At 29.9% G+C, this 72,089-nt stretch overlaps 5 protein-coding genes across 6 annotated transcripts; 4 read left to right on the top strand and 1 right to left on the bottom strand.

Moving 5' to 3' along the window:
- The first annotated feature begins 4,878 nt into the window (after nucleotides 1–4,878).
- LOC110649234 (uncharacterized) lies at nucleotides 4,879–5,779 on the top strand. Its single transcript, XM_021803717.2, has 2 exons — nucleotides 4,879–5,275; nucleotides 5,420–5,779. The coding sequence occupies exons 1-2, from the start codon at nucleotides 5,086–5,088 to the stop codon at nucleotides 5,539–5,541; spliced, it is 312 nt and encodes a 103-aa protein (XP_021659409.1). The 5' UTR covers nucleotides 4,879–5,085; the 3' UTR covers nucleotides 5,542–5,779.
- Nucleotides 5,780–20,259: 14,480 nt separating this feature from the next.
- On the top strand, nucleotides 20,260–26,309 carry LOC110649235 (uncharacterized). 2 transcript variants are annotated; one of them, XM_021803721.2, is made up of 7 exons: nucleotides 20,260–20,636; nucleotides 21,732–21,803; nucleotides 21,908–21,975; nucleotides 25,305–25,434; nucleotides 25,520–25,603; nucleotides 25,690–25,776; nucleotides 25,989–26,309. In XM_021803721.2, exons 1-7 carry the CDS (start codon nucleotides 20,388–20,390, stop codon nucleotides 25,992–25,994), a joined length of 696 nt encoding a protein of 231 aa, XP_021659413.2. In that variant the 5' UTR covers nucleotides 20,260–20,387; the 3' UTR covers nucleotides 25,995–26,309. The 2 variants fall into 2 exon arrangements, with proteins under 2 accessions (XP_021659413.2, XP_021659412.2); XM_021803720.2 differs by having other exon boundaries at nucleotides 25,684–25,776.
- An 11,739-nt stretch (nucleotides 26,310–38,048) lies between these two features.
- On the top strand, nucleotides 38,049–43,309 carry LOC110645609 (transcription factor bHLH153). The gene is made up of 6 exons (XM_021798827.2): nucleotides 38,049–38,567; nucleotides 40,231–40,356; nucleotides 41,344–41,409; nucleotides 41,677–41,742; nucleotides 42,413–42,460; nucleotides 42,791–43,309. The coding sequence occupies exons 2-6, from the start codon at nucleotides 40,258–40,260 to the stop codon at nucleotides 42,929–42,931; spliced, it is 420 nt and encodes a 139-aa protein (XP_021654519.1). The 5' UTR covers nucleotides 38,049–38,567; nucleotides 40,231–40,257; the 3' UTR covers nucleotides 42,932–43,309.
- A 15,066-nt stretch (nucleotides 43,310–58,375) lies between these two features.
- LOC110645613 (uncharacterized) lies at nucleotides 58,376–64,114 on the bottom strand. The gene is made up of 4 exons (XM_021798829.2): nucleotides 63,769–64,114; nucleotides 59,816–59,874; nucleotides 59,136–59,317; nucleotides 58,376–58,670 (listed from the first exon to the last, which is right to left on the bottom strand). The coding sequence occupies exons 1-4, from the start codon at nucleotides 64,112–64,114 to the stop codon at nucleotides 58,601–58,603; spliced, it is 657 nt and encodes a 218-aa protein (XP_021654521.2). The 3' UTR covers nucleotides 58,376–58,600.
- A 6,005-nt stretch (nucleotides 64,115–70,119) lies between these two features.
- On the top strand, nucleotides 70,120–71,704 carry LOC110657581 (F-box/kelch-repeat protein SKIP25-like). Its single transcript, XM_021814823.2, has 2 exons — nucleotides 70,120–71,393; nucleotides 71,475–71,704. The coding sequence occupies exons 1-2, from the start codon at nucleotides 70,170–70,172 to the stop codon at nucleotides 71,517–71,519; spliced, it is 1,269 nt and encodes a 422-aa protein (XP_021670515.2). The 5' UTR covers nucleotides 70,120–70,169; the 3' UTR covers nucleotides 71,520–71,704.
- The last annotated feature ends 385 nt before the right edge of the window (nucleotides 71,705–72,089 follow it).

The following is a 72,089-nucleotide window of genomic DNA, read 5'->3' as shown; positions in this document are numbered from 1 at the left end:
TAAAATACCAAAAATGCTCATAAAATTTAAAATTTTGGGGTGTTACATTCTTCCCCCCTTACAGAAAATTCGTCCTCGAATTTTACACAAGGCATAATAAAGTACATGATTATACATTGAACAGATAAGGGTACTTGCTACGCATGTCCCGTTCTGACTCCCAGGTGCACTCTTCCACTGACTAACTCCTCCACAAAACCTTAACCATAGGGATCTGTTTTGATCTCAGCTGTCTCACTTGGTAGTCCACTATGGCTACAGGTTGCTCCTCAAATGTCAAGTTCTCTTTTAACTCTATCACATCCGGCTGCAGTACATGAGAAGGATCGGGAATGTATTTCCTGAGCATGGAGATGTGAAACATGGGATGAACGTGAGAGAGGTTGGGTGGTAGCTCCAACCGGTAGGCAACTGCTCCAACTCTATCAGTAACCTCAAAAGGTCCAATATACCGAGGTGCCAACTTGCCCTTCTTTCCAAATCTCATGACTCCCTTCATTGGAGAAACCTTCAGGAATACATAGTCGCCCACTGCAAACTCCACATCCTTCCGTCTCAGTGCATAACTCTTACATCTTCATCGAAAATTTGTCCTCAGTCGTTCCCTGATTAAAGGAACTACCTCTGAAGTGTACTGTACTAGGTCTACATCATGCACCTTCACTTCCCCCATTTCTGTCCAACACAGAGGAGACCTACACTTTCTTCCATATAATGCCTCATAGGGTGCCATCCCTATGCTGGAGTGATAACTGTTGTTGTAGGCAAACTCCACCAAAGCTAGCTGCTCATCCCATTGACCTCCAAAATCCAAAACACTCATGCGAAGCATGTCTTCCAGTGTTTGGATTGTCCTTTCGGACTGTCCGTCTGTCTGAGGGTGGAAAGCCGTACTGAAGTTCAACTGTGTGCCAAGTGCCTCCTGTAAATAAAATTAAAATACAAAAAATGCTCATAAAATTTAAAATTTTGGGGTGTTACACTATTAGTATTAACAACCATTTTAACTCATTTAATAATTTAGAATTAAAATATACATGTAAAGTTTATAAAATTATTTTAATAAGAAAATATATATAATTTTCACTATTTATCAAATATGATAATAAAAATATTATTTTTTATAAAATTTTCTTTTCTTAAAATTAATATTTTTATTTTCTAATTATTATAAAAAAATAGTAAAAAATTTTGTTCAAATATAATATTTTATACTTACCTACATTCAAATAAGTAAAAGAAATGTTTTCTTTCGTTAATTGACATAATTATATAGAATTTATACATATATTTTTTTATTTTTTAAATAAATTAAAATTATTAAACTAATTTTATAAAATTGAAAGAATGGGATAAAATTAAAAAATTGTGAAGTTTAGGAGATTTTTTTTATTATTAAGCCTATTATTTACCAAAGCTAAAAGTTGCAAATAATTTGTAAATTCATTAATTGACGGTAAATTATAGAGTACACTACGTATATTAAAAAATAATGTACTGAATATTTATATAAAAATAGATACCATAAAATTAAGAAGAAGTGACCGATTATTTTGTGAGTAAAGGTACGCATTTACTTTAAAGTGGAAGAATTGGTGGGAGTTAACGAAAGCCCTGTTTAGGGAAAAAGTTAAATCCTTCAGGGATAGGATTTCTTGTTTCTTTCGTTTGTTATTGTTTTTCAAGGATTTGTCTTTGATAGGCATGCAGAGGCCTTGTCATTTTGATATACTTCTCTGAGTAGGTCAAGTTAGAATGTATAAAATAAAAATAAGCCAATATAAGGATTGAATTCATCCACAAGTCCCTTTTAATTTCCTCTTATGAAGTCGACTAAAGGACTTCCCATTGCCTTGTCATGGTGTCAAAGGCCCAAAACTCCACTAAATCGGACTTTTCTTGCTGCAAACCTTGATCGTGTAACAAGTCAACGTCCCAAGATACTTTTTGGAAAAGAAATCGTCCATGGGGCTTCTTCCCACCTTAGAAGTCACCCAAGGACATTCCAGGGAACCGCAATCAGCTTCTGAGGATTCCCGCATGCCCTCGCAGCTCATCTTAATGAAACCTCAGTCCGATTGCATTCCGTGGCATCCCATAGGTTAATATTATGATAGGTGTCAACAATCACTCGCAAATAGGTATAATATATGCCACTAATTTCAAAGTATATGACAATCTCTTTCTTGAGAACCTGCGCTAACATTCAATTTTAGTTGTTGCAATTTCATCCCCATGCTTGAATTGCGAGGAACGTAATGCGAAACACATGTTAAGAGTATCTAAAACATAGTTGAGGAAACGCAATCTTGGTGCAGAATACTAAACTGAAAATTGAGGAGAAGAGAAATAACCAGATGCTAAAATTTGATTGGAAGGTGTTAGTACGATCCTTGATCCTCAATCTTGTTTGATGATAATCAAAATAATGAGCAATAAGGATATATAGAAAATAAGAAATATGAATCAAACCACTCAGAACACTGTCTAATAAAGGATTTTTTTTTTTTTCAACCCCATACAGTGAGTTCTTCAATAAACAAACATATATAGTCTTCTTTTTCTCTTAAATTCAAAATCCTCAAGTTATTACATGCAGATTTGCTCTTCAAGTTCTCCATGCAAGAAGGCAGTTTTAATATTTAGTTTCTCTAACTCCTAATCATGCATAATAAGTAGCATAAGCATGTTAGTCCCACTGCAAACCTTGATCGTGTAACAAGTCGACGTCCCAAAATACTCTTTGGAAAAGAAATCGTCCATGGGTCTTCTTCCCACCTTAGAAGTCACCCAAGGGCATTCCAGGGAACCGCAATCAGCTTCTGAGGATTCCCGCATGCCCTCGCAGCTCATTTTAATGAAACCTCAGTCCGATTGCATCCCGTGGCATCCCATAGGTTCATATTATGATAGGTGTCAACAATCACTCACAAATAGGTATAATATATGCCACAAATTTCAAAGTATATGACAATCTCTTTCTTAAGAACCTGCGCTAACATTCAATTTTAGTTGTCGCAATTTCATCCCCATGCTTGAATTGCGAGGAACGTAATGCGAAACTCATGTTAAGAGTATCTAAAACATAGTTGAGGAAACGCAATCTTGATGCAGAATACTAAACTGAAAATTGAGGAGAAGAGAAATAACCAGATGCTAAAATTTGATTGGAAGGTGTTAGTACAATCCTTGATCCTCAATCTTGTTTGATAACAATCAAAATAATGAGCAATAAGGATATATAGAAAATAAGAAATATGAATCAAACCACTCAGAAAACTGTCTAAATGATTTTCTTTTTCAACCCCATACAGTGAGTTCTTCAATAAACAAACATATATAGTCTTCTTTTCTCTTAAATTCAAAATCTTCAAGTTATTACATGTAGATTTGCTCTTCAAGTTCTCCATGCAAGAAGGCAGTTTTAATATTTAGTTTCTCTAACTCCAAATCATGTATAATAAGTAGCATAAGCATGTGTTAGTCCCACAGCTTAAAGGAGCATATAATTTTGATGATAACAAAATTTAAGGTATTAAACTAATAAAATGGCAAATATAGATAGTTTCAATTCCCAATACTTCTCCTCTTCTCACCATCAAGCTTAGTCCTCAAATTACATGCTTTGGCAAAGACCCTGCCAACAGCAATAAAGAGTGATGAGAATGATGAAAAAGAGTGAATTAAAAAGGCATGAAGACTGCTTGAGATAACTAAAATCCCTTAGTATGCTAGGCTTAGGTTGCCTGTAAAGAGAAAGAGAGATAAAGGCCAACATTTTTTTTTTTTAACATATGATGTTTCTATGTATTAAAAGAAATTACTAAATTCGTAGATCTAGGAAAACTCTATCATACCAACACAACTCTATGGTACAAATCAGAAGATGGGTGGAATTAATTAAGGTGAGTGAATCGTTGTATTGGTATTTGGTAAGGGTGAGGGATAAGTGAAATTAGTTAATTATTAGATATATAAAAAATACAAGAAAATAGTATTTTCTCTCTCATAAAAAATGAGTCCTTTTTATATTATTAAAGTGTATTTTATTTTTATTTTTATTTTTATTTAAATTATTTTTATTATTAAATTAAACCTTATTCACTTATTTTTTTAATTATATTAAAAACTCCCAATTACTAAAACATAATTTAAAAAGAATATATGCTTTTTTTTTTCAACTAGCATTCTTTATAAATTATAAAGTGAAATAATTGTTACATACTTCAAACCACTCTTAGTTTGATACAAGGACCCTTGTTTTGTTCCCAATTCTGGTCCGACTCCACAATTGGATGGAAAGATCTATATCTTTTTTTTTTCCTTTTTAATTTTTATTATTCAAAATGTTTAATACTATTCAATTAAAGTTAATTTTTTTAATTTATTTAATTTTAATTAAATAATGAAATTAAAATTTATTGATTGTTATAAAACTACTATACATAAGCCAACAAAAATGTTAATCTAGAATTTAAGAATACAAAAAATTTTCAAATATAATTACTATACGTATATCAATTATATTATCAATTATATTATTCTTAATTATGATCAATTTCCCATAATCAATGAATAAAGTATATTCATTATATAAAAATATCTAAATTTAAATTATTATAAATTTAAAATAAAAATATATAAAATTATAAATAAATAATTCTCACTAGACTTAAAAAACAAAAATTTTATTATATTACAATAATTCGGGATGATAGAAACGTATAAATATCTAATTAATAAAAAGTTATGTACATATATTTTTATAAAAAAATTTATTATAATTTTAATTAAAATAATCATAATAAATTGTTTGCGAGGTCAAATGTTCATAAGTTTTGCCTGCGTGGCGGCACCGCACGGAAGACGAAGAAAAGAAAATTACTAATTCACCTGTCGCTTTGAAAAGTCTATTCCAACCCAAACCCAACCATCAAAATCCAATTTGCTCAAACACCTACCAAGCTTTGAATTGAATCCCATCACCTGAGTCTACTGTCTCAAAATCTAGCTGGGGAAAAAACCCAGAAGAAGAGTAGAAAACAGGAAACGAATATCCCCATCTCTACGCACTTCTTCTTAGAAATGGCGTACGTAGACCACGCCTTCTCCATAACAGACGACGACATTATGATGGAGACATCATACGTTGTCAACAATCGACCACCAATCAAGGAGATTGCTCTTGCCGTCTCTCTTCTCGTTTTCGGTGTCGTCGGTATCGTTTTGGGCATTTTTATGGCTTCGAACAAAATAGGCGGTGACCGTGCTCATGGTATTCTTCTTCGTGATTTCTCATGTCTTGAGTTCAATTAAAAAAAAATATTGTTCCTTTGCTTACTGATTAGAGGAATTAGGGTTCTGTAGTCGCTGAAGTTTGCTAATTTTGAGCATTTTTCTGTTTGATTTGTTGAATTAGGGCTTTTCTTTGCGATTCTGGGAGTGGTGCTGTTTATACCTGGATTTTATTACACTCGGATTGCTTACTATGCTTATAAGGGATACAAAGGCTTCTCTTTCGCCAACATACCTCCCGTCTAGTTGATGATAAGCTGAAGCTTCAATTTGCCCCAATTACTTATGTACATATCTTTCTCAAGTTGTGGTTCTTTCTTTAATGTACTTGCGGTTCTTTATTTCTTTTAATAATTTTGTAATTTAATTGTTCTTAACAACTGGTTTTTGTTGCTATATAGTGGACTTGTGTCTTGCGCAGTTACTCTGTTGATGATAAAACTCTAGCTTCGTGATCTTAGTTAATAATCTAGTTTATTTCAAATTCCTTCTTCGTTTTGTGTTTTGCTTCCTTAAATGGATGTGTTTCTTAACATTCAGCTCTTATAAAGCATGATTGTTTCAGTATATGATCCTCAAAGCATTTAACCGTAGACAATCAGTTGCTTGTCTTGCACAAAGCTGAGCTTCCCTTTAGTAAGAACATGTGCTTACAAGATGTGGGTGTTAAATTTCATCTTCAGTGTCAGTCTGTATTTATACAAAACTGATCAGACATTTGATTTTGACACGTATATGCATGTACCTGGAATTTTCTCCTAAACTCAAGTCTATTGTTGGGTGTTAATGTTTGGCTTACTGCCCAAGATTAAATTGAATTGAGAATGTAGCTCGCACAATATAAACTCTTGCACTCATCGCATAGTATTCATTCATTAAACAAACCAGTAAGAAAATTAGTATGTCCATAAGTGAACAGGCTCCCTTCATTTATCATTGGATAAGCTTTCTAACTCCCCATTCAACATTTGGCATGCCAAATAAAAATTTTCATTTCCATTTTGACTTCATATATGTCTGTGATAGTTATATTCTATATTTGACCATGTAACGCACAAAAGCATGTCACTTGGACATAAGCCTTGTGTTCTGAACTGTTTTTATTGCTTGAACAAAACCATCATTACTTCAATCATTTTTATTCTAAGTTTTTGCTGTAGCTTTTGTTTTCAATTTCAATCTAAATTTCAGGTGTAATTCCTTATTGAGATTAGGTGGGTTCTGTGGATGGTGAATGGTAGACAAATGTCATGTGCAAAATTCTTGCCTGGACTGAAGCGTGACTTGATATGCTTTTGTTTTCCTTGCTTTAGATGTTTTGATTTTTGCCTTGCATTGGAATGATAATGCTTTGCTCTTTACTTAGGAGCATTTGCCTACATGTTGTTGGCACTTAGATATAGTGGCACTCAATTTTTCAGATATATTTTCTGCTTAGCTTTTTTTGAAGGAGACTTTTGCACAGCAAGATTATTTTGGGCTAAGATTTTTGTTTGGGGTTCATGTGGTTAATTAAGATTCCTAAACCTTTGTGTTGCCTAGCATTATTTTCATTTCAACTGTAGTTGGTGTTCAGACAATTTTTGAGAATGGCCTTTCTTGGTTTCTAGGTTGATCATGGGATGGTTTAGGTGGTAAAGCTTTAGGGCTTTTTTTGTGTCTGTTGTTATTCAAGACCATTGGAGTTTTAATAAGTATCATTGGTATTTTTCTGTTGGAGTTGGTGAAGGCAATATAGCTCACAACTAATCTTCGTAAGTTAATATTCTACCATGCTGTGTGTACTAAGCACCAATTTGATGGATGAATCTCTATGGTATTGAGCTGAACTAATCAAATATATTTCAAATGTCTCTTGCAAATAATATGTAACAGCTCAACTTTGGTTACTTATTAATGTAATATAAATGTATTTTATTGAATCAAACTTTCATCTGTTATGCTATGTATGCTAAACTGTAGTTTAGACGCTGCAATATCTTTGGAAATGTTTAGTTTTACCATTTCTTGCATTAATATTTGAGACTAGATCGAATTCAAAAGGCAGGGGTTTTTTTGTCCCCTTCTTTTTCTCTCTTGATGGCTAAATTGTGGATTCTGAGGGCTCCTTGGAAGTGAGCACTCCCCTGGGCTGTTGGTTTTTGTTTTTTTGGGGAAGCTGCTAGAATGCATTAAGCTTTAGCAGGAAAGCAACAATGCCAAATCCTGGATAACCTCTTAGAGAGATGGGGTTTCGCAATCCAAGGGGTTGTTGGGCTTCTTGATTTTCACTTTTCTTGAACTGTAATGAAGCTGGTGTGGTCTTGCATTGCTTGTCTGATTTTTAAGATTTGTTTATCATGATGAGTTTTCAACATAACATGGTATGCTTGGTGAATCGATCTTGCTTTTTGGAGCATCCAAAGTAACAATGGTAAATAAAATAAATTAAGCTAAAAGAAAAATTGTCCCACAAAATTGATAGTTTCTTATGTGTCGATCAATGGGCTTGGTCCATGATCCAAAATAAATAAATAAATAAAACCTAACATTTATAATACAAAAATTGATCGGTACCATCACTTCCCAATACAAAAGAGAATGTTACCATTATAAGGAAAGAGAGTTTGCTTCCCCAAGATTTTTTTTTTTTTTTTTGTCTGAAAGGTAATAAGTCACTGTTCAAAAGGCTTAGAGCTGATACAAAGGTAACTTGTATCATAGGATTACAAGTTAAAAATATCATGCAAAGTTTTACGTGTCAAATTATGAACTGTCTACATTCTCTAAACAAAGCAGAATTTGATCTTTGATAAACTACCAGCAAACCAAAGGATATCTGCTATCAGTCCTAAGACTTCTAGCGCTGGAGAGCGGCCATTTAAGGCTTGAATTATTTGCAAGTCCCCCTCTATCCAAAGATGACGAAGGCCCCTATGGTAAGACTAAACAACGGCTTCTGTGCATGCCAAGGCTTCTGTGCATGCCAATAAAGGATAAGAGACAGCAGGGAAAAGCTTGCGTGACCATCCTATTGTGTTGCTTAGGTGGCCACATGCACATCAATTTTGAGGGCTTGCAGCCGTGCGCTATTATCGTAGGTCCAGAAGGGTAAAAAAAAAAAATTTTAAAAAATGGCAAAAAGGCTATTTTGACTTACAAAATATGAATCAATATAAGTATTAAAGTGTTTTAGAACCAAACAAACCTTTAAAATTTCAAAAAAATATCAAATAAATACTATAATTATTTTATAGATAAATAAACCCTTTAACATTTAAAATAGATAAAAATAATTGAATTATAATTTGCCTTAAATATAAATTCAGTGAATGTCATATACGAAAATGTGTATGAGATTTTTATCAGCCTAAGTTATTTTTTAAGGAATGATTTCAAAATACAGCAGATATCCACCGGTTATTTCAAATCGGGTACGTATTATTATTGATGAAGAGCTCAAACACTAAAAAATTTTTACGCACGATTTTGGTTGGATTTATATTAGGGATAAATAATAGTTTCGATTTTTATCTATTTTAAATGTTAAAGAGTTTATTTGTTTGTAAGGAAACAATTTGATTTATTTTAAAAAATTTAGAAAACTTATTTCATTTTTTTTTTAAGTTGAAAGATTACCTTTGAAATACTTTAAAGATTTATATAACTATTTGATATAATTTCAATGGTTAAATTATGTATTTTGCCTTAAAAAAATAAAATTTTAGGTATGCTCCTCCTTAGCTCTTGTTACGAGTTGATTTTGATCCAATTTTTTGAGTTAAAATTGAGAATTTTAGCGGAATAAAAGATTTTATATCGAATTATAGAGTTTGATTTATTCAAATCTAATTTCAATTTCAATTTTACTCAATTCAATAATTAAAAATTTTTTTATTAAAAGAAAATACCGATTCGAATCGAATAAAATTGAAACTCCTTGCTGAAGATGAGGAAATTATTACAGTCCAATTTGAATCCATAAAATTCAGGTGGCTTCCAATTTTAAATGGTTCTGATTTGCTTATGGGTTCATGATCAACTGTGACTGACTCTGCTTTCAACTTCAATCTTTTTTTTTTTAACAACTTATTTAAAAATTAAAATTTTATGACAATTGAATGTAATCGATTTATTTTTGTGAATTTTTATATTTAAAATAAAAAATTAACTTTTTAATATAAAAAATAATTTTTTTAAAAAAATTATTATTTAATTATTATATTTTAACGAAATTAACTATTTAATTTTCAAATTTTAAAAAATACAATATTTTATCTTTATATTTCACTTTTATTAAATTATTAAGTCCCTCTGTGACTCTGTCAAATTTTACATTATTTATATTATTTAAACTGTTATTTAATTCATTTATTTTAAGAAAATTAATTAGTGAATCTGTATTTTAAAAAATATTAATATTTAGTCTCTCTATTTTAATGAAACTAATTAGTTACTTTATATATTTTGAAAAATATATTTTTAGATAAAAATAGAAATTTCACTGTATAAAAACTAAATTTAAATTTATATTTTTTAAAATTTTTAATTTTTTCGACATTATTTTTATATTTTCTCTACTGAAAAATAATATTTCTTAATTATTTATAAATTTAAGAGAATTAATTAATTTTTTTGTATAGACATCTTATATATTTTATCAATAGATGAAAACAAATAGAGAATGAAGAGAGAAAGATATAGGTGTAGAGAATAAGGAAAAGAGAAAATAATAAAGAAATAAAGGACAGAGAATTAGAATAATTTATGTATAAAAATAATTATTAAACTAAATAGGTAAAAAGTCAAATTATATGAATTAATTAATGTATTTTCTCAAAATATAAAGAATAAACTAATTAATTTCACTAAATAAAAGACTAGATTGTAATTTTATTAATATTGATTAATGAAAAAATAAATGAAGAGATTAAATAATTTAATAAAAATAAAATATAAGGATTAAATAATGTATCTTTTAAAATATAAATATTAAGTAATTAATTTTATTAAAATATAAAAATTAAATAATAATTTATTTCAAAAAAAATAAATATAATTATATAAAAATTTAAATTTTTTATTATCAATTATATTTTTACTGGCACCGAGTTAAGGCTCACAACTTCCGAGTGCAGATATAATTTTAAAATATATTAAATTCTAAATGATCAGTTTATTATTCTTTTATTTAATTATATTAAAAGAGTAGAAAGGATTGGCTGTAGATGCATATGTAGATGTGTATTTTATATTTGTTCATATCAAAATCATTAATAATAATAAGAAGAAGAAGAATAAGAAGATGATGATAACGATGCGTAGACATCAATGAGTTCCTTATCGTCACATCATTTCAATATCTTATCTGCTTTCCCAGCGTTGACGATATCAAATCAGATTCCTTGTTTGGAATTTTCTTTTTTCTACAATAAAATAATATTGTGATCAATATTATATCATTTTAATTAACACATCCTTTCAAATGAATTTAAAAATTTATCATTATTCTCCACTTATGAATTAAAAGCTATATTTTAGGACCACACAATACAATATTACTTAAAATTCACAAAAATAGTTGAATAAGAAGAAAATTAAAGATTTTTATATTTTTATTGAATAAATATTATTTTCAATAAGTGTTTAAAAATAAATTTATCATATTTTATCATTAATTTTTCAGAATAATTAAATAGTGTTAATTTTTTTTAAATAGAGTCTAGTGACATTATTATTAATAGATTTTTTTTTCTTTTTATCATTTAATGGATTGACTAATAACTAGTCTATATACATAAAGCAATAATATATTTTCAAGAGTTTATCAAGTGATATTTTTTTTTAAATAGATTGTCACGTAGTTAACACATAATATTCTTTTTTTATAGTATTATCACGTGATATTTTTTATTATATATAAATTATAAATTATTTAATAATTATTTTATTAATACTATAATAAATAGTCATTATTATAAGATAAATTATAATTATTAATATATATATTAATTACATATATTTATATTATATATAGATAAATTTTAATTATTTTTATTATGAAATTTTTATTAAAAAATTTAATTGATAAAAATAATAAAAATAAAATTTGAAATAATTAATAAAAAATTTAAAATATTATATTACTTTTATATATTAAAATTAATATATATATATATATATATAATAAAATTATTAATAATCATGAGCAATTCTCTATTTAGTTATATATAGTGACTATTTTTTTTTAATAAGTAATTAAAAGAGTAAAAATTCAAATTTAAGTCTATTAAATATTAAGATACAATCAGTTATTGGACCAAACCAATCTAAGTGTATGTTGTGTCTATTTTGTTTCTGTACTTAAAAAATTGGGGGAAAAAACAGTAATGTTCCATTATGAAATGAAGTCCAATAGTGCATTACATGGATAGAAATTTTTTTGAGAAAATAAACCTCAAATTGAATTTAAAAATTTGTGCAGTTGTGATGAACAAGAGTAGGTTGATGCTGACCTGGTTGTTAATTGAAAATCTTGATGATGATTCATTAAAGCTGTACTTAAATAATTAAGACATTTAGTGAAGTGGGTTTCTTCTATTTGGACAAAGACTAAAATGCCATATAACTTCATCATTCATTTCTTTATTTTGTTTTTTCATTCTTTTTTCTTTGGTTAATTTAATTTTTCATTTTCTTTTCCTTTTGCTCTAAAGATAGGTCTAACAGTGAAAGAGAGGTAAATAAAGGTAAAAAGTAACAAGTGAATTATATATTATGTTTGAAAATTATGAATTAATAAAAGATAAAAGTAAGTAAGGATAAGTTTTACCCCTCAAATTTTAACTTTTTTTACACTTCAAATTGAGGTGTAAGTAGGAATAGCAATGATAATGATACTCATGGAAGTCACTATATCCGAATTCAAATCTATTTAATATTTTTAAAATCTAAACCAACTCTAAACTCTATTAATATTTATTCTCAACTATTCGATCATGTCTCAAACTCGATTATTACTATTTAAAAAATATCCGAACCCGTTTAATTTTATATATTGTAATTAGTAATCTACATAAAAAATAATTTTAATTAACAATTTATATTTTAAAATTTAATAATTCCATAACATATATAAATTTTATTTTATATAAAATAAAATATATAAAAATTTATAAATATTATTATAAAATTTATATTTTATATTTAATTAAATATTTATATAAATGGTTTTGGATAATGAATACCCAATATGCAAAACTTGAACCTATCATGGATAGTAAACTTCAAAAATAAATCCATCCCAAATTTAATTATATATTACCTCCACCCGTTCTATTATGGTTCAGTCAGATCGGATACCTGCAAAAACTCAATCCATTACTATCGCTAGGCTCAAGGAGGGGTAAGAAGGGAATATGAGAGTTATGACTATTTTTTATTTCTATAACTCCTTAGATCTACCCTTCTTTTAACTCTTCCCAAATATAAAAAATATACATTATCTCTATTTATCTTTTCATTAATTAATTTATTCTCAAATATATATTTTTTTTATTAACTGATGTAAAAGCATGTAGTTAAATTATTTGCTAGGAAGTTATAAGATTAGTTAGTTGTAGTTAGTTTGTTATTCAGTTTAGCTTTACTTTGTTATTCAGTTTAGCTTTCTCGCCTCTATTCTTCATTGTGTATATAAGCATTTGTACAAATAGTTATCAATCATGATAAAGATTCATTTTCTTCCATACTTTTGCAATATGGTATTAGAGCTTTTTTCTCTCAAAAACAGTTATTCTTTCTATTCATCTTTTTGATTTTCTTTTTGGTTCTCGAAATTCTTTCTTCATTGATTCTCGAAGTTTTTTTTCTTGAAAGTTGTCGATGGCAGTTAATGATCATTTATAGAATCCTTCCAATCCTTACTTTTTACATCCTAATGAAAATCCAGCCCTGGTGTTGGTTTCTCCAGTTCTCACTGGATCCAATTATCATTCATGGGCAAGGGTAATGAAGATGGCTTCGGCATCCAAGAATAAACTTCAATTTGTTGATGGCACACTTACTACACCTCCTGCCAAATCTGATCTAATGTATTCTACTTGGGAGAGATGCAATACGATGGTGTTAACTTAGATTACTAGATCTCTGTCACCTACAATTGCCCAAAGCATTCTCTGGATTAATAGATCTATTGATGTGTGGAATGATTTGAAGGATAGGTTTTCTTAAGAGGATGTGATTCGTATATCAGATCTACAAGAAGAAATTTATAGTTTTAAGCAAGGTGAGTCATTAGTTACTGACTACTTTACTCAGCTCAAGATTGTTTGGGATGAGTTGCTGAATTTTAGACCAATTCCATCATGTTCTTGTGCTACACCTTGTACTTGTGGTGCTATTACTATTGTTCAGAATTAGCAAAAGACTGATTATGCTATAAGGTTCTTGAAAGGATTGAATAATCAACTCTCGCATGTAAAGTTTCAAATTAAGGTGATGGAGTCGCTACCTTCCATTAACAAAGTTTTCTCTTTAGTAATTTCGCAGGAAAGGCAAATGCCATTTGTTACTAATTTGGAATCACAAGTGTTTGTTAGTAAGGCTGTTAAGTTAGAAAATAGTGGTTATGGGAATTATGGCTCCTATGGAAGAGGGAATGATAATGTCAATAAAAACTTTGGCAATTATGGTTCTTTTGGTAAAGGTCAACATACCTCAAATGCTGGCAGAGGACAATCAAATGGTTCTATTAAATTTTGTACCTATTGTGGCAAGCAGAGACATACAATTGATATTTGTTATAGGAAGCATGGCTTTCCTCCAGAATTTAAGTTTAAAAACTCTAATCCTTCTACTAATGCTATGTCTACTGAGATCATTTCACTAGCTCCTGCATGTGTTGAGCCATTTCCAACACATAATGAGGTTACTAATAAGTGTTTCACCTTAGAGCAATATCAAAAGCTACTATCCTTGATTTAGGATCATTATTTGACAACACAACCTGCTCATTCCATCAATCAAATTACTACTTAACCATCCACATCCAACATTCAAGACCACAACCTTATTTTCAACAAGTCATCAAGTAACCATTTTGCTTTTCTCACTAAATCCTCTACTGATACTTGGATCTTGGACACAGGAGCTACTGACCACATTTGTTTTTCATTGTCAGCTTTTACAACTTACAGAAAAATTAAACCTATTGCTATCAAATTACCCAATGGTGACCAGGTTTTTGCTTCCATTTTTGGCACTATTCATTTTACTAATAACTTGTATTTAGTAGATGTCCTTTATGTTCCAACCTTTACATTCAATTTAATTTCTGTAACCAAACTCACATCTCTGCTATGTTGTTGTCTAATTTTTCAAAACTCTTATTGTTTCATTCAGGATCTAATTACTTGGAAGAGGATTGGTTTAGCTGAAGTTCCACAATGGTTATATGTCTTGCATCAATTGCCTTCATAATTTATTCCAACAGTAGTTTCAAATCTTACTGTCAATTCTTCTTTCTCCCCATTTGCTTTGTGGCATTATAGGCATGGTCATCCCTCTAGCTCTAAAATTTTTGTTATAAATAAGATCTCTCCATTTGTTTCTTATAATAATGTACCTCTTACTTGTGACATTTATCACTTTGCTGAGCAAAAGAAACTTCATTTTTCTCAGAGTACTTCTCATACTTCTGCTATATTTTAGATTATTCATGTAAACATTTGGGGTGCCTTTTTAGTCCATTCCATCCATGGTCATAGATATTTCATAACAATTGTTGATGATTTTTCTCGAAATACATGAGTTTTTTTAATGAAGGCTAAATCAGAAACTAGAAATCTTTTGCAATCTTTTGTTAATTTAGTTGAAAATCAGTTTAACACCAAAGTCAAAATAATCAAAAGTGACAATGGTTTTGAATTTTTGATGACTAGTTTTTACAATTCCAAAGGCATAAGTCATCAAACCACTGATGTTGAAACACCTCAACAGAATGGCATTATTGAAAGAAAGCATCAACATATCCTTAACATAGACAGAGCTTTACTTTTTCAATCTAGCCTTCCTAAATCTTTTTGGTGTTATGCCATCTGCATTCTGTTTTTGTAATCAATAGACTTTCCACTCCTATTCTTCAAGAGAAATCACCATTTTAACTCCTTCACAACTCTCTTCCTAATTATGTTAATCTCAAAGTATTTGGTTCCCTTTACTTTCTTCTAATCTTTCAGCTAACAGAACAAAATTGATTCTAAGTCAAGAAAATGTGTCTTTTTGGGTTACAAATTTGGCACAAAAGGCTATGTTCTTATGGATCCTACCTCTAGAGAAATTTTCATTTCCAGAAATGTTCTATTTCATGAATCAATTTTTCCCTTTTCTTCTCAATCAACTTCAGTTCCTCCATTTCCACAACTCCATGATAACTCTGATATAGACTACCCATCTATTGATGTTTCTACATCTCACTCTAATTCTCCTGTTACTGATGTGTACAATCCATAGCCTGATCTAAGAACTTCCACCAGGTTCAGAAGGCCTCCTACATGCCTGCAAGACTATCATTGTAACCTTTCTTCAACTACTGCCAATCCATCTTCATCAAGTATTAAATATCCTTTTTTCTTCGATTATTTCTCATACTCATCTCTCTTCTTCCCATTCCCATTTCCTCTCCTCTATTTCCACTACAATTGGGCCTAAATCCTACACTCAAGCTGTCAAACATGAGAATTGGAGATAGGCCATGGCTACTGAAATTGTTGCTCTTCAGCAGAATAATACTTGGTCCCTAATTGATTTATCACCTGGTAAAGTTCCCAATGGATTTAAGTGGATGCATAAAATAAAATACAAATCAGATAGTAGTATAGAGAGATTTAAAGCTAGGCTTGTGGCAAAAGGTTATACTCAAAAAAAGGGGTGGATTATTTCGATACATTCTCCCCAGTAGCAAAAATGACTACCATCAGAAGTATTTTGGCCGTAGCTTCTATTCATAATTGGTATTTGCATCAGATCAATGTTAACAATGCTTTCCTACATGAGGATCTTGATAAGGAGGTTTACATAATGTTGCCTGCTGATTTTAAGTCTTCTAAACCAAATCAAGTATGTAAGTCGCAAAAATCCTTGTATGGACTCAAGCAAACTAGCAGGCAATAGTTTTTAAAGTTGTCCCAGGAACTTGTTAAGTGTGGTTATATACAATCCAAGTTAGATTATTCCTTATTTGTTAATAAAAATGGGACTTCATTCACTGTAATTCTTGCCTATGTTAATGATGTCATTCTTACTGGAAATGATCTTCATGAGATTTTAAGAACTAAATAGTTTCTTCATGACTCTTTTAAGATCAAGGACTTGGGTACTTTCAAAATTTTTTTCTGGGTTTAGAAATAGCAAGATCCAATGCAGGTATTTCTTTGTGCCAATGCAAATATGCCTTGGAAATTCTCAATGACACTGGATATCTTGTTGCTAAGCCTGCTTCTACTCCAATGGATACACATCTCAAACTTGGTGCTGACATTGGAGATATGTTACTAGACTCTTCTTCTTATAGAAGACTTGTGGGAAGACTTCTTTATTTGACTACAAGGCCAGATATTTCTTTTGCTATACACAATTTAAGTCAGTTTCTTGCCAAGCCTACTGCTCTTCATCAACAAGCTTTACATAGAGTGCTTCGCTATATCAAGCATTCTTCTGGCAAAGGCCTTTTATTTCCATCATCCTCTATTATTTAGCTCAAGGCCTTTAGTGATTCTGACTAGGCTAGTTGCATTGACACTCGCAGATCTATCACTGGTTATAGTATTTATCTTGGTGAGTCATTGATTAGCTGGAAATCCAAGAAACAAAGTATTATTTCTAAATCAAGCTTTGATGCTGAGTATCGGGCACTTGCTACTATTACTTGTGAGCAACAATGCATTGTTTATTTATTTGATGATTTTCAAATTTCACACAAGTTACCAGCTACCGTCTACTGTGATAACCAATTAACCTTACATATTGCTGCTAATCCAACTTTTCATGAATGAACAAAACATATTGAGCTTGACTGTCATATTGTAGGTGAGAAAGTTCAATCTGGCCTCATTCATTTACTTCCCATTGCTTCCACTTCTTAATTGGAAAATATCTACACTAAAGCCCTTACTGTTTCACCTTTTCAAACTTTAGTTGCCTAGCAAGGAATGATAGACATATATTCTCCAGCTTGAGGAGGGGGGGGGGGGGGTAATTAATTGATGTAAAAGAAGATAGTTAAATTATCTATTAGGAAGTTATAAGATTAGTTAGTTGTAGTTAGTTTGTTATTTAGTTGAACTTTAGTTTGTTATTCAGTTTAGCTTTCTCTCCTCTATTCTTCATTCTGTATATAAGCATTTGTATAAATAGTTATCAATCGTAATAAAGATTCATTTTCTTTCATACTTTTGCAATAATTTTTTTTATTATAACTCTCTTTACTCTTTCCCATTTCTTACTCTTCTATTACTTGTCATTTCCTCACCCATCCAAACATATTCTAAGTGGTGTCATAGGATTCATTTCATGCACTTAATTTGTAGTTCTTGAATTTTAACTTCTTTAAAAAAAGTGTGAATTAATAATATATAATTTTATTATCTTTATTTAAAGTAGATGAATTTTATTATGACAAAATAAATAGCATGTAAAATTAACAAACAATTGAAAAACATAAATAATTTATTATTTTTAATGTTTAAATATATTACTTTTTTATTTTATTTTACAATAAAAATAATAGTGAGCATTTCTTTAATGTGAAGTATCTAGATAATTTGTTCTTGCTTATGCCCAATAAATAATTTTTAATGAATTATTTAATATCAAAAATTTGAAATTTTAACTAAAATATTATGGGTGAAAAGTTATAAATTTCATTGAAATTATAAAATATATCAAAAAACATACGTATAGATTATCAATTCTCTTATTCAATTTTGATTTCAGATGAAAAATCAAAACTAAATTAAAATAGTAAATATGAATTTGGTATGATTTGATTCTTATAGTAATTTTTTTTTATTTTAGTATATTACCATTTTTAATTCGGTGTAAAACTCTAAAAACTGTGCACAGTCTTAAATTTCAATTATAAAAACTCTAAAAACTGTGCACAGTCTTAAATTTCAATTATAAAATGAGAAAGGATTATTAACATTTTGCTGTAACGAGAAAACTAAAATAAATTATTAGATTATTAGCATCAAATATTTAATATAAAAAGATTAGTATTTAAATTTTATGATTTTTTTTTCAGTAATTGAGCTCTTATTTTATAATATAAGAAATTGAAAATTTAAATCCTAACATCTTTTATTTTTTAAAATATGAATAAAATTTCATAGTTTTTATTTTTGAATTATAAAATAAACTACAAATGGGAAGATAATTGGAATCTCTAAAAAGCATATTAAAATCTAAAACATGTAAAAAAAAATTACATAATTGCAATTGAAACATGGGTAATTTATTATCAAGTCTTTAAATAATTTTAATTAAAGAGAAATATAAATGAGAAATTAAATTATTTAATTTTTAAAATATAAAAATTAAATTATAATATCAAGTAAAATTTAAATATTAAATAATAAATTTTTTTAATTAAATAAATAATATATTTATCTTTTCACTTCAATTAATTATAATTAAATATAATATTAAAAAGGATAACTTTAAATTTTAATGTAAATAAGAAATTAAATTATTTAATTTTAAAAATATAAAAATTAAATTATAATATTTGTTCAAGCTCAAAAATCAAATGGTAAGAACAGACAAAATTTCCATGAAGTGACTGTTTTCCGTTTTATGGTTGAAGCAATGATGCATTATTTCATTGGTTAATGTGCTGGCCAAAACACACTCAAATTTGAGGTGCTATGTACCATCGAGAAAGATGTATATTTATTATTAAAATTATAATTTTTTATATAAATAAAATCAATTTTAATAAATATAAATAATATATTATTAATTTAATAATAAAAAATATATTATTCACTTAATAAATTAAAAATAAAATTAAAATCTATCTCTAACTATATATATATATATATATATATATATATATATATATAGAAACTGTTATTCTTGTAGTCATATCTTGAAAAACTAAGCTAACATGCATTAAAAACAACACCCAAAATAAAGTAAATATTTTTTTTATAATGTATTGGACCTTAAAGGTTAATTTGCTTTTACAAATAAAATTTATATATTAATATAATTTATTTTATTAAATATGCATGCAAATAAATTTCTCATTTCCCAATCCAACTATTTCCAATGGTTAATATTCCCCCCCTCTAAATATGGCTTACTTTGTGGGGGTATATATATATATATATATATATATACACACCTACACACAGAGATTAATATTTCTCATTATTGATTTAGATTTTATTTTGTCATTTAAAATTTTCTTTTAATTGAATACAGTTTAATATTAATAATTTTTTTCTTTTTAATTAAATTATATAAAATTTGATAAAATAAAAATTATTAATATGTATAATTTTAATTTAATGAAATATCTTAAATTTAATTAATATAATAAGTAAAAATCTTACTCACGCATTAAATAAATTTCAGGCAATGGGGGTTTTGAGGAGGTCCTCTAGAGCTTATAGTATCAATGATAGTACAAAGAAATATAAACTGTCAAAAATAAAATAAAAAAATTCGAATTTCATTTAATTCATCATTTTATTTTATTCGTTTACTTTCCAGTCAAAATTACAGTACAAAACTTCTGACAGTATCTAAGTCCGTAACTTGGATATCACTGTGTGTCTGTTTCAGACAACATTGTAATTAAAGTCTGACAACAAGGGCAATTTGGTCTATGAGAAAAATGACAGGTCCATTTCGTAAATTCCGCCACACAAAGCTCCACCTTTTAAAGCTCCACTAGCTCCACTTCTCCACTCCGTCCCATCTCTCTCGGTGCCCCCCCCCCCCCCCCCTTCCTTATTCTCCACCTCCACAGTAGAGGGAATAGAGGAAGACAAGAGAGAGAAGCTATAAATACACTCACGAGAGATAGAGAGGGAGAGAGAGAAGAGATGGTGGATGATTTCATGGTGTGTGTGGACAGAATAATTGCCTCTGCTTGCTTCGAGTCAGTTAATGGAGAACGAGACAGAAACATTGAAGAAACTGTCAAGAATGAGACTGTTATGCCTGTAAAAAGCAACGGAGAAGGGTGTTCCTCTTTAAAGAAGATGAAAGAGACTGTGGAATGTAGGATATGCCAGGAGGATGATGAGGTCGACTCAATGGAGGCTCCTTGTGCTTGCAATGGCAGCCTCAAGGTCTTCACTTTTCTGCGTTTTCATTTACTTTTCCTTCTTCTTTTGGCGCTCAGTTTGTGGGTATCTAGAATTTGTTCTAATTTTTATGTGTTTGAATTGATCCCACTTTTCTTCTTTTTCTTTCTTTTTTCTCTATTTTTTTCTTCTTCAAAAAATACTCTTGTTTTTTTGTGCTGTTTTGGATGTAAGTTTTTGAGTTTTGGTTGATTCTTTTGGTGTATTCTTTAGTATCACATTTGACTCTTTCTTCCTCTTGGGATTTTTAATTGAACTTTGGTTCACATGGCCAAGTCCATCAGAGGCTTTTTGTCACTTTGTGTCTGTTGTGACGTGTTAGCAGCTATCGCCTGTCGAGATTCTAACTTTTCTGGGTTTTATACATATACGTTTTTAAGTTTGAAGTTAAAGTTTGTTCACATGTTGAGTAGGTTTGCCTTCAACATGTTTGTTTTGGATGTTTCAGGGATGAGCTATTTTAAAGCAAAAGATTAAAGTATTAAACTACTACTAGTGCTATCATTGCCACTGCTATATTATTATTTAGGTGCTGGTGGGTGTGTGCATTTATTGACATTCTTGGTGTGCCTTTTTTGAATATTTGACTCTTCTGCGTTTCTTACATGTGGATGTGTTAGTTTGATTTTTCCAGCTTCTGCTTGGTTGGCAAGAAAAACAAGGAAAATAAAAATTTTGCTCTGAATTGGCTCAGTGTATAAAATGTTAGAAACAAATATAAAAAATGGGGTTCAACTAGGTTATGCAATTGCTTTTTTTTTTTTGGTCTTACTAAATTTTAAACCGAAATTAAATGTTAAATTATTAAGATGCTAATAATTATATCTCATTCCTAGCATTTTCTGCGCTTCCAAATCAATATGTTTGCAGGGAGACTTTCTTCCTCTTCCTCATAGAGGAATTGGCTAATTTGGTAGTGAATATGTGAATTTCTCTTGTTTAAATATCCTAGCTTGAAATGAGCCACCCATTGTGATCAAGGCCAGAAATTCACTCTCTTGATTTTCATCACTGGACTATTACTGTCAAGTTGTGACCTGTAAATTTTGTGCTGATGTTTTCTTATTGCTTGTAACGTAGTTTGCTCATAGGAAGTGCATTCAGAGATGGTGCAACAAAAAAGGCAATATCACCTGTGAAATCTGCAACCATGTAAGGATTCGTCAAGCTCTTCATTTCTTAGTACATGTAATTTGTGTCCACCAATAATAAGTAGGAAAATGTTCATTTTAATGTCTGTGATTTCTGTTTGGCAGGTCTTCTCACCAAATTATTCTTTTCCACCTGCCCGCAGCAATCCTGATGTTATGTCAATTGATATCAGGTAATTGTTGGATTTGCTAATACCTAAATGAAATTATCTAATAGATACAATCTTTCCTTTTATTTTTCTTAAAGCACATCATGCTCCTTACCTCAAAAAAAGAAGAAAAATAAAAAATTTCTTTCTGCTTTCCTTGAAAATATTGCTGGTAAAGCTTAAATAATTTCTTAGCATCCTTTGTTGAATAAGATTTACTTGCCAAGTTCTTGAAAATCCCATGCCTTTGGCAACAGATGGGGATTTCACCAACTCACTTGAATGTGTTCTTGCAAGGTAAAATGGGGTAGTATGGTGTTGAACTTAGTTTATTGAATGAGCTAGTTGGATGGCTGTAAAGTTAAAGTTTAGATTAGGCATCTGGCATGGACCCAGTATGGCATATACGTGCACATTATCCAAGAACAAAAAAAAAATGCAGCTATTGAAGAAATTTTCATTTCTTATCTTTTTCAATGATCTGCTGATTTAGCTTCTCGGACTTTTGCATACAAGTGACACAGCTGTTCAGCCATATTGCCAAACTCTCTCTGGGGGTTTTCATGGTTTGGTATTTCTTTTCAAATCAAACCAAACCATTTATGCATAAATTGAATCAAATTTTAATTTGGTTTGATTTCTAATATGTTTTCATGCTAATTTTGGACTTAACTAAATTAAACATCAAATATCACAAACCGTAATATGATAAGCCAACAAAATAATAAAACTGCTACAAGAAATAAACTAAGTTCTAAAAAAATACTAGAATGGGAAGTTGCAAGTCTAGGGTGTTCTTTATATTATAGGTAATTTAACTCTATTGAAGGTAAAATGTGATTTGACAAATGAACACAACACTATTGCGCGTATATATGTGTAAATTGTAATTCATTTTACGGTTTGGTTCAGTCTTCTAAAGATTAGAAACCAAATTGAATTTGTAAATCAATTTTTTTCCCTAGATCAAAAAAAAAAAAAAAAAAAAACATTTTGAAGGTTAAATCAATCCAAACTACCTAAATCAATTTGATTTGGTTTGAATTGATGGTCTAGATTGAATAGCACACCTAATCCCACTTGCCTATATTTATAAGAGTAAATTACCAATATAAATATCCTAAATTTTCAGACTTCTCTGTTTTGGCTATTTCTGATTTTATTAGTTTTGGTTTTCTAATGTGATATTGGTAACAATTGTTAGAGGCAATATACTAGAGTCCAAGGATATATGTCTTTGCTGCGTGGTGCCCTTGGTACTAAGTGAGCAACCATGTTGACTAGGGCCTTGATTGACTAGTGGGCCTCCAGTTTGACAAACTTTATTTTTTAAAAAGAAAAAATAGAGTTAATCCTTCTATTAGGGGTATTGGAAATAAAGATAAGCTTAATCAAAATAATTTAAGAAACATTCCATCAGTAAAAAAATCTAAGTTAGCATGTCATGTTGGTGCAAATTTGGTCTTCTCACAATTGTTACTCAACTCAACTTAACTAAACCTTTATCCCAAAAATTTGAGGTCGGCTATATGTATTCTCTTTTTCCGCTCTAAACGATTTTGAGTTAAATCCTCGGAAATGTGTAATGCTTTTAGGTTGTGTTGTATTACTCTTCTCTAAGTCAGTTTAGGTCTACCCCTTCTTTTCTTTCTATCCTCTAACCTAATGTGCTCTATTTGTCTAACTGGAGCCTCCGTATGTCTACACTTCACATGACCAAACCGACTCAATCTTCCCTCTCCCAACTTATCCTTAATTGGCACCACTCCTACATTTTCTCTAATACTCTCATTACGGACTTTATCTAGTCTAGTATGGCTACTCATCCACCTTAACGTTCTCATCTCCACAACTCTTATCTTAGACACATATGACTCCTTCAGTGCCCAACACTCACTACCATATAACATGGCCAGTCGTATGGCTGTACGATAAAATTTTCCTTTCAACTTATTGTGATCACATAAAACTCACGTGACACATCTTCACTTCAACTATCCGACTTTAATTCTATGACTAACATCCGCCTCACATCACTCATCTAATTGAAGGACTGAGCCGAGATATTTAAAGTGATTACTTTGAGACAGTACCACTCCATCTAAACTAACTCATTCCCTATCACCAATTCGGCCTTAACTAAATTGAACTTGCAATGCATATATTCTGTCTTCGTTCTACTTAACTTAAAGCTCTTTAACTCTAGAGTATTTCTCTAAAGCTCTAGCTTTCTCTGAACTTCTTCTCGCGTCTCATCTATCAGAACTATATCATCCGCAAATATCATGCACCAAGAGATACTCTTTTGTATATATTTCGTCAATTCATCTAAAACTAATGTAAAAAGGCAAGGGCTTACAGCTGAACCGTGGTGTAATCCAACTGAGATAGCAAGATATCTTGTGTCCCCTTCCACTGTGTCCACAATAGTAGTTGCTCCATCATACATATCTTTCAACACTTGTATGTACCTAATGGATACCCTCTTTTATTCTAACACTCTTCATAAGGTATTTCTTGGAACAATATCATAAGCCTTCTCCAAATCGATAAAAACCATGTGTAGATCTTTTTTCACATCTCTATATTGCTCTATCAAGTTTTTAATAAGAAAGATCGCTTCCATAGTTGAACGACCGGGCACGAAGCCAAATTGATTGGGAGAGATAGAAGTATCATGACATAGTCGATGTTCCACAACTCTCTCCCACAACTTCATAGTATGGCCCATGAGTTTAATTCCCCTATAATTTGAGCAACTCTGTATGTCTCCCTTATTTTTAAAAATAGTTATCTTCCCACAATTGTTATTAGTATCAAAATACATTGCCAAAATTTATAAGTTTACTGGTATGCACTCAACGTTCAGAGCTAAATGCAATTAATATTTTGTCATTTATAATGGGAAAATAGTTAATTGTGGATTGAGAAGTGCATGCTCACCTGACACAAATCCACCAGCAGCATGAGGTGCTTTTTGCAATTTTTAAGGCCTCTAGATACAAGTAATTTAATTTATGATATTTCATAATTTACACCAATGTGTCAGTAAGCAACAATTGAAGTTCTCTTCTCAACTATGAGCTTCTTGCAATGTTGCGAAAGAACCAGCAGGGAGTGCTTTTGGCTTTTCACTAACACTAAAAAGGATTCAGTTCAGTCCAACTTGTATCAGTTCCAAACGCTATGGCCATAGTTCGTTGACCAAAATGCTTGGACTTATTGTAGATTTCCATTATTGCCTCTCTCTCTCTCTCTCTCTCTCTCTTTCAAGTTTTCTTTGGAGATGTATTGTGTGCATATGATTGAAAGCTGTTTAAATTTTCTGATGTTCTTTCCCATTCTCTAATCAGGCAAGCATGGCGTGAGTCACAGCTTCTAGCTCTAGCAGCTGCTGAGCGTCAGTTACTTCAATCAGAGTATGAGGATTATGCTGTTGCTAATACAAGCAGCATTGCTTGTCTTCGATCGGTCACTCTAATTGTAAGCAGCTATTTTGAAGCATTCTTTTAAAGCATATGATTGCTTTTTATCCTTTGAAGTTAATGTTTGTTGGTGATACATACAGTTGCTGGTAGTTTTGCTTCTATTCCAAGCTCTACTGGTTACAAGAGATATTGGGATGGTGCAGGAATCGTCAACACTCTTCAATGTAACCTCTCTTGCTAATAATATATGTTGCACATGCACATATGCATACAAGTGCACTCATTGGATACTCTTTGACACTAGTTTCAGGTTTCTCTTCTTCGTTTTGCTGGCTTTCTTTTGCCATGCTATGTAATGGCCCGATCATGGTACATTGTACAAAGCCGAAGGCGACAGGTATATATTTGATCAAGCCATTCTGGGAATGATATTTTATTTAATTTATGAGACAACCACAAATTTTTTACCATGTTTCTTGTTATTTTCTATAAATATTATGGAAAGTCCTGTGATGCTCTAACTGCAATTCATCAACTAGAAAGAATATTTGGATAGTTTCATAGAGATTCTATGTCTAACTTGTGCCATGTTTCGTTTTCTTCATTTAGGGATAAGTGTAAAATTGCTGATACCATCCTCATCTGCTCGATGGACCGTGACTATCCTCTTTTTCTGCTTTCTCTTCTTGCTTCGGATGAGCAAGCTCTATTGCCTGTGGCAATTTTCCAAGTTGTATTTAAGTTAAAAGATGCCAAAATTAGTCTGAAAAATTGTTCAAGTATTAGGTTGTTTCTTAAGCCACCTGAGAACTCAAAAGAAAATGTAAATGTGCAAAGAGAACAATGAGTTCTCCTGGTGTTTTTTTTTTATTTGCTCTGTATGCATTCTAGTGCTAAATGCCATCAATATTATCAAGCTTTTGCATAGAATTATGGTGAAGACATTGATATGCCCCTAATCTACTATTGCATTTTACTTCAATTCGATACATTCAACTAAAATTGAGCATTAAAGTGACTAGACATTTTGATATATAAAATAATTTAATCACTTATATAAATTTATATTAATAATGAATTAAATGTAATTTACCCAATAATTTTTTTAAATTTAACGTATGACTAAGTGATAAATGGGCCAATCAAATCCTAGAAGATGAACTTTGCTACCATTTTCATAACTTTGAAAATGACTCTGCCACTCTCTACTTCCCCTACACTAGGAAATTATTAGGGGGTTTAGATAAAAAAGAATCCTATTGGGGGTGTGTGTACTTTTGTTTTATATTGATAATGAATTCAATTTAATTTTATTAAAAAAATTAATTTAAATAATTTTATAAGAAAAAAAATTATGTGTTTAGAGTAATTATAAATAAAATAAATATTTTGTGTTTTTAATATAATATTTTATTAAATAAGTTGAATATTTTTAAAATTATGTTATTTTTAGTTTTAATTAAAACTTTTTTAATTTTAAATATAAAAATTCACTAAATTAATTTTAATTTATTTTAATTTTTTATTTTAAACTTCAAACACACCCAATTTCGGTGTATTGACCCAATTGTCCTTGGGCTTTGCCCAGTTGCCAATTGGACCAACCGCAGCTCAATCCTCCAGAAAGACCGATCAACTTTTCCAGATAATGAAAATTTTAATTAATTTTTAATTTAGTAATATAAAATTTTTTATAATTTTTAATAATTAATTTTTAAATTATTTATATTAACGTAATATTTATTAAATTAAAAAAATTATATTTTATATATTAATTTGACACTTATTAAAAAAAATTTTAATTTTTCACTCTCTACCACAGTTCTAAAGATTGAAATTGCACAAGTTCGACAAATCAATAACTCAAAACCTGTTTATCAAAGACTACAAATTCATAAAAATATATTTTTTAATTTAATAAATAATACATCATTATAAATAATTTAATAGTTAATTAATTAAAATTACATAATAAAAATTTCTTATATTACAAAATAAAATTTAAAAAATATTTTATTATTTTATATCCATAAGTTGAGTTATCATGTATAATTTACGCAAACTATAATTACTCTTAAATTTCATATTGTTGAAAATAAAAACTCATTATGCCATAAGTTGATGGCATAATTACATTTTAAAAACTCCATATGCAAAGATATTTTCCAAGGTATATTAATTTTGTTCTTGAATTGGGTACAACTGAAATTTCACTAGAAGTATTTTTTTTTATTAAAATAAAAGAAAATTTGTTTGATTTATTTTAAATTGGTAATTAATTTTTGATATTTTTAAAAATCTGAGCAATGTATGAACTAACAACTAATTTTAATAAATTTATTTGATTTAATGGTTGGATGGTAAGTGACAAAATGACAATTAATAACGCTGAAATTGAAGGCGAATTAGCTAAGTGTTGTGTAGAAGAGTACATGGATAATCAACTAAACTTATTTTCCCCTCACATTTTCTTTTCCCTCCCAAACATAGCGTAAATTGACAACCATAAATTTCGGTTGATTGATAAGAATTTATGATATAAAGTGTATTGATCCATCACAACAAAGCCACCCATGGATTGATGGAACTTTCATAATAATAATAATAATAATAATAATAATAATAACAACATCAATTTTTTTGTATTTTTTTATATTTTTTTGATTTTATACTCAATTAAACTTTTATTTCAAAAATTTGAAGTCGGTTATATGGATTCACTTTCTCCACTCTAAATAATTTTGGGTTAAATCATCAGAAATGTGTTATGTTTCTAAGTCATGTTGTACTAGTTTCCTTCAAGTCAATTTAAATCTATTACTTTTTTTCTTTCTATTCTCTAACCTAATGTGCTCTACTTGTTTAACTGAAACCTCCGTATGTCTACACTTTACATGACCAAACCACCTTAATATCCATTATCTCAACTTATCCTCAATTAGCATCACTCCTACATTTTCTCTAATACTCTCATTACGGACTTTATCTAGTCTAGTATGGCCACTCATCCAACTTAACATTCTTATTTCTGCAACTGTTATCTTAAACGCAAACGATTCATTCAATGTCCAATACTCACTACCATATAACATAACCGATCGTATAACTGTACTTTTAAAATGAATTATTTACATATATAAACATACTAACTCAGTTAAGTTAAATTGATATCATAATAATCAAAATAATGATAAGGGCTAAATAATGGGTAATCGAGAAATAAGTAATAAATAATTATGATATCTGAATATTCGAAAAATAAAGTTACTCACTTAATTATGTTAGCAATACTCGAATTATTTTTTAAGATAAATATCTTAAGATATTTACTTTAATCAATGTCTCATTTGTAAAGAGACTCAATCAACAAAATAGACTTTTAACTCAATCATATAACTTCAAATTTTAATAGAAGACATTAAATATGTATACTATCTAATTTTTCATTCATTCTATTATTCAAGTTTCATTATTTACTTAGACACCTGAATAATAATCATTTAACCTATCTGGTACCTTTTTTTTTATAGATTTAATTTCTAAAACCAACTTTCATAACTCCCCTGAAGAGAGAACAGCACCATAAATATTATGCCAACACGACTGAAATCTTATTATTATTATTATTATTATTATTATTATTATTATTATTATTATTCAACAAGAATACATACAAAACATTTGAAAATATTATATAAAAAAAATCTGCCGACAAAACTAAAGCGTCAGCATAATCTTGCCGCTAATCTTGTCATGAGAGAGAGAGAGAGAGAGATAGAGAGATGCCAAATTTGTCAAATGTTGTTAAGAAAGATTCCTAACCCATTCAAGTATGTGTTAGACATAGCATGTCTTTCACATAATAATATAATTAATTCATAAATAATAATTTAATTTAAAAATATTTATAATTTAATCTCTATAATATTTTGTAAAAAAATTATAATTATTTTCCTTATTTTTATTAAAAAAAATTAATTACAGAGATATAGCTATAACAATATGATTGAATAAATTTTTTATAACAGTTTAATATCCATAATTTTAATATTTATAATAATTTAATTTATTATATTTGTATTAATTACATCGATTTACATTGATGGACAATAAATTTAATTGAATGGTTTTTCTGTTAATGGAAATATATTTTAGTGACTACTAGTTATATTCAAAATTTGAGTAAATTTATTTCAATAAGCATTTATGAAAAAATATTAAATTACTAGTTATAATAATACACTATTATTCATAAGAAATTATTAATTTTGTTATATATAATTAATATTTATTTAATAGTATAAAAATTAAATTTGATTCAATTTCGATTAAATTTTAAATTCATAACTTTACGTTTCATAATTCAATTACCAAATTTGGTTTGAAAACTTTGATAAATACTTCTAAAAATAGAAAATTTTAATTTTATTTATTATAATATGGAGTTGGTATTATGATTTTATTTTTAAAAATATTTTAAATATTGTTATCTACATATGCATGTTACAATAATAAATCTTTTACTAGAATTGTTGATATCTATAAAAAAAAATAAATAAGTAAAATAGACTTGTGCCCACATACCCTTTTTTTTAATTATTTAAATTTGATCTTGGTCCGGTTCAGATTCAAGATTAAATTATAAACAACTAACTTTAATCCGATAAAAATTATCTGATTAATTTAACCTAATTTCATATCAAATTTAGATTTTTATTAAATTTAATTAAATAAAAATAAAAATAAAAATTAAAATTAAAATTAAAATCGAATAAATTTTGTAATCTAATTCAATTACCTAAATTATTAAATCAAAATCGATTCGAATCACTCAGCGGCTAGATCTCTGTATATCAAGCCTATGGTAAAGAGAAGAGATTGGAATTTGGAAAAAGGTTGGTACCTTATCAGAATGATTAAGAAAATAAATGGGGTAGGTTCTTTTATTGGCAAAAAGCTTGTGCCTTTGATAATGATATTACACCTTCAAGAAGCCTTTTTGAATTATCAAAGGTGTAGATGCTGACTCTCTTTGACATTATTTAACCAACTGCATTTAAAAAAATGACCCCACTCTCTTTAATTAACTTTTCTTTTTTTTTAATAAAAATCATTTAAATTTTTTAAACCCAAAGAAAAATTAAATATTAATTTCAAAGTAAAGTTGGTGATGAAAGAAATTGAAGTGGGTACTCCATTGGCAGATATTGTGATCTCACTCTTTTGGCTATGGTTTTAGCAAATACATTGCAAATTAATGCAATATCAATTTACATATGCTGTTGTTTTAGATATTAGTTAATGTGTTTTGCATAGAATTTTAGGTTCATTTTATTTTTTAAAAAATAATTTTTATATATTTTTATGAAAATATTTTTTGTTGTTTTGTTGTAATGTTAAATCGTAACACGTGTTTATGTTGTTTATGCATAAGTATTTTTATATATTAATAAAATTATTAAATTATAGAAAATGAAAAATAATTTTTTTTAATTATTTTCCTTAAAAATTATTTTTTTTTATTATGAATATTTTTTATCATTGACCCATTTTTTTGTGTGTCCCAAACGCTAAAAGTTACATAAAATTTCTATGAAGCAAATAGAGCCTCTCTCTCTATATATATATATATACACACTAGAATTCCCTAGTCTGATTTAAAATAGTAATTAAAGACATATTACTCATTTGTAAAGTCATTTCGAGTTTCTAATCTCTCAATCTCTTAAAAAATACTAAAATTAAATGATATGAAAACTAATTAATATTACCTCAGTCCACTTTTTTTTTATAAGTTATTTTATTTATAATTATTTGTCACTTTTAAAAAATTAAGGGGCATTAGTTATTTTTTTTATAATTTTATCCTTATTTTTATTAAATATAATCTCTTTTTTAATTAAATAAAATAAAAAGTAATTTAATAAAAAATATTTTATTATAATTAAATGGTTAATTACTTTCTTAACTACGTGAAAATTATAAATAACAAATAGAAATGAACAGAGAAGTTAGTATACCTATTTAAAAAAATAATTATTACTTCACTAATAATTAAATTGACAGCAATAGAATCAGAGCCCATATAAAGTTAGCTACAAGCATGACTCATTTTAGAATCTTTAGGATCCTTTGTTTTAACAAATATGCATGGAAATTTCCCAAAAAAAGTAGTGCATAACCCTCCAAAATTCAAGCATTATTCTAATCGAAAACAAAAAAATTCAGGATTATTAACATTGATAAGATTTAATGAAAATTAAAGTAATTAAGATGAGAATAATGAACATAAGAAAGTTAAAATACGACTTTATTCAATTTAATTTATTTTATAATAAAAATGCAACTGAATCAGACCCATATATCCACAATTTGTTAAAATGTAAAATCTTAAATTTCGTAGTAATTATAAATTTGAAATTCAATAACTTAAAAAACAAGAGAGAAAAACATGTGTAAATGTCAATTAGAAAAATGAGTTTCATTATCAGTGAATCTTTAATGGTTGCAAAATTCAAGATTTGGGGTCTTAATCATTAGACTTAGGATTCTTCCATGTTTTAAGCCATGATTTACGTTGGCTTCATTCATCCAAGACCAAGAGTCTTGGTCTTTACCACCTGGCCTTGCCTTCTCACAGCTCCAACATGGCTAACTACCTATTTTTCACAGATCAGACTAATCATCACTTGAGCCTCTATAATAGCTTAAAAATCACGGGAGCCAAATAATGAGTTGTAAGACCCTGAGTCAAACGATACACTTATAGTCATTAGGATCGAATCTGAGATTTCTTCCAAACTTATCTTATCATTAACTACTAGACCAATGAATCATTGATGACTACCTACCTTGTAAAATACTCAAAAAGGAAAAAGGAGTCAAATATATTTTTAGTTATTGAATCAAGTCAGACTAGATAATTTCTATAATTTATTAACTGTGCCTTAGAAGGGAGAAATAGATTTAACACAACAATGGGGAAGTATATGCCTAAAATAAGATCAACACAAGGGGGCATGGTTAGTCACAACCAAAAGAGACTTCATGATTGATTGTTGGTTGTTTTTGGAGCAAGGTAGGTAGATAAGATTGTTCTTGTTAAAGAATGTTTGCTACAACTCCCTATATATTATCTACTGAATGCAAGAAGAAAGAAAAATAAGAAAATCCCTCTTATCTAATGCCTGTAAATAAGAGACTATGCCACTCAAGTTGAAACCTATATTTGTATAGATTATTTAGGCAACCCATAGTTTGATAAATCTTAACAAGTTTAGTTTAAAGATACTTTCACCGATATGGGCTCTCAATAAGAGTAACCATTTAAAAGAAAATTTACCAAAATTTTAGGCTATATGTGAGAGTCTATTAAGCTATAAAATCAAATCAAATCTTGTAGGTATCATTTTATAGTAAGATACCATTAGTATTGATCCAAGTAAATTAATTCAACAACAAAAATTGAAAAATACATTAATAAATCATTTAAAATAATTTAACTATTGATTTTTTTTAATGAGTATATTATTTCATTAAATATATTTTTTTATTATTAATTTTACATAATAATATAAGAAATTATATTTTTATGTGATATTATTCTTTTATATAATATTGCACATTTTTATATAATATTAATAATAAATAAATATATTTAATAAATTAAAGTGTAATGTTTCATTTATTAACTTAAATCATTAATTTATTTTTTATATGTCTTCACTTATTTCTATATAATTGCAAATTAATTATGATAAATTTAAATATAGGATTCCAGCATATACTTATTGATTCTGCTGGGTATGTCTTCCTTCAATGCTCCCCTGCCTGTTCTGGTTCCTCTGCTGGATGGGGATATGATTGGAGCTGTCACAACCAAGAGCTGGCTTCTGATGTGTTTTCTCCCTTCCTTTCAGAAAAAAAAAAAAAAAAGGAAAATCCCTCTGTAATTTTTTAAATTATTTTATTTAAAATTATTTATTATTTTTAAAAAATGAAAAATAATTATTTTTTTAATTTTATCTTTATTTTTAATAAAAATAATAATATTTTTATAATTTCTTCAAATTTATATTACCACTTCTCTCTCTTTATTGTGGATAATTGACTAATGACTTTGGTTTAGCTCATTTTAAAATTTTTTAATATTTCAGAAAATTGAGAAATATATTTAAAAAAAATTTAGCTGAATTACAATATTTTATATAATAAAATAAAATAATTGCAGTGATCCATCATGGTCCAAACTCCTAAAGAAAGTAAAGAAAAGCTGTGCAAGCATCAGACAAAGGGCAAAACCGTGTGGGTCCCACCTCGTGACTTAAAATCCCCTTCCCATCGTGGACTTTTGCGCGCACGGTCGCAGTTTCCACTGGGCCCCGCTTCTATTCTCACCTAAATCTCTTTTTCCGCTATCTAACAAACTCTCTTCTCTACCCTCTTGCTTAGGCCGTGACTTTCACTTTCCTATAACTGTGTGCCACGCGTGGTTTTTGACAAGTGGTTGGCCGACGAAGCGAGGGAATAAAGGAAACTTTCTCTGAGTGGTTAGGGGATTGAGAGAAGATCAGCAAAAGAAAGGGACAAATGGGACCCACCTCTAGAAACCGCCCACCTGAATATGGAAACTGCTCTGACAGCGATTTCCCGCCAAAATAATATGCCTCCAAAAACATTTTTATTTTATTTTATTTTATTTTAAAGAAAGAAATAAAAAAAAAACAACTTATGCTAATTAAAAATTTTCAGAAATTATAATAAATGCGGGAAAATTGCAGGTGAATGCGCATTCCGGTCTAGGCGTTGTTTGGCTTCTTTTTTTTATCTCACTAGGCGTTGTTTGGTTGAGTAAAATAACGAAGTATATCTTTCTAATAATTACATAAAATAGTCTTTTATTATCAAACTTTCCGAAAAGTAAAACATTTTACTTCATTTATATAAGTAAAGTAACTTAGATGAAATTTAGTAAGTTGTATTTCTCCAGTTTAGTATAATGTATTTATTAATTATTATTTAATTTATTATATTTTTTGAATTATTTTATGGGCATTAATATTTTTTATCATTTTAAAATATACATTTTCCTTAAAAGTTAATTTATATATAAATATATTTATATCATATTTTCTAAGAAATAAGTTCATTATAAGTGTACTTTCCTAAAAATATACTTTCTAAGAAGTATAATATTTTAAACCAAACAATACCTTAGTTTTAACTCTATGAGGCTCCGATCATAATTAAGCCATCATTTTTTTTTATTATTGTTTTAAGTAATTAAATTTTTACATTCAAATCGAAAGTGATATTTAGATAATATCATCTCAATAAAAATAACTCTAAAATTTGAACTTTATCACTTATAAATAACATTTATCTACTATCTAACCACTTACTAGTAAAGCTAATGACTTCTTTTATTGAACATTATTTATTTTTCTTTTAAAATATTAAAAATTACCTAATTATTTAAACATTATTTAATTCAAATCACATACTTTTTAAAACAATAATTTAATTAGGTAAGAGCAAACAAGTTATTTTCTTATAAGTAAAATAATTAAGAGCTTTAGTTTTTTGAGAAATTAAAAATTATAGCCAATCAAACAATCTAAATCTTATGACTTTCTACAAATCTAAATTTTCTGAGTTAAATTATCCAATTAAACAAGATCTTAAAGGATAATTTAGTCTACATTTTGCTATTTTTCTTTTTCTTTTTTAAAGAAAATTAAATGTCCATTAATCAAGCAGTTGGAAAGTCACCTTTAATTTTAAATTTAAAATAGTTGATTTGAGTGTTTGATAAATATAACATTTAAAACTTAATTTTCAAAGATTTAGAATTATGGATATATTTAATTTGGTGGTTGATCAAAAGTTAGTGATTGAAGGGCAAACAAAATTTTAATTTTCAACAATATTTTAGTTTTCAATAGCTAACAGTTGATTTTTAAGAAAATTAATATAAAATTATATTTATCAAATACCCCAAATCATTAATTTAAAGCCTGAAAATTAGAACTTGAATTTGTTTTGATTTATTAAGAAAATAATACTTGTAAAAGATTGTCTATATATAAGAGATTGCTTGTAATTATAATCTATAAACTGGCTTAATTATAATCTATAAAAAGTAAGATCTGTAATAATAATAGAAGTCACAGGTCAATAAGCCTGAGTTGGCAGTCCACCACTGAAATTTATTTAAAAGTTTTAAGTGATTGTATTTTATTTTTTTTCATCACAGTAAAAATTTTTCTCTCATTTTACTTGTGAATATAAATTTTATAGTCGAAATATATAAATTTTATATTATTATTTTTTTGCTTTTTATATCTATGTACTATTATAATATTTTATTATTTAAAATATATTTACATATTATTAAATTGAAAATATAATTAAATTTTATAAAATAACTTAATTTTTAAAAAACTGAGGTATAGCACTAGGATAGGAAAGTGAGGTGGCTTTGGTGGGGAAACTTCCAAAGCCTGCCATGAGTGGTGTTGGGCAGGCATGGAAGCTTTTTAGTCTATAAACTAAGGCATGTGATTAATAGTATTACTAAAGATTTTAAATTTAGTATCATTAGCATTTGCTTTATTTTTTTTTTATTAATAGAATAAAATAAATTACATATAAATATTGATAGGCACACTTATATAGTTAAAAAAATAAATTATAATTAAATCTTTAAGATAAAGTAAAACTTATACCTCAGTCCTTAGTTTATTTTTAGGTAATATTTAATTTTTTAAATTTTAATTCAGTCAATTGATTAATACAATTTAAATTGATCATTAATTCTATTAATTATTTTTAAATTTAAAATAATTTAATTATTAAAATTTTATTTTATTAATAAAATAATTTATATATTTAAATTTTATATTTAAGTAATTATTTATATATAAAATAAATAATTAAATAAATATAAAAATTATTTTTTAATGAAATAAAATTTTATTAACTAAATTATTTAAAATTGAAAAACAGCTAATAATAAGATCTAATTGTTAACAAAATTTAAATTTGAATACTGAAATATTATTAAAAAAATAAATTAAAGATTTATGCATGAATTTTGCTATACTTCAAGACTTAATTATAATATATATATAATGACTAGATTTATTTTTGTTCTTTCTCTTTTTTATAAGTATAAAATTTTCAAATTTAATTAATTCAATTTAGCTAATGTTTCTTCAAAAATAACATATTTATAAAAAAAAATAATTTTCTTGGTTACTTAGTTAATACGAATAATTATTTAAAAGAAAATTGAACAACAATTTCTTCTCATATTTTCTAAATTTCAAAATTAAATTAATAATTAAATAATTAAATAATTATTTCACAAGAAATTAGAGATTCAAATTTTGATTTTTTTTATTAAATTTTTATAAGAACATGCATATATTCTAAATTCTGTCCACAAACTATGCCAGATTTTACTAGGAATTTTTATAACCCTTCTTAAATTTTTATTTAGTGTTTTATTTGGTCTCTTAATTTTAATTTATTATTAAAAAATTTCTTAACTTTAATTTCATTTTACAAAAATTTTTCTAATTTGTTAGATCAAAATTTCAAGGAAAAAAAAATTAACTTTTTATCTATTTTCTTATCACAATTTGACTATTTTAATTACTACATAAACTTATTATAAAAATATCAATACTAATATAACAATCAACTTATTGAAAATGATGAGGATTTAATATTTATCAAAAAGTATTAAAATTGTATTTATAGATATTATATTGTAATTTAAAAAAAATTTATAATCGAAAAATCTACTATTATAAATTAGATAAATTTTTTGTGATAAAATTAAATTTAAAATTTTTTTAATAATAAATTAAACTTAAGAGATATAAATGAAATATGAAGTTAAATTCAATGACGAATTGTGAAAATTATCTGACTTTACAAATTACAAGGAAAGCTAAAGAGAACGAGATAGAATATATATATATATATATATATATATATATATATATATATATGTTTGTGTGTGACAATAGGGTACATTTAATGTAAGTTCATTTTATTTTGAATATTTTTAATTATTATTAAATTAAATATTTATATTAAAATTTATATAAAATTAATTAAAATAAAAAAATAAATTTAAATAAAAATATTTAATTTAATAATAAATAAAATTATTCTTATACCAATCGGCATAATTGAAAAAATTTAATTAAGCTCTTATAATTTTAATAAAGATCAAATAAATTTAAAATTAAATTTTAAATTAAATAAACTCTCGTATTTTCTAATAATTCCAAATAAATTTATATTTAATAAAATATTATTATTTTTTTAATTTTAAATATTAAAAATTAGTTATTAAAATTATTATTTTAATATTTAAAAATAAAAAATAATATTTTATTTAAAATAACTTTTTTAATCTTAATTAAAAAATATATAAAATTATTTAATTTTAAATTTATTTAACTCTTAAAGGCTTATTTAATTTTTTTTCCTTTGGTAATTACACCTGTGTGAATGGTGAATTTGAACCGTGGTTACGCGAATGACTATCATGAGTAAAAATCAAACTCTGCATGGTTGGATATTAGCTGTCACTAATAAAAATTTCATTATTTTTTTAGGAATGTTGTTTTCATAATCCTCTTTTCTTTTTTTTTTCCTAATATCATTTTCCAAACCAATTATAAGAACTCAGCTCTGCTCCCCTCCGTTCCCTCTTGCTTCAGTCTCCACCTCCCATCCACCACCTTCTTCTACGGCGTCGTTTCCCTCCCCTTCGCATTTCCTATCTCCTCTTTCACGTCTTACCGCTTCCTGATTTTATTAGTTTTTTAGTTAAGAGTTTTGTTAATTGTTCTCGCTAATGAGAAGACTTCCCTTAGCGAACGTAAAAGTTTTCTGCTTTAAAGACGCAAGAACTGACAAGTTTTAGCATAGAGTTTCAGCTTTTTTCATCTCATAGCAGAGAGAGAGAAAGAGCTGGAGAGTTCTTTTTGTTTTTTGTTTCCTGGGGAGTGTTGACAAAAAACTGCGATTAAAGCCATTTTTGTTGGTTTTCACTTCAAACTTCCGTTGAATTTTGAGTGATTCCGGAGGTGGGTTTCTCAATTTTCCCACTATAAGGTTAGAAATTTCGATTTCGCTTCCTTTGGCAATGCAGTCTCTGAATTCTGGGTGAGTTCTCAAACTTGTACCATCTCCCTCTTTTTTCCCCTTGAATTATTTTTCATTTCCACCTCCCAAAGATTTCTTATTTTAGATACCCAAGTGAAAAAAAAAAAAATTGTTTCTTTCATGTGCAACCAATTTAAGTTTGGTTATTCCTTTTTTGCAATGGGATTCGCAGTGGTGTTCTTTCCCTCTTGGGTTATATGGTTTTTGATTATTGTAATCTGAATGCATGTAGACTGTAGGGAATTTAGTAGTTGAGTTGAAGTTATATGGGTATCAATTAAGATATTGTTTTTGTGTTCAATGAAAGAAGATGGGTAGAATATACATAAGCAAATTGAATGCATCAATGTTCCTTTCACGCATGTATTCAATCTGGGCCCACAATAAACCTTCTATTGAATTTGAGTTTCTTCTCTATCACGATTGCACAATCATGACAATACTGTGTTCATTTATGTCTTTAATTTGTGCTAATTAAATATATTTGCTGCAATTTTAACCGTCAGATTTGTTTATGTGTTTTTGGGTGACTAATCAAATGGTGGGTTCTTGCTCCATTATAAAAAAATTTGAACAAAGGAAGGGATTTGTTTGATTCCATGCAATCTTATTTTATTGCTAATATTTTAAACAAATGTGATTATGTATTTCATCGATTCATGAAACTCCTGTCTGTTTGTGATCATACAATTAATTAATTATGGTTATATTGTTTTGTTTATTCTGTAGCTGTATTTATATTAAGTATATGTATATATTATTATGCTGTTGAGCTTCTTGTGGACTGTTAATCTCTGACCAAAACAGTGCATGTTTTTCTTTTTTTTATGAAATGAACTATGATTTTTTTTTTTCTCTACCCATGGTGTCGTGTGCTTTTATATAATATTTGAATATTTTTTGCTATAATTGTAGTCATTGAGCTCCGTAGTAGGTCCATAATTTGTGATCTACCTTGGATGCTTCCTTTAATCAAAATCAACGCGATTGAATGGTCAACTATAATTATTTTTTCTTTGGGTGTTGCCACATGAGTTTTGTTCTGCTACTTGTATCCTTGTGAATGCTCAGTTCTTGCGATCTTTTGGTTTTGTGGATGGAAACTTTGATCAGTTACCTACCCTAATGCAAGGTAGATGAAACCGCTCTCTTAAATTAGACCTGGCCATCAACACCAATTTTGTAGTTTTGGGAGTTTCATTCTTTAAGAATCCATCTGTGTTTTCTTTATCAACTATCATTAGTAAGTAGATAATGGTGTCATCAAGTGCTGCACAGCACACTAACTGTTGATTTGATTATGCTAAAAAGATAAGTTTGGGAAGATCATTTTGTTGTAAGACACACAAGCTCTTAGAATAAGGTCACCAGTAAATTCACTAGAATGAACCAGTAAACTCACTAGAATGAAAGTATTATGATGAACAGACAATATAATTATTACCATTCAATCTGGTTACCATGCTATTAGGATGTATTGCCACCCTTTATTTGATTCTCCATGTGAAATGGTTGAGATCAGATGAAATTTTATGTGATTGAATTTGTTGGCTCTTTTTATGTGTTCTGTTTCTAACTTCATTTGTTTCTGCATGAATATTAATTGCTTATCTTGCTTTGATCTCTGATTACTTATGGTAATCTATTTGCCATTTATATGTAGGGAGAATAAGGTATAGTGGTGAACAAGATGATGGAAAACAAAAGAAGCCCCTGCTCTGTTGACCAGGCCAGTCTTACTTCTCTTGCAAATAAACGTCATAAGGCTGATCTCTCTATCTCGACAAAGGTTTTCCCTGCACACGCCTGCACCTTTTTCCCTTTATATACATCTCTTCTTCTGGAATACAGTTTTCTCTACATTTATTTGTTTTGTTTACTGAATATATGAGTTCAATGATAACTATCAATTTAACTGGGGTGCATAGCTCAAATAAAGCCCATTCCCTATACATACAGTAAGATTCATGATCCTTTGGCATTGTGCTTCTTTATCAAGCACCCTCTTTTTGGTCCTTGGCAATCTTTTCTTTTTTCTTTCTTTTTTTTCCCCCTCCTAGCTGTTTTTCTTTTATGACTTCCGTGGCTTTTCGCTAATCTTTGTCTGAGCCTTTGTGTTCAGCCAGGCAGCCAAAGACCTATGGGCTGAGCTAACATTGCAGCTGTGGGCCAAGGGTATGGGCCATTCCGAATCTGAGCCCATTTTTTTTTTCCAAGCATGGAAGAAAATAAATTTTTTATATATAAAAAAAAAATTATTAGAGAGATGGAGAGTTATATTTGTGGTTCTTGCAGTTTAAACTATAAATATGTAAATTGGATGAGATAGCTTTCCTGTTTCATGGTATAAGATAAGCTGTCCTGAAGTAACAGAGTACAATTAGTGAATAATGGGAGGAAAATAGTTTCCATGAAAGCCAGTTAAACAAACTTATATGAGTTAATAATTATTGCACCTTGAATATTTTGAGATGATGGGTGATAGTTTGCTTTTGATATTAAGGTATTGCATGATGAACACAAATGCTTAAATGTTGGGTGGTTTTTTAGGTCATAATTACCCATTTATTCTAATTGCCTTGTAAGGGAACTTTTGCTCAAACTAGGTTCTGAGCACTCGTCTAGTCCTATGAACCTTGAGTTCTAAATCATTGTTCTGCTGACAATTCTGCTGACAAAAAACAAACAGTAGCTATTTTTTGCAGGTTTTTTTACTTTATTGTGTGAAGGTTTACCTGCTTATTTTTTTTTCTTCTTATTTGTGTTTTGGGAATAGGAGAGGAAAGAGAAGCTAGGTGAACGCATTGTAGCTCTGCAGCAGCTTGTCTCACCATATGGGAAGGTACAGATGGGCAACACTTATTGATGGGAAACTATTTTGTGAAGTGAATATATACATCATCTTAATTGCTTAAGTGCACCAATTCTTATCTGTTGGAAACTTGGAATTTGATCTGGGAAATTTACTCTTGTTTCTTGCTTCCAGATAAAAGATCTACCTATGATTTTTGAGTGACTTTCTTCGAATGTTTGTAGTTTGCGTGCTATTTTACATTATAGTTCATTTACTACAAGCAGCAATTTTATAGCCTTCTTTTATTTTTTACAGACAGATACAGCATCTGTCCTTCTGGAGGCAATGGAATACATACAATTTCTTCATGAACAAGTTAAGGTTAGGCCCTCTCTGGCTTATTATACTTCCATTATGCTAGTGGTCTACCTGTTACCACATTACAAACTTGGAACATGTCCAAGCTGAAGCGCGAATTCTGAAATTGCAAACGTTGTGGGAATTCTGTTTTTTTTTTTTTTTTTTCGGTAGAAACCACCCGGTATCCGAAGCCTACTGGCTCGACTAATCCGGATTCGTTCCGGGTAGGTCCACAAAGGGGGGCAAAGCGCTCTCTTCCAAGTTTAAAAGTGCTCTATACCTACGGCTCGAACCCGAGACCACTGGTTAAGGGATAAGGGACCCCTACCATCCCATCTCACTCCTTAGAGGTTTATGTGAATTCATTTTAATTTAATGGAAACTTGGCTGGGCCTACTTGGCTTGATCCAATGGTCAAGTATTTGGACCTTTTTCTTGACATTTGATATAGGAACTATTATGTTCTAGGCTCCTGTTTGTGATGTATCTTCTTGCAAAACCACAGCAAATATTAAAATAAAAAGATTAAATTTAGACGTTCTATCTATAGTGTTGCATCATTGGGAAGTCTGATGCCCATAACCCCATGTTACAATATTTCAATAGCATTGGTAGTTGATAAATATTTTAATGTTCCTCTTGACATTTCTAACCTTGATATCTCATCTTTGCCTTCTTGGTGTGGTTTCAGGTGTTGAGTGCTCCATACCTACAAAGTATACCAGCAGCTCAGCTACAGGTGAATATGAGCTGAATCTTTGATAACATGATAAATTTGAAAAACTATACTATGAAAATAGTCTATCATTACATGCTTTTCGAGGACAATTGGTCTTTCGAGGGCATTTTCGTGAGATTTAAAAAATAGTTGTGTACCTTGCATCTTCTCACACTTGGAAGGTAGAAATTTTTATTCAAGGATGGTGACCTTGCCATAATTGACTAGCATTTGAATCTTCTCAAGGGTTCTCAAAATCAAGATAGTATTTAAATCCTTTAATGTTTACACCATTGTGCCTTCAGTCTGTGAATAATTGATTGGAATTTAAGGTTTCTAATACTTGTGCAGGAATTAGATCAATACAGCCTGAGAAGCAGAGGTTTATGTCTTGTTCCAATCTCTTGCACTGTTGGAGTTGCTCGCAGCAATGGCGCAGATCTCTGGGCACCTATCAAGACCACTTCTCCCAAATTTGAGAAGGCTATTTAACTATTTCTAGTGACAAATTATAGCTAAGCAAAGCTTGGAAAGTCATTTCAGATGACTTGGTAGCGTAAAGGGTTAACCAATTTATTTAAGCCCACAGCAAATTTTTCAGGAACAACTTGTAACAGGAGTTCTGATGAGCTCAAAGTAGACTTACAAGTATGCTAATGCTAGTCAATCTTTCAGTGAACTCCATGCTCTAAAATTTAGCCCATTGCTGTACTTATTTTGAGTCGGTGATTGGGATCTATGCGTATCTTAGTATATGGTCTGTGTCTCTGTTCTGATTAGGCAAAAATATATATATTTGTAAACCTCATTTGTATAATGATCCTAACAAAGGATTAATGAATATATGGGGGATGGTTCATGGGTTATTCATTTGCTGCTTCTTTGAAAGATTCACCAAGCAGATTCTTTTTTTTTTGGCACTCTGATATCTCATTTATTTTCCAATAACAGGCAATAGATCTCACAGAGAAAAGGAAATCCACTCTACAATCTACAGATGTTTGTGATCATGTGATTGAAAATGAAAATTAATTGAGCAAGAACTATGAAGAGAAGAATTGGTGCGGCAATGGAGACAAGTAACGCAAAACTAGAGCTGAAATTAATAGCAAATGCACAACAAAATTTGGGCATTCTTTAAGTTTCATTTAACGCTCATAATTTAATAGAGCTTCTGTTGTGATACAATATGTTGTGTTATGATTCTCTTGTAACGATACATTATAGAAGTTGTCATGCCAGCTCAGATAGCCATTAGGAAGCTATTATGGTTGTCGAAATTGCTCTGTTATGCTTTAGCAATCTGTTAACAATCTGTTGTAGATTTTGTTAGATTGTTAGCTATAAATGATATAACTGATTGCAGAGAAACCATTCTTCATTCTTCTTAATGAAAGACTGATTGAGTTTCTCTTCTTTTTCTTTATATTTTTTCTTTTTCCATTTTTCATCACAACATTGGTATCAGAGCGACAAATTCAAGGCCATGGTAGGGGTGGAGATGCGTTCTCAAAAAAGTGGAGAAGGGAGATAACTTCCTTAGTGGTAGAAGTGGAGCATAGGTAAGAGACAAGAAAGCAGGAATTGGTGGCAGAACAAGAAGCAAGATTCCAAAGTATAGTGGATGAGCTTAATTCACTGACTGGTGGAGATAGCAGAATAGAGGGTTCGTCAAGAACTAGTGCAGATTGAAAAGAATGTAGGTAAAATTAATCCATTGGGTAGCACTGCCAAATTGGACTTTCCCCATTTCAGTGGAGGGATTAGAAGGCTGGTTGTTGAGGGCAGAATATTTCATTGAAGTTGGGAGAATTGAGTATGAGAATCATGTAAAAGTTGTAGCTTTACATTTAGAGGGTGTAGACCCTTATTTTGTGATGAGTATGTGCATTGAGGCCGTGGGAAACCCGATGATGAAAAATTATATGACTGTAAGATGTAATTGGAGGCATGGAGCTGAATTATTAATTCCGTGGCATGATCTTGAAAAAAAAATAAAAATAATAATAAAATTTTAGGGAAATTAATTTAATTAAATTTAAATAAAATTTTATTTTGTTTAAATTTAATATGGGTAGTTCTTAAATGGATCTAATTAAATTTAATTGGGCTTTATGGGCCTAAGAAAGCCTAGTTAGGAATTTTAAATGGGACCCATTTAATTATTTTCTAAAAATTAAAATAACAAAATATCTCTTTCCTCCTTGACCCCACTCTCTTCCTCACTCCCTATTGGTGCCTTCCATTTTTTCCTGTCTTCCTATTGGTTGAAACACTTCACCCATATCCCACTCTTATTCGAATTCTGCAATCGCAGTTGTTTAAGTCATCTAAACTTTATCACCTTAAGACTCCAAATCCTACCACACCTCTTCCTCATTCCCTATTGGTGCCTTCCATTTTTTCCTGTCTTCTTATTGGTTGAAACACCTCACCCATATCCCAGTTTTATTCATCTAAACTTTATCACCCTAAGACTCCAAACCCTATCACACCTCTCTCCCAAAACCCTATAAATACCCTACTAGAGAAGAAAAGAGGGGATGATGTGAGGAAAGAGGAAGAGAAAATTCAGTTCTGAGAAATTTGGAGATATTCAAGACTCTTTGAGTTTTTCCTTATTTTTTCTTTTCTTCAAGAAGATTTTCATACAAGATTTCTGGAAGGTCAGTTTTTGTTGTTTTCTTTTCAAGATTCAAGATCTATGCCACACAATATTTTAATTCTATGCTCCTTGTCTTCAATTTATTTTATATGTTCATATTGATCATGTAATCATGTTTAATTTGAGGGGATACACAACTCTGCATATGTTTAGTTTCTGTCTCTCGTATTTTTATTATTTTTCTTTATATTCTGAATCTGTAAAAAATTTGTAAAAATTATATTCATATTCTACACGAAATTCCATTAATTTTAGGCTCAAGAATCACTAAAAAAGCTTTAATATTTTGTAAGTTATGGCTGTTTGAAGTTAGGGTTCCTGTAAAATCTGATTTGCAGGATATCCGACTTGTGGAGCCCATATCTCCCTTTTTCCTTAATATTTTTGTGCAAATCTAGTGTCTAAAATTAACTTCAGAATCTTATGAGTCTTTTCCAATTGGTTTTACATTCATATCTTTTGTGGTTAATGAGTTATGAATTTTACAAAAAAGTAGTACGATTCTATCACTTAGAAGAGTTACGATTTATGTAGATCATTCGGCTAGGGTTTTGTTTGATTTATAAATTTTATGTTATTGTATGATATGTAGGCTGTCTTCTGTAATTTTTTTATGATTTTTAGGCATGTTTAACTATTTTTAAAAAATCGAATTTCTTGCTACTGTTAATCTGCCAGAATTTAAAATTTGTATATTTATGCATGTTCTTGTATTTTCTTAGGTTTTAATTGATATTTGATCTATTTTCTGTATTCTTTTAATTCAAGAAGTGTTATAAAGTGTTTGGATCATGTTAGAAGACTTAGACTATTAGATAGTTGTAACTAATTAGGAGTCTTAACCCTTTAGGAGACCAGAGTTAGAATCCAATGTAAATTGTTATTAATATTTTCTTTATTTCTTTTATTTTCTTTAGTTTCTTTATTTTTTATTACAAACAAAATTGGTAAGTAGCCCTAAGGTAAGTACCAAAGAGGGCATTTGCGTGGAGCTTATATGGAGCTAAACGGGAGTAAGCCAGGGATATCATTGCCATACTAGAAGAGAAGACCCTTTTTTTTAGGGTAGCTTGCCCCAATGGCAACTGCATTTAACAACAGGTAAGTAGCTCTAAACTTCTCGAATAACCATTGGCATGAAATTGTAGTAATAATAGAACTTTTATTTGGTAAATTAAAATTAACTTTGTTTTTAATTTAACTGACTTTTGCATGTAATTAATTTAAATAAATACTTTCTAAATTAAAATTAATCTTGTTTGTAAATTAAACTAACATTGGCATGTAAATAAATTTAATTTAATACTTGGTAATTGTAAAATAAATTTGCATGTTAGAAATCTTTATTAGGTTGTGATTGTTTGGGCCTTATGTGATATTAGAATAAATTACACATGTACATAATTAACTTAGTTCAATTATCCTTAGGGTAACTTGGTGAAAATTAATTAATTAGGTTAAATAGAAACATAGGGTTATTTGAAATTGAATTTGTTTGTAAATTAAATTTCCAATAATAAATTAATTTTAGTCATCTGGTAAATATCATTTAAATAATTAGCAACCCCATAGATAGGAATTACTTGTGCATGAAAATTGTGTAAACAACAACCCTTTTTGTGAATTACTTGCGTGTGTAGGATTAGAATTGCATTTTTTAGGATAAAGTTTAATAAATGAATAATAAACAAGACTTCTAGAAACATTAGTAGAGGACTGGCACTCGAATTAACGAGGTTAGACCAGGCGTAAGGGGTGCCTAACACCTTCCCCTTACGTACCCACTATCCCGAACCTAGACATTGGGCTATGGTAATGACGGTTGTGGAAACTCTGCAAGGAGTAAGTTGCCATCCATGACCCTCGGAAGAAACACTGAATATGTCCGGTTATTACCCGTGGCGACTCCTGTCTATCTATGCCTTCGTGGCATAAATCCTTAGTACCGTGGTAGTGTTATGGGAAGACGGTACTTACCAGTGGTTTGATTCTATTAGGATTGTATGAAGTGCATGTCTAGGAAATGCTGTCTAAGGAGGTGGTACTTAAGTGAGACCATTGTGACTCCACCATCTTTCCTGGGCATTACCTGGTGCATTTTATATAATTCTAATGGATGATATTTCGCCTCACGCCCCCCTCACCCCCACAGTTTGGCGACTCCACTGGGGACTAAATGGATAGTTACTCCAACATGTTTCTATTAGTCTAATATTATTCCTCTGTTAAACTTTTTGCATTGCACTACACTATCACACGGATCACCCTTACCCTTTTAGCCCCGTTAGTACTAGCCAAGGAGACCATGGTTCTACTCGAGCTATGACGAATTGGTGAATGCTAGCACCCCATGCCTGTACCTTTGAGTATATAAAAGAGCCACAGCTCCGGCCGTTGTGCTTAATGGACAAGCTCTCGCATGGGTGACCCTTTTCCTACCCGATGAAGCCCATGAGCCATAGATTTTAACCCTAGGTACCCCGTAGATTTTTGTTGTGCTGGATTCGTATCCTTACTGTTCAAACCATAAGTTCTAGTGGTAGTTGATATGAACCTAGTCCTATGCATAAACCCAATGTGTGTATAGGCCCAAGTCCATTTCAAAACCCATGTTAAGCAAGAGGATGCTTACTTATGGTTAAACTTTAAGGATATAAATCCTTTGTTTGTGAGGGAAGGATCGTCCTGGACCACCCCTTGTTGGTGTGTCCAGTGTACCATAGCCTAGGATAAAATTTTTTCCCTGCACGTGAGAGTTGAAGGTATAAGGGGGCGAAGATTCAGTTCTGGAGATTTTTTTTCGATTTTGAGTCAGTCTTTGGTCCGATTTTAGTTCAATTTATATGGTCTGGTTTTGGTTCAGTTTTCGTTCTATTGGTATGGTTCAGTTTTCATTTTGTAAAAGTAAAGGCAAAGAAAAAAAAAAGAAGAAGAAAATGGTCCATTCATGCATTGCATTCATGTACATAGCATACTTAGGCTAACCCTTAAATCCTATCTTTTTTTTAGCAAACATAGCCTCAAAACACATCAAAGAGACTTCCAATCAGGTCAATTGGGTTAGGGAAGAGAAGAGACTAGTAAGGATTTCACCTACACTACTTAAGATGGAAGAAACTATGGCCGTGCTTGATGAAATATTGAACGCCAAGATATTTGAGCTAGAAGAGACAATTGTGGTCAACTTTAGAAAGAGGCCCCAAGGTAGGCCAATTAAGTGGCATTAAAGTTATTGAGGTTCAAATTGTGTCTCTCACCCCAAGGAGATTTTTTTTCCAATTCAGCCAACCCTTATCTGAAGTTTTGGAGCGTCTCAAAGTTCAAGACCTCCTGTAGCTCTTAGCACCCAGACCACTACCAAATCCACGACCACCTAGCTATGATATCAACCAATGTTGCCGATTCTACTAAGCCCACAGTCATGACACCGACTGATGCTTTCAACTTAAGCATGATATCTAAGACCTAATTGATGCCAAAAGGATAATTGACCCAGAAAATCAACCCAAAAGCCCCATGCCTAGCCAAAATTTCCACCTACATCAGGTATCTACATGATCTCCATCACCCCAAATAACCCTAACAGAATTATTGACTTTATCCAACCCATCCAAAAGCCCAATGAACCTATCCAACCCATTCAAAAGCCCAATAAACCTCATTCTATAATGGTTATTGACATTTGTGATAATTCTAGCTATGATGAGGGTTTTTTGGATGTCTGGACTGATTCTGATGAGGAGATAGTTGCATTATAACTAGATGGTTCAGTTCCACTAGTGTCTGATTTTCAAGTTGTTGGGATCTATGAAAACTAGATGAATTTGAAAGTGGCTACTGTGAAGAAAGGGATGAAGTTTTTTTCCTGCATGGGCCTAGGAGAAAGTATAGATGGTCTGGTGACTTTTCTTGAAATGAAGGGGTAGATCACAAGATATGGTTTGGGCTATGAGCCAACTAAAGAGGAAAAAGAGTCAAAACCTCCTAAGTTCTTGAAAGAGAGGGGCAATTATCTAGACATATGATTAAGGGTTACTACATGTGAAAGTGCTAAAGCAGAAAATCAAGACCATTGATCTAAGGATAGCATGGAAAGCTAAGCACCTAAAGTTACACTCCTAAGTTTGAGTTTGTCTTTTGTAATGCTCATAGTAGTGATACAGATGTTTCCATTTCTAATGTACTTGATGCTGATTTTAAGGCGAAGATCAACAACATGACCAGTCCTTCTGCTTACTTGTTTGATGTTTATTCTAATGGGCATATGCATGGCATTTATAATCACTTAGAATCAGTTTCTATTAATGCATCAAAATCAATCTCTATTAATTTGGGTACACCAAATAATCCTAAAGACATTAAGTTAGCTGAAGATTTAACCCAAGAAGAAAAAGATAAATTTATAGCCTTGTTAACAAAGTACCAAGAAGCACATGCCTCGAGCTTAAAATTAGATGGCTGATTCCCAAGCCAAGCTAATGTCCCCATAGGAAAAGAATGATCAAAAGTTGACTTGGCTAGTTATCCTAATGAGGAGTAAAATTTCATGCTATGAAGAATTAATAGTGGCACCTGTGGACCTAGAGGGAGAAGGAAAATGATATGAAGACATAAGGAGGTCTCTGGAAGTGAGAGAATACTCGCAATAAGCCTACAAAAGAGATAGAGCAATAATTCATAAATTAGCTGCTCAACTTACTTTAGCTGGGGGGCAATACTACAAACTCTTATGTGTGATAGAAAAATAGGCTGAGCAAATAATGAAAGAAGTACATGCAGGAATGTGTGGTCCCCATATGAATGGAAAGGTTCTAGTTGGGAAAAAAATGTTCAAAACATATAAGGATAGGCCTGAAAAACTCCCTTATGTTCTTTAAGGTTATCGTAGTACTGCAAGGACATCCACGGGGGCAACTCCATTCTCTTTAGTGTGTGGGACTAAAGCAATGCTATCCATTAAGCGAGAGCTCAGATCCTTAAGAGTGATGCTAGAAGCTAAGATCCTAAAAAAATGAGTGGGTTAGAAGAGATATGAAGAATTAGCTTTGATTGATGAAAAGAGGATGTGAGCCTTGTATCATATGCAAGCTTATCAGAGGAAGATAGTTAGAGCCTTTAATAAGAAGGTGAAGCCAAGAAAGATCAAAGAGGGAGACATGGTTTTGAAATAAGCTCGGCCCATCCCTTTTGATTTAAGAGGAAAGCTTAACCCAAGCTAGGATGGTCCACACATAGTCAAAAAGATCTTGCTACTGTAAGAATATTAGACCTGGATGGGAATGAATTTCAAGAACCAGTCAACTTAGACAAGCTCAAATGGTACTTTGTGTAAGATAGGCCAGCTAGGCTGAAAACTTACAAAAGACGGTCTAGGCAAAAATAAGGGTCAAAGAAAAAAAAAAAGAAAAGAAAAGAAAAAAAAAATGCTAGATTGAAAACCTGCAAAAGGCAGTCTAGGCAAAAGGAGAGATGAGAGAATATCTGGATGGAAAACCTGAAAAGGCCATTTGGCAGGTTATAAAGCTTATTTCTAACTTTGGAAGGTTAGAAATTTGGCAAAACTAAATGTAAGAGGGAGTAATGGTGTACCTGAATAAATAAAGAAGTTTTTATTGCATTAACCCGGAATAGGTTTTATTGAATTATGATTGTGAATGTTTTGTGTCTTGAGGGATATATCAAAAGATTAAGTAATTGAACTGCATTGTTTTGATTTAACCTATTGTCTTGTGAGCATGATAGAATAGGTGCTTGATATGAATATCCTGGTGATCGTCTAATTTCAAAAAAAGAGAAAAAGAACAAGAAAAAGAAAAGAAAAAAAGAGAGCTCGCTAAGTGGAAAACCTGAAAGGGCCGCTTAGGCAAAAGTTAGAGCAAGCCCGCTGAGATGAAAATCCAAAAGGACATTTCAGGCAAAAGTTAGGGCACAGAGAATGGAGTTCATGGAAGAGAAATGAGTCAAGGCAGAAACCATGGGGGGAGAGAAGAAAAAGAAAAATCAGAGAGAAATTGTATTATGACCTTAAGGAAGTCTTTTTTGGTGAACAATTCTTCTAAAAAACTTGGAGGCTAATAGAAAGTTTTTGTAAAAAGAGGTCCCTCAGAGGACTAAGTTTTTTTTAGAATCTCTAGCAAAATCAGCATGCCCATGATAGGAAGTAGCATACAAGAAGCACAAAAATCATAAAAAGAGTTATGAGACCTAGTCATCCTAATTTTTCAAATCATGAATTAGATATTTTTGGTAAGTCCTTAGACGTTGTTTAGGGCATATGGCATAGTTGTGTAAGGCATAGAAGAACATGCATCAACATGTCACCTGTAGGTGTGTAAGGCGTAGAATAACATGCATCACCACAGTTTCAAGTGTCGAACTACGAGGGGGTCTGATTCTTCCTCAGGATAGCGAGGGGGATACGTAGGTAGTTTAGGATCGTGGTCCTAAATACGAACCCACAACATTTCATGATAGATGTTTTTTGGTAAGTCCTTAGACGTTGTTTAGGGCACATGGCATAGTTGTGTAAGGCGTAGAAGAACACGCATCAACATGTCACCTGTAGGTGTGTAAGGCGTAGAAGAACATGCATCACCACAGTTTCAAGTATCGAACTGCGAGTGGGTCTGATTCTTCCTCAGGATAGCGAGGGAGATACGTAGGTAGTTTAGGACTGCTGTCCTAAATACGAATCCACAACATTTCAAAACACAGAGTTTCCATTATCATGAGACCGTAGCTAGTCTCATGATGCAGAGTGTATCGACAGAGCAAGATACACTCATTTTCACATGACACAATTATTACTATTATGAGACCGTAGCTAGTCTCATAACATAGAGTATGTCGACCGAGCAAGATATACTTGATCCTCATAGCCAATGTTTCATAGTTATTAGAAATTTGAGTTTCACTTTGACGAAACTTGAGCAATGCTTTCGCATTGATTTCAACTTTCGCCAAAGTGGGGGGCAAACTGTAGACCCTTATTTTGTGATGAGTATGTGCATTGAGGCCGTGGGAAACCCGATGATGAAAAATTATATGACTGTAAGATGTAATTGGAGGCATGGAGCTGAATTATTAATTCCGTGGCATGATCTTGAAAAAAATAAAAATAATAATAAAATTTTGGGGAAATTAATTTAATTAAATTTAAATAAAATTTTATTTTGTTTAAATTTAATATGGGTAGTTCTTAAATGGATCTAATTAAATTTAATTGGGCTTTATGGGCCTAAGAAAGCCTAGTTAGGAATTTTAAATGGGACCCATTTAATTATTTTCTAAAAATTAAAATAACAAAATATCTCTTTCCTCCTTGACCCCACTCTCTTCCTCACTCCCTATTGGTGCCTTCCATTTTTTCCTGTCTTCCTATTGGTTGAAACACTTCACCCATATCCCACTCTTATTCGAATTCTGCAATCGCAGTTGTTTAAGTCATCTAAACTTTATCACCTTAAGACTCCAAATCCTACCACACCTCTTCCTCATTCCCTATTGGTGCCTTCCATTTTTTCCTGTCTTCTTATTGGTTGAAACACCTCACCCATATCCCAGTTTTATTCGAACTCTGCAATTGTAGTTGTTTAAGTCATCTAAACTTTATCACCCTAAGACTCCAAACCCTATCACACCTCTCTCCCAAAACCCTATAAATACCCTACTAGAGAAGAAAAGAGGGGATGATGAAAGGAAAGAGGAAGAGAAAATTCAGAGCTACAGGAAATTTGGAGATATTCAAGACTCTTTGAGTTTTTCCTTATTTTTTCTTTTCTTCAAGAAGATTTTCATACAAGATTTCTGGAAGGTCAGTTTTTGTTGTTTTCTTTTCAAGATTCAAGATCTATGCCACACAATATTTTAATTCTATGCTCTTTGTCTTCAATTTATTTTATATGTTCATATTGATCATGTAATCATGTTTAATTTGAGGGGATACACAACTCTGCTTATGTTTAGTTTCTGTCTCTCGTATTTTTATTATTTTTCTTTATATTCTGAATCTGTAAAAAATTTGTAAAAATTATATTCATATTCTACACGAAATTCCATTAATTTTAGGCTCAAGAATCACTAAAAAAGCTTTAATATTTTGTAAGTTATGGCTGTTTGAAGTTAGGATTCCTGTAAAATCTGATTTGCAGGATATCCGACTTGTGGAGCCCATATCTCCCTTTTTCCTTAATATTTTTGTGCAAATCTAGTGTCTAAAATTAACTTCAGAATCTTATGAGTCTTTTCCAATTGGTTTTACATTCATATCTTTTGTGGTTAATGAGTTATGAATTTTACAAAAAAGTAGTACGATTCTATCACTTAGAAGAGTTACGATTTATGTAGATCATTCGGCTAGGGTTTTGTTTGATTTATAAATTTTATGTTATTGTATGATATGTAGGCTGTCTTCTGTAATTTTTTTATGATTTTTAGGCATGTTTAACTATTTTTAAAAAATCGAATTTCTTGCTACTGTTAATCTGCCAGAATTTAAAATTTGTATATTTATGCATGTTCTTGTATTTTCTTAGGTTTTAATTGATATTTGATCTATTTTCTGTATTCTTTTAATTCAAGAAGTGTTATAAAGTGTTTGGATCATGTTAGAAGACTTAGACTATTAGATAGTTGTAACTAATTAGGAGTCTTAACCCTTTAGGAGACCAGAGTTAGAATCCAATGTAAATTGTTATTAATATTTTCTTTATTTCTTTTATTTTCTTTAGTTTCTTTATTTTTTATTACAAACAAAATTGGTAAGTAGCCCTAAGGTAAGTACCAAAGAGGGCATTTGCGTGGAGCTTATATGGAGCTAAACGGGAGTAAGCCAGGGATATCATTGCCATACTAGAAGAGAAGACCCTTTTTTTTAGGGTAGCTTGCCCCAATGGCAACTGCATTTAACAACAGGTAAGTAGCTCTAAACTTCTCGAATAACCATTGGCATGAAATTGTAGTAATAATAGAACTTTTATTTGGTAAATTAAAATTAACTTTGTTTTTAATTTAACTGACTTTTACATGTAATTAATTTAAATAAATACTTTCTAAATTAAAATTAATCTTGTTTGTAAATTAAACTAACATTGGCATGTAAATAAATTTAATTTAATACTTGGTAATTGTAAAATAAATTTGCATGTTAGAAATCTTTATTAGGTTGTGATTGTTTGGGCCTTATGTGATATTAGAATAAATTACACATGTACATAATTAACTTAGTTCAATTATCCTTAGGGTAACTTGGTGAAAATTAATTAATTAGGTTAAATAGAAACATAGGGTTATTTGAAATTGAATTTGTTTGTAAATTAAATTTCCAATAATAAATTAATTTTAGTCATCTGGTAAATATCATTTAAATAATTAGCAACCCCATAGATAGGAATTACTTGTGCATGAAAATTATATGTAAACAACAACCCTTTTTGTGAATTACTTGCGTGTGTAGGATTAGAATTGCATTTTTTAGGATAAAGTTTAATAAATGAATAATAAACAAGACTTCTAGAAACATTAGTAGAGGACTGGCACTCGAATTAACGAGGTTAGACCAGGCGTAAGGGGTGCCTAACACCTTCCCCTTACGTACCCACTATCCCGAACCTAGACATTGGGCTATGGTAATGACGGTTGTGGAAACTCTGCAAGGAGTAAGTTGCCATCTATGACCCTCGGAAGAAACACTGAATATGTCCCGGTTATTACCCGGGTGGCGACTCCTGTCTATCTATGCCTTCGTGGCATAAATCCTTAGTACCGTGGTAGTGTTATGGGAAGACGGTACTTACCAGTGGTTTGATTCTATTAGGATTGTATGAAGTGCATGTCTAGGAAATGCTGTCTAAGGAGGTGGTACTTAAGTGAGACCATTGTGACTCCACCATCTTTCCTGGGCATTACCTGGTGCATTTTATATAATTCTAATGGATGATATTTCGCCTCACGCCCCCCTCACCCCCACAGAGGGCCGTGCAATTCAGTGGCGCCAGGAATTTATAGGGACTAGAGGAGCAAAAGCTTATACGAACGGGGATGAATATGTCAATGCATTGGAGATTAGCTTTCGGAATTATGATGAAGAGGATAAGCAAATTCAAGAAGCAGATGAAGAATATATTGATGTTGAAGAGAATCAAAAGAAGTTTGAGACGGTCCTAGAAGAAGATCAACAGATTAATGCAGGATTTCAACAATGATTTGATAACACAATTCAACAAAATGTTTCTGCAATTGATGCCACTGACGAAGAGCTTCAGCAAGTGCTCTGTCAGTACTGGGAACGTTTCAAATGGAAAGAAAGTAGTGCAGAAGTTGTAGAGCTGTCATGGTCCAATGAAAAATGATCAAAACTTCAAGAATGCATTAAAATCTTGAATAAGTGCAAGATCATGGAAAATGAAGTTTTCAAGAAGGCAATGATATCACAAATGCACTTGGTCTTGTTATTGACAAAAATCTTTCAAGAACGTAAATTCTTGATGTTGTTAAGGATGAAGGATTGGGTGTTATAATTGAAGAACAGATCTTCCCACGTGAATTGGCTTCCCAATTCATTTTTCATAGTGCACACGCATGGTTCTTTTCAGCTTGGGAAGATTTGAGAAGTGGGTGGGTGGGTGGGTGGGTGTAACTGGTAAGGGACAAGAACATTTGAGAAGAATTAGATGTAAAATGAAAATTACAAGAGATTGTTGTTAGTGTTCTAGTGGGAGCTTGCTTTTACTATCATTCCAGTTGGTGTTAGTAGCTTGTGCTTTCGTTGGTGTTCAAGTTATTCTTGAATAGGAGGATTGTTAAAGGAAAAAACAATAATGCAGCTATGCAGTGGTTGATTCATTGAAAAGCAGATTGAACTTGGTTCTTTGCTGATAAAATTCAAGCTAGATTTCCAGACTTTGCTCCTCGAGGACAAGGAGTCTTTCGAGGGAGGGGTATTATTGTGATACGATATGTCGTGTCATGCTTAGATAGCTGTTATTATGTTAGCTTAGATAGCTGTTAAGAAGTTGTTATGGTTGTCGAAATTGCTCTGATATACTCTAGCAATCTACTCTCTTCGTTCATAAATAATAATTTTATTTAATTTTTTATTTTATTTAAAATTATTTATCATATTTAAAAATAAAGGAAAATTAACTGTTTTTTTTTTCAATTTTATCTTTTATTTTTATAAAATATAATAAATATTTATATAATTTTTTAAAATTAATATTATTACATCTTTCTTAAAAATTAACTGTTTGTCATGTTTGATATTCGTTTCTTTAAATTTTCAAAAAAAAAAAAATTGTTAATATTTTTTTTTATGAAAATGAGATTATTCAATTTTTTTTAATTACCATAAAAATTATAAATGTAACTATTATTTATGGACGAAGAGATAATTAAAAATTTATTGTAGAATTTATTAGATTGGCAGCTATAAATGATGTAACTAATTGCATAAAAATCATTTTTAATTCTTTTTAATAAAAGATTGGTTGAGTTTTTTTTTTCTATATTTTCTCTTTTTTTCATTTTTCATTACAACAACTTTTGGGTAGAAATAGAAATTTAAAAAAAAAAAAATTCAATTTATACCAAATCAACAATCAAACACCAATCTATAAACTGAAAAATGAAAAAAAATATATATATATCTCTGTTGTGGGTGGTGGGATAACATGTGTTTAATATCTTTTAGAAACATTATATAATGTTAATTTATTTAATTATATAAATTTAGATACACTTATATTTGTATATAACTTATAATTAAATATATGCTCAAATAGATAAGTTCACTCATGCACTTTATCCAAAAAGTCTCAATTGATCTACTGAAACTTTTTTACTTTTTTCTTTAGAAAAAATATTCATAGTTTCAGTAAAATTCTTTTTATAATATATATATAATTCTTTAGTGCCCATATTGAATTTTATTCAATGTTTCTATTGAAAATTTTCCCCTAAGTCTATATAAGATTTGATACATAATAGTCAAAATTTGATTAGAATATATCAAAGTTTAGTATTATTTAATTATTTACTGAAAAAATAACTTAAAAATCTTTAATGCGATTCTTACATTTAACAATTACCTAATCATAGTGCAAGAACTAAAGTATAAAAAAAAACTTATTTAATGTGAATAAATTATATATATTTTTTAATTGATGAATAATCAATTATTAATATTCATATTTAATATATAAATAAATATATAACTATTTTTTATTAATTATTTTTATAAAATATAATGAATGATATAATTGAATATTGTACATTTCATCTCAAAATAAAATTTATTAATTAAAATTTTGACTTATTTTATTAAAAAAATATATTTATTTATTTACATATTTTATAAATAAAAAATATTTTATTCAAATACTTTATAAATACATGAAGATAAAAAAATCTTTGCCTTCATTGACCAAAAATTCTGGCTCACTTAAATTAGCACACTTAAATTCTCAATCTTTTGGCTGATCATCGAATCATAATCTCACAAAACTTAACAACTTAAATGAAAATCATCACCAATATTAATAATGCAATTCAAATCCGACAGCTAAATGGGCATTTGCAAACTCAGCAAACCCACTAATAGTAAATTCCCAAATTTCCAAATTTTCACCGAAGAGAAAGACTCTGAAATTGGTCTATGCATGGCAGCGTAGAGGGCATCGGATGAGAAAGCTATCTTGTCATGCATGATGGCTGCAGAATTGAAACAGTGACTACTAGCTCTATTATTGCAAGACCTCTTTATTGTTATTGTGTTTTTTACTATTCCTTTGTGGCTCTACTACTTTGCAATGGAAGAAGATGAATAAGAAGGAGGACTGCGGCAGAGATGGGGATGGGAAAGAAGAAGAAGGATACTAGGGGAGGGCTAGGGAAGAAGAAGAACAACAAAGGGACAACTATGGCTGCAGTAAGGGGGACTGAAGGAGGGCTATGGCTTGCACGTCAACATTTTTGTTCAAGCTCTCTGCTGATTTGGAAAACTAGAATATAATAATTTAATTTCAAAACTTAATGATTATAGCTCAATACTATGTAAGTTGAGATTTGTCAACTTAACACAATCTAAAACCCTATAAATGGAAAAATTACACAATGAAAATGAAATCGAAAAATGTACAACGATTTCCTTATAAACGTTTGTGGTGAGTTTCACTATAATCAATGATTATAATTATATGTACAACGGTTGCACCAAATAAAACTTCCCATAAATGAAGTTACGAAGAATCGAGACAACCAAAAATCGAAACCAATGAACCCAATCAAGAAAAATTTAATTCAATTCTAAATGTTTTCAGTTTCAGTTCCAAGAAGGAAAAAACCGAACCCTGAACTGAATCAAACCGAATCCACTCTCAACTCATCATATATAAAGAGGAAAATAAGAGAGTAACTTATGTCAGATTTGATTATCAAACTGGAGTAAAAATTAATGAAAGACAACTCAAAGGAGAGATTAACAGAACCAAAACACTCTGTTAGTATGAAGCTGACTTAACCTTCTCGCGCAGGAACTGCAAAACATGTTCACGTTTCCAGTTGTCAATTCTGCACAGGTAAAACAAGTCTTCAGTGAATTGCCATTGCACTTTACGCACGCATAAGCACACACCAGTTACATGCTTAAATGCCTCTACAACACAATCTCCTTTTCATCAGATATTACAGCTAAGCTGTTCTACATAATTGACAAGGTGTATTTTGTTGTATGCTAGGCAAAAAGGGTTATGTGACTTGATTCAGGATGTCCGGGGCAAGGTTCCAAATTAGTACCTGAAGATAGGTGGGGTTATGGTATAGGTGCATATGTACAAGTGTACCGTTTTCATCATTCTAGCAACTATGGCATAGCATCCTTGAGGTTGCATAAGGCAAGCAGAAAGATATGATGATACACTTGAACCTAGAGAATGTTTACCGCTTACACTCAGATATTATGAGCCAGGTTAAGTGATTATCTTTAATCCAAATTATGCATTAGCAGAAGTTAAATATAACATAAACGCAGCTCACCTAATGATTTCTTTATGTTTACCCTCGTCATCCAGCATGATCAACTTTGGAGGAGAATTGAAAATATATTGAACTTTAACAGTAGGAAACTTGTCCTTCTCCTCTTCAATGAAACCGACAATTTCAGGATAGAACACTAATTTCCTCATGCAAACCTCCAGTACTGCACCAGAATAAGTAATCTGCAATTGCACAAATTTAAATTCCTTATAATAATGTTGAACAGAATCTATTCATATCAATCTAAGAACTTAATATAAACAAACCCACTATTTATATTTTCTCATTGTATCATACAAGAAGTCATGTACAGTGACTATTTTATGATTAAGAAGACATGCTTTTCACAGATTAAATAAACATATCTAAAAATGTATTATGCCATACAAGGACACCATCCAATAATGGTCACGACAACATATAAAAGAAATGGAATAAAATTTAGCATGCAAAATTATTAGATTTATGAAACAGTTCAATTGAAATTCATCAAACGCCAACTTTCGGCAGGTTGGAAATGCTATCATAAGACAGATTTAATTAGGATAAACATACAATAGCATGAGTATGGGAATATATTACCAGAAATGCAAGCAAGGAATGTGGGAGAAATAATGATTATATGTAATTCAGAAATAAATTTGAGCTTCACAACATCACAGTTGCAACATTATGAATACCTTGCTCATGGAGTCGTCGGAATCCTCAGTACAGCACTTCAAACAGTCAGACACCAACTCTGAAACCAAAACTTTCTTTTAGACTATTTGTCCACAAGCAAACATGAGTCTAGTAAATAAGTACATTACTTGCACAATTATATCTACCAAAGAGTAGAGTCCATTATCGTATCATTCAATCTCTTGTCAACTTAGGTACAGCCTTTGACATGCTGACTGTTGCGGAAATGGCATCCCCAGGAATCTAACAATATGGTTGACAATAAGGCCTTCGTCCACAGGTGAAGACAATCAAAGAATTTTCACTAAGAAATTGGGAGATTTACAAAGACAATTGAATTTCTCTCAACCCATTGACCCACTACACCCAAATCTCACTCACTTCACCCTACTCACACTTGCTCTTTCTTTTCACACCCACTCCTCCTTGCCTTGCCTCTCCAGTTGGAATGATGGCTATTTATAGCCATAAATTGTGCTTGATGTTAAAGCATATTTGGCGCCACATTCTTAACAGGAAAGATAAATTAAACCTCAGTCAAATATTTGAAAGATTCATTCAAGATTGAATCTTCTTTTTCAAGATTGTGGAAGATTCATCTTGGGCCATAGAAAGATTTTGCCATTAATGTGAGTCCTCTTGTATCAATTCAAGACATGCTTTAACACTGACTTTATCAATCATTTTCAGCAAATTTGCGATGTATAATAATTAAAATATATGTCCAGCAGTCACAAGTTTCTTATTACAATTTGACAACGTCTTCTAGATAAGTTTCCCTGCTTGTGTCATGCAATCTGTGAGATTCTGTATGGCACAGAATTTTTTTTTTTTTTTTTTTTGACTTGTGTATAGAAACTTCAACTTTGATATGCATGGGATTCATGTCCTTATGATTATCCAGAGGATACCAACAACCTGGCTAAATAATCAAATGAAGGAAAACAAGGCCTTTTCGATGGATGTAGCAGTAATTCATGCCAACATAAGTTAGGACTCGACAATAGTAATGCCAACAGCCATGCTGAAAAATCAGAAGATAGAAAGAAAGCTATTTTGTTGATATTCAGCACAACACTTGTGGCATATAATTAGTTTATCCCAGTGCAAAGAACAACCCTGTCCTTTAGTTGGTGTTTATGTCCAAGGAGGTGCACAAGCCATGTGTAGGGATCTAATCAAGCACTGCATCTTTAACAAATCTACGAAAGATAATACAGCACACACATTTTGTAATGCTATTAAAAATGCAACATTAGATTATGTCCTTAACCTTAAGGTGACAGATCTCAATATCTCACGCATGCATTAATGCATATGCGGACAAGAATTTTTATCTAGAGCATATATCATATGCATACAGTTCTGTAGTTTTCCAACCAAAATAAACCATGTTAGCAGATGAAAATTACAACATTTATCTGTCTGCAAGTGTGAATTGAGGAATTTTTGTATCATGCTAATTGAGTTTACTAAAACTCATTGGTAATATTGTCAATTCCAATCTTAGGGAAAAACATCAAGACACAAGTTATATCACAATTAGAAATGCTTACATGTTATAATATTTTTGAAGTCACAGGAAATTGTTAGTTATTTAGTTCTAAAACATTTACGGAAACACTCCAACAAAGAGAGAGAGAGAGAGAGAGAGAGAGAGAGAGAGAAGAAAAAGAAGAAGAGGCTGTCTTGCAAGAATATTCCTCAAAGAAACTAATAAAAAATCAAATCTTTAATGTGCTAGGTCTCATTTCCAAAATGAACCACTAGGACAAGCCAAACACTAAAATTACATCCACCAAGTTATTATGAGAGTCAAGAGTATTAGGGAAGTGCTCTTCACTCTTTCTTTTGCACTTTGTCACTGATTATGTTTTCATCAATTTAATTTATGACAACAAGAATTAATGAAGATAGGCAAACACTGATTAATTCCACTATTCAAATGGGAATTAAACAGAATTCTTTCAAGTAAAAATCCAAAGTTCTTTCATCCTTGGTCATTGGTCACAACTCACAAGGTTGGCCTTGGAGCAATGGTAAGGTTCTTCATTGTGACCTGAAGGTCATGAGTTCAAATTACATAAATATTCTTCTTATCACAAATGCAGACATCATATGATTTATCAGTATTTTATTTCAATTTGCTTCTTCCAACATTCTTGGACTAAAGTTCAGAGCACATAATAGACATTTTTGTTTGGTGAATAGGGTATTTAGATGACAGCATCAGAGAAGAATTAGATTGTTGCAAACCCAAAATCCATAACAAATGGGAAACCCTTGTAACATTGAACTTAAATGTTGTTAATACAAAACAGGTCTCCTTTCAAAGTCATTTCCAGGAATAAAATTTATCAGTGAAGATGAGTTTATATTTTAAGGATATAGAGTGAGTTTGGGGCTGCAGGGGCCTGAGAGTTTGTGCACCCCAGGCCCCCCACAGGCCAAACAGGGCCACAGAGGACCTGTTTATAATATTAGAAAATATGACCAACTCCTATAATACTTGTAACATTAAGGATAAGACAATGAGATCTTTCCTCTCTAGATATTTTAGTCTCTACCAAGTACCAACTAGCTACTGGCTATTGTCTTAACCCTCAGAGTAAGCGAGCTAGGAACAGCTTAGCACCCACTTTTATGGTGCTTCTCTATATTTTGCAAGGATTCTCCTAGTTGGGAAAGCACCAGAATCCACCAGAAATTTTTGGTTATTTATTAACAAGCTACTATGAAGCACAACAAATTTCGAAAAAGTGCATGAAGAAGGAATGTTGAAACTAAGGCATCTTATTCATGATTCTAGAAGCAACAAGAAAAATTAAATTACTAAAAAGCACAAAAAAAGGATTCTCCAAGTGCTGCAACTATCCTAAATTGATCAAAGTAAAGTCCTGGAGACGAGTTTAATACAGTGCTCTGCCAATTAGTATTTCATTTGAGCTAATAAGTAATAAATTTGGGTTAAAAATAAATAAATAACACAATTTTCTTTCCAAAAAATGCATTAACTCCATTCATCTCCTTTGATACAAAATCACTAACATCGCGGCAATGCTATTCCAGCCCACTTGGAATGAAATGATATCTCCTTATAAATGAATACTCAGAGAATCTCTCAAACCAAATAGATTCTAATAAAACATCTTAAACTCCCTCATATCATATAGTAAAGAAGCACATAGTTTGCTTCTATCCAAAATTCTCTATTCTCAACCTAAATCAAGAAATCTGATATAAAATCACTAACATTGTCTACATTGCGGCAATGCTATTCCAGCCCACTTGGAATGAAATGACATCTCTTTATAAATGAAATACTCGGAGAATCTCTCAAACCAAATAGAGTCTAAAAAAACATCTTAAACTCCCACATATCATATAGTAAAGAAGCAAATAGTTTGCTCCCATCCAAAATTCTCTATTCTCAACCTAAATCAAGAAACTCACTTGAGAATCCCACATTATTACAATATTCACACCATAATTCAGGTCAATCTTGCCTCGTTGTTCTAGATAGTAGAGGGTGTTAAATTCAGAGAGAGTGTCGGTCAAATTATAATCAATTCATTTTAATTTGGGCTTATATAAGATTGCTTTATACATCAAAATAATTAGTCAAGTTAATATTACAACTTAACCACTTATATATTGCACTTTTACTTCGTATCTTTGGGACCTGGGATTCCCAACAGGGGTAAACCATCTTAAAAAGCATATGGAAAACTATTAAAAATTAATTTGACATGGGTAATGGGTTGATGACATATTCTCCAAAGCAGTTGAGAGCTTAAAATCAGTTTCAAACAGTCGTTTAATATCCAAAAACAGCTTCTTGAGAAATTGCAGTTTCCATCTCAATACTAAACAGACACTCGTTTAACATTAATGGAATACTCAGAAGATATAAATCAATCAAAGAACTAAGGGGGAAACGATTGTTAATTACCTTGATTCTTGACATACTCAGCAAAAGTGTTACAATCAGAGCAAAGAGCAAGGCCTGTAAAACCCAGATCCTCACATTCCCTTGAGCTCAGTTGCTCTTTTGATGAAACAATCTGTAATATAACAGCAACCCACAACACCAGCACACAACATCTATACGAACCCATCTCTCTCTCTTTTAAGATCGCAGAAGCTAGCGGGCATGGACTCCAGCACTTATCTCTGGTTCGTAGAATTCTTTCAGAGAGTGAGGATGGCACTTGCACAGAGAAAACGGTGACGTTTTCGTGTTGTAAAGTGCAAAATTTTAAGAGACGTAAAACGACGCCATTCCGTGGTAACGTCATTCTTTTCTGACTTGATAAATCCTCATCCGTCACGAATGCAAAACGATGATGCGTTGGAGGAAATTAGGAAACGGTGCATTTATATAAAGAGAGTTTCACAGATGAGGTCAATAAATGGCAACACAAAATATTTTCTAAAACATTCACACTAATTTTCTTATTTTTTTATGTATTTTTTTAATAAAATTTTCCTTAAAATTCATGAACTCATGATTTGATATATTTTATGATATATTTTATTATTTATATAACGTGTCAATTCATAATTTATTAATTTATTTTGATCTATTAATTCTTTTTAATGAGTTAGTTCATTAAATTATCGACTTAAACATAAAAATGAGCTAATTTTTTTATTTAGCAAAATAAAAAATTAACAAAAAAAAAGTGATTCAGCGATTGAGCTAGTGATTCGTTGATTTAATGACTAGTTAATTTAAAATTTTTTAATTAAAATTTTAAAAATATGAGTAATATTGATATTTTAATATTTAAAAAAATTAAATTTATATTTAGTCCACGAAATAAGACGTTTTTAGTTATTATTTTTTTATTTATAGTAATGCAAGAAATTTTATAAAATGGTTATTTTTTTATTTTTAATATATAATTAATATTTCATAAATATTAAGAAGATAGTTATTTATTTATAAAAATATTTTTATTTTATATGTTAATTGCAAATGTTGAGAATAAAAAATATTTAAAATTTAAATATTTTATATTTTGATATAAAATTTAAAAACATTATTAAAGATATACGTAAATATAATCTAACAAACATTGAAATATTGATTTGAAAATTAAATTTTAGTAGATTATACTTATTTAATTATATTAATAAGTATAATATTTAATTTAATTAATTTTAATCACTTACCATTTAAATTATCGACTCATTATACATACTCTTAGCAACTTCACACTCTAAACTCAAATTAATAATTGATTATGTATTATTGCTTTATTATAGTTAGTATTTATTTAATTTATGAATTTATGTAACAAATTAAAATTATATTATTTATAATTATTTACTTTTTAATTGGAAATATTAATTAGCTAAATGTTGAAGTGACACTTGTTTATTTAATGTCAAGTTTATATTTTACATATCAATAAATTTATGCATGATTAAAATTATTGTACAAATTTTATATAACATATTATTTAACAAAGATTAAAAGTGTTACTCATGTTAAAATGTGTCAAATTAATTATGTTGGATTGTATTAAATCATGTTAAATTAGTAGAGTTATGTTAAATTATACTATCTCCCCCATTTCAAGTGATATTGAAAAAAAAAAAATATTGTCCCTCTTTATTTGATTTTTTTAAAAAATTAAAAAATCAATATTTTTTTTCTAACTTTATTATTGCCTATTATTATTCTTAATGCATTTATCTTTTTCTCGTCACGTTTCTCTATCTAATAAAATATGAAAATATTTTAATCAATTATTAGTATTATTTTATAAAAATAAGGATATCTATTTTTTTTCCCTAATTTTTATATAAAAACTTTAAAAGTAGAGAGAATATTAAAAAAATTTATTTTATATCAAATCATGTTAAATGAGTTATATAACTATTTGGTATTATATAATCTATAATAGTAAAAGACAGTGATAGAGCTATACATTCAACCGAGGGGTTCAAATTAAAATATATAATTTATAAAAATAATATATATAAATAAATATAAATCGACAAAAAAGAAGGAAGAGGTGGAGTGAGATAAAGGTGAGAAATTGTAAAAAAAAAATGAGTTCCCTTTTGCCAGCAAAGCTGTGAGAATGAGTGATGCAGTTATTTTAAAAAAATTTTAAGACTAAGGAGTGAAATTATTAATATACCCTTAAAATTTTTCAAAATTATAAGGAGCCCAATACCCTCTTTGGCCCGGTGCTCGCTCCATCTATAGTAGAAGAATTTTCTTCATGTCTATACTTTTAATACAGTTAAGTAATTATGTTGATCCTAATAAAAAAGTAATAATTGATAAATTGGAACTCAAATTTTTTGATAATTTTTATAATTCATTATTTAACTTTATTTTATATTTTACTTTTATTATTTAATTTAAATTTATTACTAAAATAAATTTTAATTTTATTTTATAAAAAATCTCTTTATTTAACTATAAACGTAATTTTAATATTTTTTAATGAAAGATAAATTAACCTTTATTCTTTATAGAAAGTAAATTATTATAATAGCTTTAATAATTTTGTAATAGGTCCGAATGATAATTGAAATGATTGGAGTGTTAAAGGAAAATAAAGTAAAAAGATAATTTTATTATTATTTTAATCTTAAAATCTATTATCATAAATTAAAAAAGTTGTAAAATAAAATTAAAAGTTAAAAAATTTTTTAAAATAAATTAAAATTAAAGAGATGAAAATAAAACGTTGGTCCCTTGTAATTTGCAGATCCAATAATTAATAATTGAACATGATTTGCGTAGTTCGCAGCATCAAGACACCTATTAAGCTTCAAAGTTATCAAAAAAAAAGGCAAGTGAAGGAATAAAAACAGAATTTTCTATAATGGTGGGGGTGAATGTGAAGAAAGAAAGAAAGAAAGAAAGCCGACATGAACATCGGTTTATCCGCCGGGCCACGACGGCGTCTACTTTTTGGAGTAATTTCTAATTGGCAATGTCGTTATCCAAGCAGGCAAGCACAGCCAATTGCTAGTAGTAGGTAAGCGGCTAAGCGCTTCTTAAAAAGCGCACACCTTTAAAAGCTACTTTTTGTCATAAACCCACGCTTCCTTGCTCCGCGTGCAGGGACACTATCCACTCCACTCATTACCCTTCACCCAATTAAAAAGTCTTTCGATTTCATTTGGCTCAACCGCAAGCTAACCGGTTCAGTTTTTAATATGGTTTGATTCAAAGTTAAAAATAAAATAAAACAAAATAAAATAAAATTAAATTAAATTAAAATCTGAAAGTTAAAACTTTTTAATTAAGATTAAATAAATTTATTTTTATAAAAAATAATTAAAATATTTTATTTTTTAAATTTATTTAATAATAAATATTAAAAATAACAGTTATTGAATAAAAAATTTCAAAATTTTTAAGTATTAATAGTTGTAACTAAAATTTTTTTATGTGCATTATAATTTAGTTAATTATCATAATTGTAGTTAAACTAAATTAAATTTAAGGAAATAATGATAAATTATAATATAGTCCTGAAATTTTATTTCATTAATAAAATAGTTTATTGATTTAAATTTTATATTTAAATATTTTTTAATTTATTATATAGAATATATTTATAATATAAAATATATTTTATATTTATTTTTAGTTGAGATTTTACACTAAATAATTAATTTTCTTAATTAAAATATGATTTAATATAAGAAACAATTCAAAAATTATAAAATAATAAAGTAATCACACTGTAATTTTTTTTAATTGTTAATTATGTAAAATAATCACATTATAATAATTTTTAATATAAAATTTCAATTAAAAATAAAAATAAAAAATATTTTATATTATAAATATATTTTATACAATAAATAAAAAAATTTAAATATAAAATTTAAATCAATACATTATTTTATTAATCAAATAGAACTTTAAAAAGCATATTATAATTTACTTTTATTTTTTAAATTCAATTTAATCTATTTAACGACAATAAAAAAAATTTAACTATAATTATAAATATATTAAAAGTTTTAAATTTTCTTAATAAGTTTTAAAAAATCATTTTAATTAAATAATTTTTATTCATTACATTCTTTAATTTTATTCCAAAATTATATTTTAATTAAAAATAATACATAATTTTAAATTTTATTTTACACTTATTTAATTCTTGATAAAAGCAGAGGCTATTGTTTAATTTTTTTTTAATAAAATGTAACCCATGCCGAACCTTTTGTAATTAATTGTTCAGTTTTTTATTGGTAAACGCCAACCGAACCTTTATGTGGTTGTCGCTTTGGTTTGACCCACCGTTTTCAACTGCCCATAACTTGGCCTTTTCTTTGGAAATAGAGGTTGAGAAGAGATCTTTTTCATCAAGTTGGGGTAGAGTAAATTTTTTTATGAGATTTTTTTAAATTTATTATTATATAATATAAATTTTAAATATAATCTTAATATTAGAGATCTCTTCTCCATCTCAATTTCACATAATATAAAAATCATAAAAGATTGATCGAATTCAAAGCGTATTAAATCGAGTTCGAGAATAATTGTTATCTCTTATTATCATTTGCTATCACTTGTTAAGATAGGCTAATTACATAGAGGAAGAGGGAGATATTTAGCAACTCATGGACCAAGTGAGTTTTGGAGAGAAGACAACATCACCAGACAGAGACCATTCAATATATAAAGGCTTTTGTGGCAGAGTAAAAGGGGCACAACCTCAACCTTTAGTATACACTAGTGGATCCAATTGCTTCTGAATGAATTTTATTTGAAGGATACTTGAAGTTGGTCAATAGAATTTTTAAAAAAAAAAATTTGAGTGGAAAAATATATACTTTGTAAATTTTTTTATAAAAATATAAATATTAAAGTGACATATTGGTTTATTTACATTGTTTAAAATTAATTTTTTAAAATAATAAAATAAATACATTCACATTGTGAATTGGGGACTGTGTATTGAAGAAGCATAAATGAAATAGTAATTGCAATCCAAACAAGTGGGTTAATTTATTAAATGTTGGGCATTTAATAAGGGTAACCCTAAAAGTTGCATTGGGAAAAAACTATGTGCAGATCTTTAGGGTTTTGCATGATGATTAAAATAATAATAATAATAAAATTCTTTGTAATTTATTTAATTTTTTTTATTTCACTTAATTAAAAAGAGAAATAAAAATAATAAGATGAGTTATAAAAAATTATAAAAATAATAATTGTATTTAATCTAGATAAGGTAAAATTAAAAGAAATTAATTAATATACATTAATTTTTTCACAGTGACATATAATTTTAGATAAAATAATTTTAAAAAAGTGATAGATAAGAGCAAAAGGAAGAAGTATAAGTTTAATTTGAATATGAATCTCATAATATAATTTTTATTATTAACCTGTTTTTATGATATAGAATGGTTTAATAATTTTTTTTATTTGGTTAAATAGTATAGTATGATAAAATAAATATAAAAATTACTAAAATACCCTTATTACTATTTTAAATATATAAATGATTTAAAATATTTATTTAAATAAAATATTAATTTATAAATAATATTATTATAATAATAATTAAAAATATATTTTATATTTTTTAATTAATCACTAAATATGTTTTATAAATATATAACGGTTAAGCTATATAATTAAATTTTTATACATTATGCAGGGATAAAATGAAAAAATAAAAATTTTAAATCATGTCAAATCATTAAATTGATAATTTAAAAAATTACGGTAAAATGATGATTTGAAAATTACCATTTTATAACCCAAATCACTATTTTTTAGAAATAATATTTATAAACATATAGAGTAATCATATAATATAAAACTATCTCAATCCATAATTCAAGCATAGAGTAAAGATTTGAATATAAGTTTGTTAAATAAGTAAATTATCAAATTAAATCAGACTAGATAAAATTATGAAATGTATTCACAGATAAAAGTGCATATTATTAAATTAATAAATTAAAAATTAAATTAAATCAATTAAATTTAATTTTTCAATTAAAACCAAGATTTCATGGATGGCATGCCTCTCCACCCTGCTTTGGCCAAAGGCAAAAAGGTGGAAAAGATAAAAATAAAAATAAAACGTTGTATTTCTTAAATCAAGAAAGTGAAACCCTAAATAATTTTATTGCTTTTTTATAAATGTCCAATTCCGAGCTTTTGCCTTTTATTTCAACTTGACACGTATTAAAAAATCCACGGCTTGTCCAAACCATCAATTAGAGGTCCTTCTCTTTTAAGGCAAGAAAACAAAAATTAAAGAAAATGAATAAATAAATAAATAAATAATAAAGTTAGAACATGTCCATATTTATGGACCTTCATTGTTCCTCGTCCCTTCTTCTTTTCCAATGGCCAATCCCAATCAGACTACAGCGGTTGTATCCGCCTGTAGAAACACCGTCAAACGCCAAACATTAACCAAACACCACCGCCACCGTCAGGAGTTATCTGATCTGATCCCTGGTCTGCCTGACCACATAGCTGAACTTTGCCTCTCCCGTGTTCACCCTTCCTTGCTTTACTCCGTTTGCCTTTCATGGAGCCGACTAATCTATTCCCCTTGTTTCCCTCCTTTCCTCTCTCTTTACACAGTCTTATCTTCTAAACGCACAGATCACAGTGACCTTACTAATTCAATTCAATTCTTTAACTTTGATCCTATCTCCTCCAGGTGGGCTTCTCTCCCTCCTCCACCGCCGGACCCCCCTCTCCGTCTCCTCCTCCGCCACCCATCCTTTATTTCCCGCTACTTACCTATACAGTTTGTCTCCGTTTCTGGCCACCTAATCCTCCTTGCTGCCACCGCTCACAATTTTTCCCCAGCCCTGTCTCGTCCTCTCATTTTCAATCCGCTCTCTCGTACATGGGTTTTTGGCCCCCAACTCGCCTCACCGCGCCGCTGGTGCGCTGCCGGTGCTATAAATGGCGCCATCTATGTGGGGAGTGGGATCGGGTCTTATTTCTCTGCCGATGTGGCGAAGTCGGTGGAAAAATGGGATTTCTTGCACAACAAAAAAACAGCTGCAGTAACCGGTCATTGTTTGACGACCAGGAGCAAGGGTAGCTCTTGGAAATGGGAGAAGGTCAAAGGATTGAAAGATGGAAGATTTAGTAGAGACGCCATTGATGCAGTAGGGTGGAGAGGGAAACTATGTATGGTGAATGTAAAAGGACATGCGGCGAAAGAAGGTTTAGTTTATGACACTGAGAAGGACGCTTGGGAGGACATGCCAGAGGGTATGCTTGCTGGGTGGAAAGGTCCTGTGGCAGCCATGGATGAGGAGGTGATGTACGTGGTAGAAGAAATCAAGGGTGCACTAAAAAAATATGACCCGGAGAGGGATGACTGGGAGTACATAATGGAGTCAGAAAGGCTTATAGGAGCACAACAGATTGCTGCAGGTGGTGGTAGAGTATGCGTCGTTTGCAGTGGCAGTAACAATGGTGGGATTGTGGTACTAGATGTGGTGGCGATGCCAGTGAGGTTATGGATACTGGAGACGCCGCCGGGATTTGAAGCTGTGGCAGTCCATATATTGCCGAGGATGAGCCAGCCAGACCTTTTATTTCCGGTACCTCCTTAACTTGTAAGTCTGATTTTTTTTTTATTTCTTATTTGCTTCTATTAAGATCTCGAACTCGAGACCTTACAGGTTGTAGACTACTCCAGTAATGTTCAGAGTAACTTGAAATCTTGATTTTGAAGGCCGCTGGATTTTTGGCAAAGTATTCCAGAGCATTGAAATTTTTTTTTGGTTGGTTTTCTTCCCAAGCTTTGAGGTAAGAGAAAGCTGGTTTCCTGAAAACTGAAAATGTAACTTTTTTCTCAAATGTTCTTTTAATTCTTTAATAAATATCGGTAGAAGCATCTAATTTTGTGGAATGTGTGGTGCTCTTAGCTTTGGAATTAATACCCAGGAAATAATTGACTGCATTATATGCATTTAATATGAAAAGTTGCTATCTTTTTTGGAACTGGTCATCGAGAAATCCAGTATTGAAGAGTGAATATATTACTAGTATTTCTGAAAGGGCTCACCCAGCAGTGTGATCAGAAGCATTTGTGATTTCACATGTATTTTTACTAGAGTATTCAGTATATATACATTTAACCGATTAATAAATAATATATTGATTAAAATTATAATAAGTGTTATAAATAAATTTATATTTATAATTTTTTATTAATTAAATGTAGAGAAATATAAAATTATTTTTGAAGTATTCGAATATAAACTTAAACATTTAGATAGAACAATTTCTCGATA

The sequence above is a fragment of the Hevea brasiliensis genome, chromosome 6, assembly GCF_030052815.1.
Source record: "Hevea brasiliensis isolate MT/VB/25A 57/8 chromosome 6, ASM3005281v1, whole genome shotgun sequence".
NCBI classification, from domain to species: Eukaryota; Viridiplantae; Streptophyta; class Magnoliopsida; order Malpighiales; family Euphorbiaceae; genus Hevea; species Hevea brasiliensis.
Note: the sequence above shows the minus strand (reverse complement) of the source record. Positions and strands in the feature narration are given on the sequence as shown.

Coding starts and splice junctions, on each gene's coding strand:
- LOC110649234 (XM_021803717.2), top strand. CDS start 5,086: ATGGCGTACGTAGACCACGCCTTCTCCATAACAGACGACGACATTATG. Junction 5,276..5,419: donor AGGCGGTGACCGTGCTCATG/GTATTCTTCTTC, acceptor TTGTTGAATTAG/GGCTTTTCTTTGCGATTCTG.
- LOC110649235 (XM_021803720.2), top strand. CDS start 20,388: ATGGTGGATGATTTCATGGTGTGTGTGGACAGAATAATTGCCTCTGCT. Junction 21,976..25,304: donor GTTATGTCAATTGATATCAG/GTAATTGTTGGA, acceptor TTCTCTAATCAG/GCAAGCATGGCGTGAGTCAC. Junction 25,604..25,683: donor AATCGTCAACACTCTTCAAT/GTAACCTCTCTT, acceptor CTTTGACACTAG/TTTCAGGTTTCTCTTCTTCG.
- LOC110645609 (XM_021798827.2), top strand. CDS start 40,258: ATGATGGAAAACAAAAGAAGCCCCTGCTCTGTTGACCAGGCCAGTCTT. Junction 41,743..42,412: donor TTCTTCATGAACAAGTTAAG/GTTAGGCCCTCT, acceptor GTGTGGTTTCAG/GTGTTGAGTGCTCCATACCT. Junction 42,461..42,790: donor TACCAGCAGCTCAGCTACAG/GTGAATATGAGC, acceptor ATACTTGTGCAG/GAATTAGATCAATACAGCCT.
- LOC110645613 (XM_021798829.2), bottom strand. CDS start 64,114: ATGACGTTACCACGGAATGGCGTCGTTTTACGTCTCTTAAAATTTTGC. Junction 59,875..63,768: donor TGAGTATGTCAAGAATCAAG/GTAATTAACAAT, acceptor TTTTGGTTTCAG/AGTTGGTGTCTGACTGTTTG. Junction 58,671..59,135: donor AAACATAAAGAAATCATTAG/GTGAGCTGCGTT, acceptor TTACCTGTGCAG/AATTGACAACTGGAAACGTG.
- LOC110657581 (XM_021814823.2), top strand. CDS start 70,170: ATGGCCAATCCCAATCAGACTACAGCGGTTGTATCCGCCTGTAGAAAC. Junction 71,394..71,474: donor AGCCAGACCTTTTATTTCCG/GTACCTCCTTAA, acceptor GAGACCTTACAG/GTTGTAGACTACTCCAGTAA.